Source organism: Carassius carassius, chromosome 45, assembly GCF_963082965.1.
Source record: "Carassius carassius chromosome 45, fCarCar2.1, whole genome shotgun sequence".
Classification (NCBI taxonomy): Eukaryota; Metazoa; Chordata; class Actinopteri; order Cypriniformes; family Cyprinidae; genus Carassius; species Carassius carassius.
The window spans coordinates 20,348,320-20,409,267 of NC_081799.1; the positions used below are offsets into that span (position 1 = coordinate 20,348,320).

A 60,948-nucleotide genomic window follows, 5' to 3' on the forward strand; every position below is an offset into this window, starting at 1 on the left:
TGTAAATTTTTACAAAAAACCTTAGTGATCCCAAACTTTTACACACACATATGTATATAACAAAGTTAAATAGAAAACCAAAATGGACCCATAGAGGAACACAGTATGCAAACAGTTTGGATGAGAGAGAAAAACTTTATCTCTTTGCCTTTTTCTCAAACATATCCAGGACAGATCTCTCTTTGCGTTTTACACCTGGACAGAGAAAACAAGAATAAATTATCTGTTTGAGTCAATAATTTCATAATAAAATATATTTTTTGTATATATAAATAATATCTTTAGGTCTAAATAATTACCTTTGGTGATGGTTTTGTCATTTTTGTCCTCTGAAGAGCGCTTTGCATATGCTGCTTTCATTCTCTGAATATTCTTTGTATGGACAACATCATGGTCCACAAGAGGACGAGGGTAATCTTTACCCACAATGCACCCTGCTCTCTCCTGAACGCTACGAGGAGCTTTCCAGGGCTCATATATGTACTCTGCAGGGAATTTATTCAGCACTGGAAGGTATTTCCTGGAAGACAAGCTGAGTCAGCATTTTGGAAGTACTTGTTTCACAGAAACTTTTATATTATTAACAGAATATAAAAAACAAAACTAACTTAATGTAATCCCCATATTTGTCAGTTTTCTTTCCAAAGGCGATAGGAGAGTACACTCTGAAATACTGATGAAAGAACGCGCTGGCTGAGAGCCACTGCCAGTTTCCTGCGTTTAGCGACCAATCAGCATCCAGCAGCAGTTCCTCAAAAACCTTCAGATGATCATGAGCAGAAACACAGCAGGTCAATGATTGTGTCTCTGATCTGTCTGTAACATAGCAGGTAAATGGGCCAAACATAAACCTTTTGGCCCTCCTCCCAACTTATCCACAAGTCTCCTCGGGTCAGAAAACAGGCGACCGCATGCCGGGCGAGATGATGGATCCAGCCCTCCTGACGTAATTGTGTCATGATGGCGTCAATGAATGGGAATCCGGTTCGAGCCTGAATTCACACATCCCCATCCTCTGTATTATGTTGATTATAATACATTCAAAAAACACACAAAAAAAAACTCACTTTACCTCTCTCCATGCAGCCAGGTGCTCGGGATTGTTGTCCCAGTCCACTTGCACACAGTGAGGGTTGCCTTCCATTCTGTTGAAGTTTGGGATCCCGACGGCAGTGGTGTAGAAAAACTCTCTCCACAGCAGCTGCCCATGCAGGGAGACTGGAGGTTTAGAGTGCTGCTGCTGCAAAAGACACCACCGCTGTCAGCCACACCAGGATCTTCCACTGTTAAACAGCTGCTTGTGGCTCAAGTAATGCATAAGACGTCTGACATACCCCTCTATACACTTCTGTGAGCCTCCACCAGAAGGTGCGTGCAGACAAGCAGCCGAATCGGACGTAGGGGCTCAGGACAGTGGTGCTGGGGATAATGGAGTTGGGGGAGGTCTGTGGTTTTTCAAACTTGCACACCCACGCCTGCAAATAGAATCCATATTTTCTTGTAAAGTACAATGTTTATATTGTCATTTATTTTTCCAAATTAATATTTTAAGCTACTTATGCTTAAACATTAAATTTATGGTTTAAATGTCTACCGGTATATAAAATATTCAGCACGTATTGGAGGTATATTTATTGCATCCATAGTAATGCATTTCATGCTGTATAAAGATCACCACAATTAAAATTATCATAAAATAATTTAATAAATTTTTTTTTTTACCAAGATATATTTAGGGTGAGAAAATGTATTTATATGTATTTTAATATGGAGCATATTCTAAAAATCTTAAAATCTCTTTGATTTTCACTTTGAAAATGCTATATTTATTATCGATATTTAATTATAATTTTTTTTACATTTGAACCATTTATTTGTAATATTGTTTTATCCTTTTTTGGCACACTTTTTGACTAGCACAATGCAAAATTTTGAATATATTATATATATATATATATATATAATTTTGACTATTCATTTTTTTATATGTTATGCTTTATAGGATATATGTGTATAAATGAATATATAAATGTATGTACTGTTCTCTGCATGTGCTCATCCAGTCTGCGCAGAGCTTCCTGTTCACCCCCAGGGAACAGCTTTGGTCCTAAAGATGATGTATCCAGCCCAAGATCTGCAAGAGTTGGAATCCCAAACTCCTCTTCATGGTCCTCAGAAGATGGAGTGGATACACCTTCCAAAGAAAGAGGCATTACAGTCTCATCTCATTTAGCATGATGTGCAAAAAGGTGTCTGGATACCTTTCATGTCCTCTTTGGTTGGAGCAGGAACAGGTTTTTTAGGAGGACCGATGTCCTTCACCACATTTTGAAAGCGAACGTAAGTCATGGGAGGCTTGCCGTTGTTCTCGTCAATAATCCTGTTTGCAAATGCAGGTGAGTATTTTTTTGTGTATATCTTTATCAAAATATGATTTACAAATTACCTCTCTATGTTGTAGAGAGTGTGAGAAATCTTCGGAATAACTTCCACACCACATTCCTTGGCTAACTTCATGACTTCCTTGTCTCTGCTCTGACTGTACGGCTCCGTATCAACCTCGAAAGTCAACCGAGTGATCTTCCATTTCTCAAAGAGCTTTGGAAGGACCTCTGTGGGCGGCCCACTGACAACAAACAGCCTAGAGGTACAAGAAACAAAAAAATGACATGAAACATCTTGAATGAAGAAAAACATATCTGTCCACAATTGACTCCAAGTGCTCTCAGCTCGAACCTCTACCTGATCTTCAGTTCCCATCCCTACCTTGAGTTGAGTTTCTTCAGACTGGCGTCCAGGTCTCTGAGAGCTTCTATCAGAAATCTCCATCGATTAATGCCTATGGATGTGTTGTTGGAGTACCAGGGGTCCAGCAGGAACAGGGGGTAGATGTGTCTACAGTCTTTCAGGGCAGCGATCAGAGCAGGATTATCATGTAAACGCAGACCCTTGCGGAACCAGTGAATGGAGTTATGGCTCATGGTCACTTTTAGGATGCGCAGACCTCTGCACGGTTAGACGGGTAAAAAGGGCACTAGAAAAATGAGCATAAATAGTACTTTAACACAAAGTCCAACTACACAAATGTGTTTTTGCTTGCAGTGGTTTTGTACATTGCGGGCAAATTGATTTGGAAACCATTTTCACATTAATATCAATAATTTTGTTTTTGCTTGATGTTTTGTTATTTTGATGTTTTTTCCTTTTTTGCTGTTTATAAAATAGTTTTAAATTAAACTGTTTAAACTTTACTTTTTATTATAAGAATCCTATCAAGTACATGTCAACTGTGCATTAATATAGCTGTGATAAATGGTAGCCTAATTGATAAACTCGGTATTCAGTACTGCAACATGAGTCTTATTAGAATTAAAAATGTAGTTTTAAGGGGTATTAATATATTAAAATGAACTAGAATCTAATGTGCCTCATATTGTTTTTTTTTTGAAAGTTTTTTATTATAATACAATCGATCGGATTCAAAGCTTTGCCCTGAAGAGCTTGTTAATTCTGCGGTATACATTACCGTTCCTCTCGTTGAGCCTAAAGTCTCTGCAATCAAAAACACACATTCTGAGATAATAGTGCAGTATAACTAAATACTCTATGGGTATTTTAATCAATGAGAAATTGATCAGTACTTACGGGTTTTCTGATTACATGAGTTCTGGCTTGCGTTTTGTAACACATTCCCCAACGTTACAAAAGAGCCATTCAGCAGCACGTGTCTCACAAGCTCAGCCAATCAGTGACTGTTTACTTGCTACAGGCTAGCCAATCAGGATGTAGTCAGTGAGGCATGCGCAGAGGGTTATTTTCCCCATGTGTTTAGCTTGTCGCATCCTGATTGGTTGGTGTTTAGCGGGCTGAATCATGGCGGAAAGCGAGAACGGAGGAGCTGCGAAAAGATTGAAAACCGATGCGAAGAATGACTGCGGAGACGCGGGAGAGCCAATATCCGACAGCCTGGTCTCGGACTTCAAAATCAGCCGAGTTCTGCGCGACTGTGCGCGGGAGAAGAACATCTTCATCCATGGGAAGGTGCGCGTGACGGAGAGAAATCACTCTGTGAAATCAGCTACCATCTTTTCCATTTCATTAGATGCTGGCATTTGAATTAATAAGCTCTTACTCATTTTTATAGTGCTTATTAAATGCTGTTTGTTTTTTTGTTATACACACTAATCCAATTGCTTATAGTAGTAACATTTAATGTTTTATAGCATTATTTGTTAACTTTTATTTGTCAGTACTACTATCATTAAAAAAATCTGGGTTATGTTGTGTTTTCTAGGTGAAGGATCAAGACGCTGTTGTGATCCTGGAGAAAACTCCCATCAGACAGGACACGCTGTCTGAGTTACTGAAGAGCAGTCAACTCAAGCTGGAGATGAAGAACGATGTGTACAGCACATACCAGCTGCAGGCTCCTGCGCACCTGAACGGTAGGGTCACAAACACAACAACGGGTTTAAACCAGCTTCTCTCTGGCTATCCTATTTGATAACATATACAGGAAAAGTGGCTTGCTTGTGCTACCATGCTGCATATGGTTTAATATAATAAGCTTTTAGTATCCTGATACAGCATGGTATTATCTTAGATACCATCACTGTAAAATTTGTTATATATATATATTTTTTTATAGAAAATTCAAAAGAACAGCATTTATTTAAAACTAATTAATTTACATTTGCCATTTGATATATATTGCTATTTCTTTTTAAAAAAATTTTTTATCAGTGATCATGATTTTAAATATATTTTTTTAAGCATTCTAATTTTAAAGGTTTTTTTTTATTTGCCAGAAACCTCTTCTATTTTTTAGAAAGTGTGAAAATATTATTGGAACTTTTTCCTTGGAATTTGTATCACAATTAAACAATTTCTCATTTTTGTAATAAAGAATCACTGTCCCCAATACTGCTGGCATTATCTTCACGGCAAGTTCCTTAAAAAAAGTTTACAGTTTAGTTAATGAAAAACTTGCACAACTACTTATTGAAAGTCCAAAGCTTGTTCAGCTCCATCACATGCAATTTACAAAATCCACACCATCACACATCAAACCAAAAATAAAAAAAACAAATTGTTCATAACAGAGATCAAAACGACAGTGGTGTGCCCTGCGACAGAGAAGCATGTTAAGAAGTATTTGCATCAGGAGGTTTTTCTGGTTGAAGAATCGGGAGAGGATTATCGTAACCTCACTCTACCGTACATCAGCAGTCAGAGCTTCAGTGTGCAGGTGAGACTTCACTGACCTCTGACCCTTCATTTCAATGCTGTTCCTGTCCCATGTGTCTCCTTTCTAAATGAAGCATATAAGTGCACTGCCCATGTTTCATTTGGTTTCAGTGGGTGCATAACATATTGGAGAAGAAAGCTGAGGCTGATCGGATTGTTTTTGAGGATCCAAACCCCGATACTGGTTTTGTTCTGTTGCCCGATTTCAAGTGGGATCAAAAGCAGGTGAATCTGAGTTGAATCAATATCGTAATATTTAGGAGTGAAAAAAGCCCAGTGTAAAACAAGGAATGCTTTCTTTCCTTTCCAGCTACAAGACCTTTATTTGATTGCTATTGTCCATCGGAGGGATGTTAAAAGTTTAAGAGATCTTACATCAGAGCACTTGCCGTTACTCACAAACATTCGCAGTAAAGGAGAGGTGAGTTATGGGTCATCGAAGTTCATCTATACTGTAAAAAATGATTTTTTTCAAAGATGTAAATACAGTAGTCGGCATTTGAAGTGGATCAAAACCTTTAATCAAAGTTGTCCTAAAGCCTAAAACCGAAATGCGTTCTTGTTTTAGGACAACTTTGATCCACTTTAAATGTTGACTACGATATATAAAAGAAAATATTATTTCAGTCTTTCTATTTCAAACATGATTCAGTGTGTTACATGCAGTTTCTTAGAAATGAATTGCAAAATTTACTAGCAAATTCTGACTGAGAATAGTTTCTACATGATTTTTTTTTTTTTTTTTTTTTTAAGTTAATTCACAAGGAATCTTCTTCATGATGAATAGAGTTGTGGTTTTGATGTCCACTAGATGCCACTGTTGATCTGAACATGTGATCCTGTCTTTGCTTGTCCAATGTAGCTGCTTGCTTTTTAAAAACATGTGGCACAGTGTTTAGCGCATATGCAATAGATGTATTGAGCTGTGGTCATCCTATTGAAGACGCGGGTTCAATTCCAGCCTGCTACATCTCACAATCTCAACTCAAAAGCCCCAAAACACAGTGAAAATCACAGCAAAGTATATTTGTGAGCTGTAGCATGGCTGCATGTGTCAAATTTGAATTCAAGTTTCATCTATATCCACAGGATGCCATTCAGCGGCAGTACAGCGTCCCTCCGAGCAAACTGCGCGTGTATCTCCACTATCAGCCATCATACTATCACCTCCATGTCCATTTTACCTCTGTGGAGTACGACGCTCCAGGTTGCAGAGTGGAAAGAGCCCACTTGCTTTCCGATGTCATTCAGAACTTGCAGGCAGATTCCAGTCACTATCACAATCGTAGCCTGGCGTTCCCGCTGCGGGCCGATGATGGTTTGCTTCTTAAGTTCAAAGAGGCTGGGAAAGTCTAGAGACGTGATTTTTGGGAACTTTTTTTTTATTTTATTTTTTAACTTTATAAATGTTCTATAAGTATCTGTACACTGCTTTTAAAAAGATGCATTATTACAGTATCTACTAGATGTATTGTTAAAAGGTCATGTTTTGACCTTTTGTTAGTAGTTTTATGTCTAAAACCAGTTAGATTTTTGTCATCAACTGCATTTTCATTAAAGTACTCATTGTTTTTAAATTGGATGGTTATGTCTGTCTGTTTTTTCATGTTGTGGTTGATCGTGTGGACGGAGCCCAAATTGATCAGAAAATTGAAGCCGAAATCACAGCATAACTATTGTCTTTTTGTGCAGATTAACATCGGAAGGGAGAGCTGGTTAGTCTTAATGGGTCTAGTCTCAGTAACGATTTCTTATTCATCCCGTTGTCTGACAACACAGTCAAATATATCACTGAAAACAGTTTTTAGAATTTAGCTGCATCAAAATACAGAATGTGGCACAGAGGCAAACAAATGTAATAAATAATAAATGTACATTTTGCATGTTCAGAAGAAGTGAGCTGCCGTCTTGCAGAAATACAAACAGGTTGTGTACTGTAAGTAAACTGCTCAGTGCAAAGAAAGAGAAGTCTTTTTTTTCATATGTCTAATAGACATGAACAAGTTCTTTGTAAAACATCTTTGACCTATGAAACATGTCTACTCTGCATGCTCCGTTAACTATGGTTTCACTAATAATAAAAATATATTACATAAAGCATCCATATTTGTGCATGCACATGATGATTAGATTAAAAACTTGAAGGCCTGGTTTCAAAAATGGGTCTTATCTTAAGCCAGGACTAGGCATTAGATAAATTAAGATATTTAAGCAACTTTTACAAAAATGTCTTAAAAGAAAATGTTACAGGTGTGCATCTTGACACAGAACAATGACACTGACATATTTTAAGATATGTCAGAGCGAGATGATTTCAGTTGAGACTGCTCAAACATGCTTTTTAGTCCGGGACTAGCTTAAACCTTGTCTGTGAACTGGGGGGGAAGTATTAACTTAAGGTACATTTAGAACAGGTAAAAAATGTGATTAAATTGCAATTATTCATGAGTTAACTCATGATAATCATGCGGTTAAATTATATATTTTAAGTTAAAATGACTAAAATTAAATGTAGGCTTCTGCTGGTAACTCATCAGTGGACTTTCCTCATCAATATAGGCTATATTTTTTCACACTGTTCTCATTCTTCCTAATTTCAAGTTTTTATATGAATGAACCTCTGATGGGAACTGGTTGTCTTCAAAGAAGTTTCGATCACATTTTCATTTTACCTGATTAAGTGTCATCTATGAGCTGAGCTACTTTGTTTACAGCCATTACCAGGGAAACCACTATATGTCTGACATTTCAAAGCACCCCCTACTGGCAGAGAATGAGTGCATTTTCAATAATCCAGTCTGCAATTTTGTTCAGACCAATGCAAAAATTCACTCACATAAATCCATTTTAAATTATATAAAAAAAGGGTTTAAAAGGGTTTCCATCAGTCCTCTTTGTTACAAGGCTTTTCTGGCACAAAAATAAACAATAAACAACAATACAAAAGTATGTACACAGTGTTTTTTAATGTTTATAAAGTGTCATATGTTACGAAAGTATGGTTTACACAGACAATCTGATTTAATAATTGCACAATTAAACAAAAACAAACATCACGGGACAAAAGAACGAACTTCTGTACGGTACGGTACTCCTGTCTGTACGGTAATTTCTCTACTGTGCGACAGACAGTCGAGTGGTTATGACGCAATCGTTAGCCTATTTTTACAAAAACTGTTTCTACGGGGCCATAATGTAACATAGAAGGTAATTGAGCCCTTTATACATTGTTGTGTATCTTTAGAAATAAATAATGGACAAATGGAGTCTTTAAATGCCTCAGATGTAAAGTTATTCTGTCAAAGTGATGCCAAAATGAATGGGAGTCAATGGGATGCTAACGCAAGTAAAGTTCTGCTACAAGATGGCGGCACGTGGCCGACTTCAACTTCCGGTCGACTTCCTTCCCGCCTGACTAGAACAGAACCTATAGAATAATGCGCATGCGCGACTGAACAAATCACTCCCCGAGTGACTCCTGAGTCACATTAAAGATTCGTTCAAAATGAACGAATCGTTCAAGAACGACACATCACTATTTTGGAGCCCAACTGGAAAACACAATAGCCCCGGGACGTCAGGCTAGCGATTTTGCGATCCCTGCATCTCATATCTATCCAGTTTGTGAACCATTGGTTTCCACACTGGTTTCGTTAAACGAAAGAAATAAAAAATCTAATTTTAAAAGATTGTCTCAAAAGAATCACCTGTTCAGGAATCGGATCATGAACTTGCATTACCGAGCCAAAGAATATATATTATTGAACATTTAAAATAAATAAAGACTTCATGTTCATCTGTAAAGCACATAAAGCTATCATTTGACTTGATAAACCTTTATTTCATGCATGATTTGTATGGATCTGTTGACTGAATGCAAAGTGTGAATTCTAGGAGAATGTTTGTGTAGTGATGACCACGTATGCACATTTACTAGGTAGGAGCTGTTAAATGAACAGGCTGCTGCATGCAGTTTTTTTTCTTTCAACAGAGAGTTATTTTCCATAGCCTACAGTGACGGACTGACTTTACTGATTAGCGATTGGCTCTTTCATTCAGAAGGCGGGGCTTCCTGTGATTGAGCGGCCATATTGAGCGTTGCATTTTCCCCATTCAAAACTATACAAGTGACATGTCTTGGGTATTGTATACATGTGACTGAGAATAGTGGCCTTCTTTAATAAACTATTACCTGGAGACTTGGTATTGGCAAATCGTGTATTTGACATCAGAGACAGTGTTGGACTTGTGTGTGCAGAAGTGAAAATACCCGCATTCACAAGAGGACCCAGCCAGCTGGATGCAAAAGATGTGGAGGAAACACTCCAGATAGCTCACTTCAGGGTTCATGTGGAGAGGGTGATTGGATGTGTACGCACAAAGTACACCATACTAAATGGAATTGTACCAGTCAGCATGGTACTCCCATGTCAAGGTGAAGACATGATGTTCCTGGACGAGATTGTGACTGTATGCTGTGCCCTGACTAATATGTGTCCCAGTGTTGTCAGGAAACCATAAACTATGGCTGTCAAATTATTTGATCACAGTTAATCATCCAAAATCAAACTTTGTGTACGGTGTATATTCAAGTGTATATATAAATACAAATGCATACGTGTGTGTGTAAAAAAGAAATAGTAACGTGTATATACTGTACACACATACATATAAATCTATACACATGCATATCTTGCATTATCAGTGTTATGCATATTGCATACCAACTGTTACAATAATAAATGGCAAACATCTTTAATTCTGTATCTCTTTATTTGTGCATCAACACACTGAGGTAAATGTGTACAGTTTACAGTAATGCATATAAAACAGGTAAAGGGGCAGTGTAACACATAAAAGCTAATTAGGTTAACAAGTATCAAGACCACAGGTAAGGCAACAAGTGAAAAAATACATAGAAAAACAATTATTTAATTCATATGTTCAGTGCTCTTGTAATGCTAATACAACAGGAGTAACGTGTAACAACGGTCTAACCTTCAAGTATCAAGAACATACATAATGCAATAAGTTAAATGGAAAAACAACTGATTTTAGAGGTTCAGTGCAAGTGTAGTGCAAATACAACAGGTGTAAAATGTAAGTATAACCTTCAAGTATCCAGAACATTGTAAAATGTAATAAGTAAAAAGTTAAATAGAAAAACAATTAAAGTTGTGTAACTTGTGCATTTACAACGGGTGTAACATGTAATAGTGTAACCTAAGTATAAAGAACATAGATGATGCAATAAGTGAAAAAAGGTAAATAGGAATGATAAATAATAGACAATTATTAAAACAAATTTATTCAAGACAACTATAAGTACAAAAACACACTCCAATGCGTTTGTGTACAGGAGGTACAAAGCCATGACTCAGTTCTGAAGGTGCCACACAGCTGAGGTGGAACCACTAGAATGCACAATTCTCATTGTCACAAGCCACCATGTGGGAACAACCGTTTTCTGCTCATTGATGCAGAAAATCTGAAGGTCCTGCACCCATCCATTTGTAATTTGCAGGTGGGCCTCAAGAGATTTATGAGTTTTAAATTTCTCAGATGTGTACACACTGACAAACAAACAAACAAGGTAAGAAAATACATCGAGCAAGGTTACGTGCAGCAGCTCGTAAAGATCATCCGACCATTCTTAGTGTTTGTACGGATCGAGTTCGTTGATTGTCTTGAATTTTTCTAAGTACTGCAACTTTGCTTCCTTGTTGAGTTTTTCTTTATATGTAATCTTACACTTGATCATTGTTCGGTCCATTGTTATTCCTGTTAATTATAACTGTGTACTATAATGACGGCTGACGAGCGTGTTCCCAAACATGGCCGCGACTACCCAGAATGTAATGCGTTCTCACTGCTTTACATTACACAATCAAAGTCTTACAATGCCCTTTGTTCACAGGGAATCACAAATCACAATAGAATTATCCTTGCTGATAATATCTACTCATGTAATATTTTTTTTTAAAGGACAGTTCATTGGAAATGAATTGTCCTAATTTTGTATTTTCTTACAAAAATCCATTGTGCAGCTTTAGACGGCTTGGAATAGAGCACTAAACATTGTATGGACTGGGGTTTTGGTCTATTTGGACCTATTAGTTTCCAATCTATTTGAATTATTTTTGTGTTCCACACATAGTGTTGCTTCTGGTTAAAATACGAGTCCTCTATCGTATTGCTTTCTCTTGTTAAAAATTTGTCTCATTTGAATCAAAAATTTGGGAAAAATATTCACAGATCAAACACCGTTTACAAGAGATAACAAGAGTTCTAAACAAATATGGAACAAGTGAAGGACTTTTTCACTGGGGGAAGCGTTATTATGGATTATGGACTCATATTTTAGCCAGAAGCAAAAGTTTAAAGTTAAATTGCCTCAATGGATTTGTTTCTTACAAACACACAGCTTTTTCGCTTCATATCTTGGATGGCCTGAGGGTGAGTACATTTTCAGTTTTGGGTGAACTATTTCTTTAAAGCTTCACATTCAGATCGACCTACTTGATTCATATTGAGAGACATCAAATATGTTATCTTTGTGTTTTTCCTCTAAAGCACCTGAAGCCAGTTGCAATGATAACTAATTGCTTTCTTTCCTTTAGGGTTTTGTTGCATCTGGCCATTGCTAATTTCAGTGTTGTCACTATAACTAAATCACTTGTGTGCTTCCACTCAGGCTTCAGCTCATTGTTATATGTTCATTAATTCCAAGTAATTACAAGGTCTTATTACTTATCTGCTGTTATATGTTTGGTAGCAGGATTCAATATTTAGACAGAAAATTCCAGAGAAGAATGTAAAAGTCCTTAAGAGCTCTCCAACAATTATATAATTATACCACACAAGTGCTGCTGTCAGACAGAGCCACTCTATCTCCATATATATATATATATATGTATATATATAAAATATAATATATTGTGTGTGTACCCCCTCAGTTACCCATGTATAACTTAAAGCTCAAAACAATAATCAGTGGTTATGCTCTATCTGTCTAGCCCCCCGACAGTTATATAACTACGTATAACTTAATTAAAGCTGAGACAATAACCAGCGGTTATGACAAGTACTATGACTAGCCCCACATAGTTAATGCAACTCAGTACAACTTAACTAAAGTCAAGTGGTTAGTCAGAAATCTAAAATCCACCTGATGTGCCCTATGCTCCATCAAGCCTGAGTTTTAGTATGCACTTAACCCTGGACACAAATTTGCGGAAACATAGCCTTCACTTAATGTACTTGAGAAAATAATTTCAGAGTAAATAAAATGTAACAATTTATTATCATTTATTATCAGTCAGGTAAGTATTATGCCAAATACATAGCCAATTCATAGATATCAAATCAAAACAAGACATCAAATTCTCAAAGATAAATCTAAGAGTAAAAGATGCATACCTGACTTTTAGTAAAATACACTTATACATATACAATTGGAATTTGCATTAACTCAGGTCCCAAATCTGGGTGGCTTTACAACTCAATGGGAATAGAAGGTAATTTACATGGAGGACCCTGGGAAAGGGCACTCCCATTACAGTAATCAATATATCTCTTACCTCTTAGGATCTGAATTATCTTTTAGTCTACTTTTGTAAGATTGAGACCATTGTACCAGTCACCCTGAGACAATTCAAATGACACCAAATATGACTGTAAATTTCACTTGCATTAATGTAAAACATTATATTATTGACCATTCTGAGTAAAACCAAGTGGAGGGAGGGTGGGTAAGGAAGGGGATGAGAAGGAACTGATAACATATGTGAGAGAGGTGTTTCCCGCACTGCCTCTTTGTGAAATGTGGGAACAGATGACTATATGTTAATGCACTGTGTGTCTCAGAAGATCAAAGTGTCTTAGTTTCTGTAAGTCTTACAGTTAAAATGACTAATATGCATTCAAACATGAATACTTCTAATTACTAAAGTTCTATCCTTAAATAATATTAATATTAATATTATACAGCTTGACTGACTGATGTTAATAGTGTACTTTCAAATATGAAAAAACTGCACCATTTTACAAATATTTATTATATATATGTGTGTGTGTGTGTTTGTGTGTGTGTATATATACATATATATATATATATATTAGTGGTGGGCATAGATTAATTTTTTTTAATCTAGATTAATCTCACTGTAATCTTGTTATTAATCTAGATTAAAATGGCTCATTTGAATTCTGCCGAAGGCATTCAGAATATGTGTGCTACCCAAATAAAATAATGACTAAAAGTAACGTTAAGTCTTTGAGAACGGGTTTCTCAAGACAGGTGGCTCATCGCCTGTTTCCAAAATGCATCACAAACTGCTTGAGAAAACTGTAAACTATTTCCACATTGCACAAGGTGCAAACAACCTTACGCCTGTTTCACACATAATCCGTCTGCAGTGCGTATGCATTTCGTATTTTTTACGCACCCATGTTAACGGATTCCAGTGTTCACGCGGTTGCGGTCCGTCAGTGCGTTCCAGGAGCGTTGCGTCTGCAGCAGTGCAACGATCAATTACGTACTGAGTAGAGGACTGCAAATGCGTCCAGTTTGAAAGCACAATGAGTATGAGTCCGTGCATACGCACTAGAGCTGTAATCGGGCCATAAAAGTTAGGCCCGACAGGTTTCGTCCTGAGCCCGACAAGTAGATTTTGATTGACAGCTTTTTAAAAGCCCGAACTCATTTAAAGCCCGACATTATTCAAATGTGCACACACACACAGCTCTTTTGTCAAGAATGCGTCATTTATACATGTTTTTAACATAGTTTATTCATAACTAACGTAGACTAGACCACTTGGAAGTTGGAATAAAGAAATAAAATAAGTCCTCTGTGACATCTTAACATCTTAGCACTCTAAATAGACATAGGCTCATTTAGCCTATAAATAGACCAGCGCACCAATAGAAACGAGTCTTTTTTAACAAGTTGAATTAAGATAAATTTTAAATTAAGATGGGTATTTGGCAATAACGAAATTTAAGATAAAGGCTCAATGAATATTTAGTTATCATTTAAAAAACCTTTACTCACAGAGATTTGGCTAAGCCTACATGTTTTTGAGGAGGAGAACTATTGAATCCACTGTAAATGGCTTCAGTGCGTTCCTGCGCTCACTGATGGTGCGTCATTATTCAGTCATTATTCTCATTATAAACACGGTCAAAACTTTTCCAAACCTCAGACTTTGCTTTAGTTGCTGGTGCAACCAAAACATAATCACCAGAGGCAAGCCTCCGTTTCACATACTCAGCATCCATTTTCACATCTTTCTCGCGCTAATCGAAACACATCACATGACCGCTCGTTTACCTCGCAAACCGGAGCGCAAGCCCGAGCCCGGCCCGAGCCCGCGTAAAATGATATAAATTAAGCCTGAACCCGTCGGGTCCCTTCGGGTTCGGGCAAAGATCTTCAGCTCTAATACACACTGCAGACGGAGTAGCCTATGTGTGAAACAGGCATGCGTCCTGTCGAGGTTTCCATTGGGAAGCTTCTTTAAAAAAAATAAAAATAAAATTACCTGAAGCAAACCCGGCAGCATCTTAGCTGCATCCATGTTAGCACGTCACGTTTGATGTGGTAATTTCACAGTAGGCATACACACAGGTTTAAAGACTCGTTCTCGCCCCCTACAGATTCGACTAGGTATACATCCGTGCTAAAATATCAAGGTGAAAGTCATCATAGCTCGCGTAGTATAGACCCAGCTCTCAACCCAACTTTGAGAATAGATCAATGGCGATATTTTTTTTATCGCCCGATAAGAGTCTCACGTTAACGAAGCACGTTAACGCCGATAACAGCCCACCACTAATATATATATATATATATATATATATATATATATATATATACACAGAGTATTTACGCTAATGTTGGCATTATTCTTTTATTAAATGTCAGCTGCTAGTGGCGAAGCAAATCCGGTGGAGCCTTTATCTTAATTTCGTTATTGCCAAATACCCATCTTAATTTAAAATTTATCTTAATTCAACTTGTTAAAAAAAGACTCGTTTCTATTGGTGCGTTGGTCTATTTATAGGCTAAATGAGCCTATGTCTATTTAGAGTGCTAAGATGTTAAGATGTCACAGAGGACTTATTTTATTTATTTATTCCAACTTCCAAGTGGTCTAGTCTACGTTAGTTATGAATAAATTATGTTAAAAACATATATAAATGACTCATTCTTGACAAAAGGCAAAAGAGCTGTATGTGTGTGCACATTTGAATAATGTCGGGCTTTAAACGAGTTCGGGCTTTTAAAAAGCTGTCGATCAAAATTTACTTGTCGGGCTCAGGACGAAACCTGTCGGGCCTAAATTTTATGGCCCGATTATATGTATATATGTATATGTGAGTGTGTGTGTATATGTGTGTCTGTATATATGTGTGTACACTTCTCTGGACGGGCTTGGCTGGCAGGCTGTGCCGTACATGTGGAAACGTGCCCCACGGGCGGAAGTGAAGATAAATGGCCGATCGGTCCTCGCCCTCCTGGACTCTGGCAGCGCGATCACCCTCGTCAGGCCGACCGTCCTTCCTCCATGGCCCGAACACAAAGCCAGACTTCCCATCACTTGCGTCCATGGCAATACCAGGAACGTGCTGACGCGGCGCATCACCATCACCGCGCCACCTGGTGCCTGGCCGGTAGAAGTCGGGATCGTCAGGGATCTGCCAGTTCCAGTCCGGTCCCCAGCGGTGATAGAGCTGGCACATGCACATCCCATGGCAGGCCACCTGGGGGCCCAGAACAACTTCCAAGGCATACGCGACTGCTTCCACTGGCCGGGCCTGGAGGCCAAAGTCAAACGCTTCTCTCAAGCCTGTCCCACCTGTCAGCGGACGCCTTGACACACCCCTCACCCCAGTCCGCTGATTCCGCTGCTCATCATCGAGGTGCCCTTCGAGCGGATCGAGATGGACCTAGTGGGGGTGCTGTCGAAGTCTGCCCGGGGAAGCGAACACATCCTGGTCATCCTGGACTACGCCACCTGCTACCCTGAGGCCATTCCCCTCCGTAAGGCCACTCCAAAAGCCATCGCCGAGGAGCTGTTCCTGCTGAGTAGTCGGGTCGGCATACCATCCCAGATACTGACTGACCAAGGCACCCCCTTCATGTCCCAGGTGATGGCTGACCTCTGTAAGCTCCTCCAGATCAAACAGCTCCGCACCACCATGTATCACCCGCAAATGGATGGCCTGGTCTAGCGGTTCAACCAAATGCTCAAGCAGATGCCGCGTCGAGGGGCTGCAGAGGACAAGTGGGACTGGGATAAGATGCTGCCCTGTGTCCTTTTCGGAATCCGAGAGGTACCCCAGGCTTCCTCCGGCTTTACCCCATTTGAGCTCCTCTTCGGCCGACAGCCCCGCAGCCTGCTTGTCAGCTATCCTCTCCGCGCCGTGGCCCGCCACCAAGACACAGGTACGGGCCTTTTTGGGGTTGGCGGGATATTACCGCTGCTTTATCCCTAACTTCTCCTCCTTAGCCTCTCCCCTGACAGACCTGACCAGGAAGGGGCAACCAGAGAAGGTCCCGTGGAACCCGTAGATGGAGAGCGCGTTCCAGCGGGTAAAAGCAGCCCTCACGTCGGAGCCCGTGCTCAGAGCCCCCGACTTCAACCGCCCATTCCTGTTGCAAGCCCCCACCACGGACCTGTGACAATAACATCTCTCTACTGAATGAGCTGAACACCTTCGCTCGCTTTGAGCAACAAAACATCACCACTGCACTGAAGACTCCACCTCCTCCCGGCGACCAGGTGATGACGCTGACCCCAGACAGAGTGAGAAGATCCTTCAGCAGGATCAATGCATGCAAAGCTCCGGGTCCTGACAACATCCCTGGGCGTGTACTGAGAGACTCTGCAGCAGAACTCACTGATGTCTTCACAGACATTTTCAGCATCTCACTTAGTCAGGCTGTTGTTCCCACATGTTTCAAAACTACCACCATCATTCCAGTTCCGAAGAAGCATTCTCCATCCTGCTTCAATGACTACTGTCCTGTTGCACTTACTTCCATCCTCATGAAGTGCTTTGAATGGCTAGTCATGCTCAACATCAAGTCTGGCCTCCCTCCCTCCCTGGACCCCTTCCAGTTTGCATACCGGTCTCTGAGCCCCCTCCTCTTCACTCTGCTGGCCCATGACTGCACACTGTCACACAACTCCAACCTCTTCATTAAGTTTGCGGATGACACGACTGTGGTGGGTCACATTAGCAACAAAGATGAGACAAACTACAGGAGCGAGGTGAGCCACCTGGCCGGATGGTGCAGTGACAACAATCTCTCTCTGAACGTGGAGAAGACGAAGTAGATTGTTGTTGACTTCAGGAGAGCACACAATCAGCATGTTCCTCTGACCATCATCGGTGCGACTGTGGAGAGAGTGAGCAGCACCAAGTTCCTGGGTGTGCACATCACAGAGGACCTCTCCTGGACTGAAAACAGGAACAAACTGAGGAGAGCCAGAGCCCCATCCCCCATCATGTACACCTTCCACAGAGGCACCTTTGAGAGCATCCTGTCGAGCTGCATCACTGTGTGGTATGTGAGCAATCGAAAGAGTAATTTTTGGCACAGAACGTTCTGGACCATGAAAAGAGGAAGAAAAACCAGACTGCAGAGCATATTTGTTTATTTTCGTACAGGTTAATTTAATATGATTGATGTCATTCATCTATATTTGAGACATGACTTCAGCTCAGATCATAAGATCTTTTGTTCTGAAGGGATATAAAAGAGGTCCAGACACCCTCCCTCTTCAGCTTCAGACTTTACTTTCTCATCTTTGACTTCTCTCCTCGCTTTTGCATCTTCAATTTACTTTACCTTTTATTGCGGGCTCACTTTGAATACTCTGACTTAGAACTTTTACATGTTTATTCAACTCAGATACTTTTAATTTTCAGATACTTTTATTTTTGGATACTTTGTATTCGTACAAGCTTTGTATTCTTATTTACTTTGTATTTTTAACAGTTTAAATACTTTTGGATACAGTTATCATTTTTACTAATCTTAGATGGGCACAATCCATCATATATGGATTGCTTTTAAAACTATATTAACTTTTGGATTTGGATTTTCTATATTTGAAGCTGGTTGTGATACTTAATAATTTTGTTTTCAAGTTATAATTTGTAGTTTCATTTTCTATATTTTTCTGAATAAATTTGCATACTAAAACCACCACCCACCGTCTGACCTGGATTGAATTCTGCATCAGTTTTTGGATGCACCGCTGGGATCCATTGATCCATTGAAGCACAGTTTGATGCACCTCAAGGCAAATTAAAGAGAGGTGAGTAGCTCATCTTTTTCTCTTTATGGGCTTCTGTTGTGCTATCTGCCGAGTCTAGGAGCTTTATCTGCTTACCCATTTCATTCATTATTCTTTTGCGCATTAGCTCCGCCCACTACCGGAGAAACCGGTATGTCTTCTGCTTGTTCAAAAATTAATATGTTAATATGAATAATTCTAAATGAACTCCATTATTTTGACAGGAGAAGACAACAAAGAATAGTTAACAAATAGCGTGTCGATTCAGCGTGGTAAGACTCTCTCTCTCTCTCTCTTTGCATGTGTGAGAAACAGCGCTATCAGTAAAGCGACGGTGAGTCGTGCGACTTCACAAAGAGTTTACAGAGCATCAATTACAGGTGCGCGGTGCGTCCGTTGAGATGAACTGAAAATTTCAGATCGCTTGATGGAGAGAGAACTCTGAAGCTCAGATGCTGAAATTAATGCAAGCGTCATGCGCTTCAGTCTATGTAGTAAACAAACCCGCACGTCTCTGGCATTCATTAATTCACACAGAGACACGCAGAACACGGATTCATATTTCAAACAACTTTTGCGGCTTAACATTTACAGATACTAGTCCATATGGAGATTTGATTTGATTAATTTATGCTAACTTTGACACATTCCATGACTGTCCATATTAAAATGTAAGTTTCATTTTCATGACTGGATTTTGAGATTCCGTCCTCGTTTTCTGCTTCACGGAAATCATAGCGCTGAACCGGGTTTGAACGGGACCTCGGTACTACCGGTACTTAAAGAAACCTGGTACCGTCACATTAAAATTTTTTTAGTACCGACTTGGTACCGAAGTACCGGGTCTTTTGACAACTCTAGTGCACACACACACACACACACACACACACACACGGAGCAGTGGGCAGCCATTTATGCTGCGGCGCCCGGGGAGCAGTTGGGGGTTCGATGCCTTGCTCAAGAGCACCTAAGTCGTGGTATTGCCAGCCCGAGATTCGAACCCACAACCCAAACTCTCTAACCACTAGGCCACGACTTCCCCACTAAATCACTCAGTCACTAAAACATAACAATTCATTACTACTGGTTATACTTTCACTACACACTTAACATTATATGTGTTTTGGAAGCCGGGCTAAACGAATAAACACTGTTATTGCATTCCTGACATATGTCAGACCCTCAGTCACCTCACAGACACAAAACACAATTCAAAATTAAAATTTCACACTTAGGAATACAAACATAATTCAAAATAAAGCAAACCTTTGGTGTTTAGGTAAACAAGGCTTGCCATCTCTGCTCATCCATACTCCATTCACCATCGTACAGCCACTCTGTGTCCATTTATCTCTTTCTTGCCCCGACGCAAATGTCTGCATGCCCTGTAAAGATGAAGAAATGTCAGGGTTATTTTCAGATTACAAAGTACACTCTGGTGATTTTGTCTGCTGAGATGCCGCAGCCTTCGCCAGTGCATTTGCTCTGGCTTTTCATGTAGATACAGAATCCTTGTTGTTAGTATGCGCTGCGCATTTACAAATGGCTATCTTTTCTGGCAGCAAAATAGCGTCTAGCAAATCTGCCACAAGGGTTGCATTTAATATTGGTCGCCCATCTGACTTCAAAAATTTTCTGTTTCCACAGCGCACCAAAATCATGAGTAACCCCAAATGCATAGCGTGAATCGGTGTAAATTGTGACCCATTTGTCTGTCATTAGTTTTCATGCTTCTGTTAATGCCACAAGCACAGCTGCTTGTGCTGAAGAGTTGATGGCAGTGAGCCAGATGCCACAACATCAAATTCAGTTGTTACCGCATAACCAACCTTATTCAGGCCTGTTTGTGGATCCTTAAAAGCTGAGCCATCCACAAAGAGGACATTTTCACAGTTTTCAAGTGGCACATCAGACAGGTCTGGACATGGCGTACACACTTGTTCAAGTGCTGTTAAACAACAATGAAGCTCTTCCCCATCCTCTTCTGTTGGAAAGAGAGTAGCAGCATTCAAGGTTGTGCTATTAGTGATATTAGGCATATCAAGCAAAATAGTGTGATATCTTAACCAATGAGCTGTTGATAAGTGTAATGTTTTCTGTTCCTGCAAAATCATGGACACTGCGTGAGGCATCATCAATGTCAGATCAGAGTATCCTACGAATTCTCTTGACGCCATCACGGCCTGTTCAGCAGATGTCACTGCCCTCAGACAGTGTGCCAGGCCTGATGCAACTGGGTCTAGTTTGCTGGAAAAATATGCCACAGGTCTCAATTTGTCTCCATGATGTTGCAACAATACAGAAGTCATAAACCCATTTTTCTCATCTACCATTTGAATAAAAGGTTTAGTTGGTGCCCGAAAGCCCAGGGTTGGCGCAACAGACAGCTGAACTTTCATGTTCAGAAATGCCTCTTCCGCTTTCTCTGTTTACTCAATCCTGTCACAAGACTTCAACCCCTTCCCTGTCAGGGCTCTCAGGGACTGCTCAAGAATCGCATAATTTGGAATAAATGTTCTACAATATCTTGCACAAAACACCACTCTGTGGGCTGACCCTCATCCCTTATCTTTTTCACGGGAAAAATTGGAATGCGTACTGGAGAATCATTGCATGGCACTATTATTCCCTCTCTTAATAGTGACTCAAACACTGGTTTTATACCAATAATTGCCTCTGGTTTTAGAGGATATTGACCTTGACATGGTCTGTAATCAGATTTTGGGGTGACCACAACTAGTTCACATCCTTCATTAAACCCAAATCATATTTGTATTTTGCCCATAACTCTGATGCCACTTCTGCTAATGCTGGATGTATATCTGAGGCACAAATATTTGTCATGCAATGATTTTCCCTTTCTCTTTTGTCAATGGGTACCACAACTCTCTCCACTTCAATTTCATACTTGCACTCTGACATAGATGCTCCCATACTCTCACTGTGTTTCACCCCCTCCCCTATCTCCCTCCAGTCTGTAGCACAAACACAGCTCTTCACAAAAAGTCCTAATCTGGGCCATGTCTGTCCCTTGGCTCGGAGAGCAAAAAGTGAGGCACAGAGTCTTCTGCCATTAAGTAAAACTGTAGCTGTTTTTCTGTCAGACAAACTGAAACTGCACACATTTTCTGTCCAAAACATTTTCTCAAAATGTAAAGTTTCTCCTTTTTTATACTGGTCATCTCGTTCCACTACAACATGTGACGTGCAATGAAATTTGTCAGGCAACATGATCTCTCTCTCAAAATGTTTTGTTCGATTTTTAGTCAGTTCACACATCATTTCAGCCCAATCAGAATTTATGATGTGCCATTCATATGCATTTTGGTTCTGCTTGCAGGCAGCAAACCTGCTCTTTCTCTGCCACTTACACATGTTTTGCAAACAGCCTTTTTGTCTCTCGCTTCCCTCTTCTACTGATTCCTTCACAGCTTTTAATTTCTTAACACTCAACGTTCCCTCTTTTGGAAAACCATGGTATTTAATTAATTTCCCCATATCTTGCATGCATTTTTGGCCATACAACTTTTTCATTTGCAGAAACACCGTTGTATCATATTCAACGAGCTTGCTCTGAGACTTTCCCATATTTACTGATTTCCTTCTCTGTGTCTATTCCTTTGGCGCGCCTATAATCTGTCAGACGTCTCTAACAGATCCGACTTTCCTGCCCAAGCCGGAGAGGCAATACCCGCACAGTCTCACTTCCCCTCTTAGAAATGTGTTAACCGCTTGTGCATGATCTCAACTTATCACTTCGAAATATCTGGATCGTCTCGATCTCAATTTATAATTCAAATTCCGATCACGTCAGTTGCAGGAGTTTCAATTCCCCCCTAGAAATTTATTAACTGTGCCGTAGTATTCTCACAATCTGATTCCCCAGAATCCCCTTGATTGTGCTTCCCACAGAGAAGGACCCACCGCTATGGTTTGTCCCTTTTCTAATTTTGATTCCAATCCTTATTTCTAAAAAACCCCAAAATTTAGAATAGCATGAACTGTCTCTTACCCGAGAGTTCTGTTGCCACCAAAGTTCTTTTCTGATTCCAGTGGTGTCCCCTCTGGACCTCGGCGGTCGATCCCTCTCTCTCTCAAACCTAATCGTGGTTAGGGCTGAACTTCTATTTTCCAGGATGATCAGTCACCATCCGTTCACAGGTCCAGAAGACACATCCAAGGAATCCCACTTCTGACACCAAATTGTTGGGGCAAAATAAATTAACTCTCATCAGCATAAGAGACAGACACACTCTCAGGTTATAATTAAAAAAGAAATCTTTTATTCTTTGCAAATAAGGTCAGACAGTCGTACAGAATACAAGTGATTTCTGCAGAGTGAAAACCGACCCAGGAAGAGGGCTGTCCTCCACCTTATATCCCTCTGTCCCGTCAAGGTTACAAAAGTTTTAGCAGCTGTACTTTTCCATGGATAACATAAAACATACTCTCTGTGGATTGTTTTTCACACATTTAGGACTTAGGTGACCCCCTCATGTCATCCTCAGGCATTGCCCCCCCCCCCATTATATGGCCTAATCACCCTCTCAGGTCATTCTCAGACATTGTTTCCCCCCAGGTGTCGCCCTTCTGAACCCACACAGCAATTCTAAGAAAACACATGCATATATAGGCATACAGAAGCAATGTTAAATGAATTTTTCCACCACACGGGTTAAACTGAAAGTGCAACAGTATTTTGGGACACACGCTTTCAGGGCTTCCTGCAGCGTGCTGGTCGAATCTGAAGGTCGTTTCTCGTTTTTTGATATAGGCTCTGGGATTGGACTTTTGATATAGGCTCTGGGATTGGCAGCTTTGACACTGGCAGAACTCCACCTTGCGACTAAATTTAAGTTCAGCAAATTTTCAGACGGTGAATTGTTAAATAAAGTAAGGGTAAAGAAATATTTAATTTTAAATTGAGTGTATCTAAATTGAATAAAGCTTTTCTTTGTTGGAGTTATCAGTACACGACATAATGGCTCATGTGCAAAAAAAAGAAGCTCCTAATGAAGCTCTCACTGTTCAAGTAGCAGCATTAGGCATGGGAAATTTCGAAGAAATAAGGCAGAAAATTATTAAAGATGGATTTAGAGAGATTTGGGGTCCGCGCACACAGAGTGAATTGGTGTTGAAGGAAGTTAATGATCACAAGAAACAAAAGAAATATGCATGTGTTTTGTGTTTATGGATTAGGAAAGCAAAAGGGCTTTTGACCGACAGAAATGGCAGAATTGTGCACGTTGATAAGTTAGCGCAAGCAGCTAGAGATGCTACACAAGATTATGTGGGATTTGTTAGATATTGTAATGAAGGAGCCTAGAGCTGACACAGGTAAAGCTCCTAGGATTGATGAGATTTATAACTGGCAAGAATATGCTTCAAAACTGAAAGTCGCGATTGCAAGAGCAGGTAGAAATGTAACAGATATTTCTGAAAATGGAGGAATACAGCTTGTTGTACTTTCACTAATGTGACACTGATCAGGCAGGGCCCTAATGAGCCCTTTGTTGAATATACAGAGCGCTTCACACGAGCTCTAAAAGAGTTCGTTGCCACAAGAGTAGCTGTTGATTTAGACTCTCATATGCTGTTACACACTGCATAGTCTAATATGAATGCTAAATACACACAAATGTTTCGTTCTTCTTTGCCAACAATAGGTGATTGGGCTGCTTTCATCGCGTGGGGAACTAGAGCTCAAGATATTGTTAACCAAGCGAAAAGGGCAGTTGCTAGGAGGCCCGGATAGCTATGTTCTCGTCGATTCTGGGGCGAGCGTGTCAATATCATACATTAATTTACCTTTAACAAAAATGACTCTTCAAGGAATATCTGGTGGCAGTCTTTTCACACAGTCTCAGTTGATTCCCTTAGTAATTTATCCATTTGAAAAAACTTTTTGGGTGCAATTCTGGGTTGGAGAAAGTTAAGTTGGCATGGTATTGGGAATGGATATATTGGATAAATTGGAAGCAGATATTTTGTTGACTTAGAATCAATTAGTTAGTAAAATTTTGCCAGTTCCCATAGCAGTGTTCAATAAAAATGGAACTCCTAAATTAAGCATTGGAGCTGTTACAGCAAATGAAAAAGAGTCTACTGACTCCACAATGATGCAATATTTTTCTGAGAAATTTGTAAATTTGTGGTCAACTTCTAAACTGGATGTTGGTCGTTGCAGAATTGAACCTCTGAATGTTTCATGTCCTGTACATCCTCCAGTATTCCAGTATCCTCTTCGGAGAGAAGCAGAGAGGGCGGCACAGGAAATTGTGACCCAGCTCGAGGAAGCAGGGATTGTGGTAAGGTGTACTTCCCCAACTAATTCAGCCATGTGGCCTGTGAAAAAGCCAGACAGTAGCTATAGACGGTTTCAACAGCAACAACATAAACAAACGTTACTGCGCATGCGCGCTTTTGTGGACCTAACTTAACTTCCGGTAGACTTCCAAATAAAATCAATAACAACAGCCAAGTCCTTCTAGAGTAGATTTTTTTTTTGATAACAAACAAAATATGTTTACTGCGTAAATCAGGTAGACTTAATGAAAATGCAAATGAATTATTTCCGAGCAGGAGATGCATAAAGCGCGAGAAATAGAGGTTTCCCCAGTAACAAAGCAGAGCTACGCTCACAAACACTGCGTTATCCGGCATACAACATGCAAGTCTTCCTTCAGAAATAGTGATATAAAAACACCCGTGCCTCGTTTTGATATTTAAACTTAAATGTAAGGAATTATTATTATTAAACGTGCAGTACGTAATGTTACTCATGTTTATTCAACGAAGCCTTTTTGAAAATCGATCAGTTTTAAAATCGTGGCGAGTCTCCAAAAATAAATAAATGTATGGGAAACACATCCCACAGCACAACCACCTGAGCCCAACTTCAGTCTACTCATCACCTTGACTTTAACTGCGTTTGTAAAGGCACCGCAGCCAGACCGATATACACAACACAGACCGGAAGTTATATTATGACCAGGCGCTTGCACCCGATGAAACCTTCTATAGGCTTACTATAGATTACGCCGCATTGAATGCTGTGACCACCAAAACAACACCCATTGTTGCAAATCCGTCAACCATTCTAAATGACATTTCTCCAAATCACCGCTATTTTAGCGCTGTTGACATCACAAATGGTTTTTGGTCTAGTCCTATTAGAGAGGAGAATCAATACCAATTCGCTTTTACCTGCAATGGTGTACAATTTACATGGCGAAGACACGTCATTCTGTCGTCCGCGACGCAATTTCTAAAGTTGTAGAATCGTGCGCGCCGTCTGTTATCAGTCAATATTGTGGCGACATTCTTCTTGCATCTCCAAATAAGGCGCAGCATTTGAGTGTACTCACTTGGCTGCTGAGAGCACTCCAAGAGGCTGGCTTCCTTCTAAGTAAATGGAAGGCCCAGCTGTTTCAACCAGAAGTGACATTTTTAGGTCAGAGTGTTGGTCGTGAGGGAAAAACACCTCTTCCCGACCGGGTCGTAGCCATTACACAATTAAAGAAGCCAACCACAGTTACTGGTTTAAGATCACTAATGGGGCTATTTAATTTCAACCGGGTTTACATCCCTGATTTTTCTGATTTGGCTAAACCTCTAACAGAGGCTCTTAAAGGAGGCCTTCCGGGTGCTTCCCCTCTAGAGTAGACAGCAGACATGGCTGAGTCTTATACTCTCCTCAAATCCGCATTAGCCTCTTCTCCTGCTTTACATACCCCCTGACATGACAAAATCTTTCCATATTTGGACACATGTAGGCCTGAATTCTTACAACTGCGTGCTGGGACAGCACAAAGGTGACAAAAGTTTTGGCATTGTTGGATATTATTCAACTTTGATTCCCTCTTCCATGAAAGGACAGATGCCGTGTCTGATGGCTTTGGACTGTGCTATCTGAGACAAAGGTGAAATCGATCTCAAATCAGCGACGTGCAAAGTGGAAAACTGCTCTCATGAGCCCTCAGCTTACTGTCGTTGCAGACAACCGGATGAATCCTGCCTTCCTCATGGAGAATGAAGGGAGTGCACAGGACTGTGCTGAAGTGGTTATCTGTGACAAGGGACATTTCGTCAGACGTGGTAATCTGTGACAAGGGATATTTCGTCAGAGAAGAGCCATTTGCAGATTCTATGGACATGTTTGTAGATGGCAGCAGCTTCTAGGAAGGTGAGACACGCTACACGGGTTGGGCGGTAGTAGAGGGGAAGACGAGCGAAGTCTAGGCTGAAGGGTCGCTACGGGGAGGAAGTGCTCAGATAGCTGAACTGCATGCTTTGAAGGCTGCCTTAAATCTAGCACTTAAAATAACTGCGAGTGAATATAGCTCCACTTTTTTTACACATTTTTACTGACAGTGCCTACAGCTATCATGTAGTGCAGAGTTATGGCCCTGTTTGGAAACGTCGCGGCTATCTGACCACCGCCGGTGCGCCAATAAGTCATCAAGCAGTCATAAAAGAAATTCTTGAAGCATGCGAGAAAATTCCACCTAATAGTGTTGCGGTTTGTAAAGTTACGGGTCACAGTACTTTCAATGATTGGTGGGCAAAAGGAAACTCGCTAGCCGACAAGACTGCGAGAGAAGCGGCTAAGGGTGCGTCACTTGGGGAGGCAACTGCAATTTTCCCTGTTCATTCAAATTGTGCCGGATTAGAAACTTGGTCTAAATTGTACACAGATGAAGATCATGAAATGTGTCAAAAATTAGGAGCTATTCTAACTGAAGAAGGGATTTATGCTCTTGATGAGAAGGTTGTTCTGCCTAGCGGATACCAGACTGAGTTATTTGATCTATACCACAACATTGCACACCAAGGGGTTCATTAAACTCATGCTATGTTACAAAAAACATGGTTTTGGCCAGAGATGTTACAAACTGTGAGGGATAGACTGTCCAGATGTATCCATTGTTTACAAACAAAGCCGCGATTCGGAAGAGGTAAGATACCAATTGGCCACAGTCCTCGCCCGCAAGGACCTTTCACACATTTACAATTGGATTTAATTTCCTTACCCTTTGATCATGGGTACTCACATGCGCATTTAAGGATGCCCATATCAGTGCCCTCAGCGCCCAAAATACCGGAGACCTAAAGAACGCTGCATTTAATTTAACGGCTAACAATCCTGTACAAGTGTACAAATACAAGTGTACTTAGTATTTGTACATGCTTTGTATTCTTATTTTACTTTGTTTGAATACTTTTGGATACAGTTATCATTATTTCTAATCTTAGATGGGCACACTCCATCATATATGGATTGCTTTTAAAACTATATTAACTTTTGGATTTGGATTTTCTATATTTGAAGCTGGTTGTGACTTAATAATTTTGTTTTCAAGTTATGATTTGTAGTTTCATTTTCTATATTTTTCTGAATAAATTTGCATACTAAACCACCACCCACCGTCTGACCTGGATTAAATTCTGCATCAATATATATATATATATATATATATATATATATATATATATATATATATGTATATATATATATATGTGCGTGTATGTGTGTGTGTGTGTGTGTGTGTGTGTGTATAACTGATATACATGTTTATGTTTTTCTGCTAGCTGAAAGATGTTCAAGTTCATCCGTAAACAAATTCACGACCACCTTGTCGAGCGGAAAATTAGGAGAACTCGTCTTGTTACAAAGGATGGCCACTACAACATTAGATTTGGGACTAGTGAATATCACAACCATTTTGCTTTCCTTATGGACTTCTGGAATACATTTGTTGAGATTCATTGGTGTTTTGTCCTTTTTTTATTTGCTGTTGCCTTTACAGGAAGTTGGTTCATTTTTGGTTTGCTTTGGTATTCGCTTGCAAAAAATAACGGAGATTTCGATGTTCTCCAGAACTCGTCTGAATCCCAGCAGATGAAATGTATATATAATGTTAACAGTCTCACGACCGCCTTCTTGTACTCTTTAGAGACCCAGACAACTATTGGCTATGGCAGTCGGGCTCCCACGGGTCGCCCTGTTGATCATCCAGTCCCTCATGGGCACCATCATAAACTGCTTTATGTGTGGACTCATTTTGGCAAAGATCTCTCTCCCAAAGAGAAGAGCAAAAACGGTAACCTACAGTGAAATAGCTGTCATTTGTCTTTGGAAGGGGAATCTGTGCCTCCAGATACGGGTGGCCAACCTACGAAAATCTCTTCTTATTGGCAGCCACATTTATGGAAAGCTTCTCCGAACCACCATCACTCCAGAGGGGGAAACCATCATACTAGATCAGGTGAATATTGACTTTTTAGTGGATGCTGGGAAGGACAACCTGTTCTTCATTTGTCCACTTGCCCTGTACCACGTGATCGACAAATCCAGCCCGTTTTCCGAAATGGCTGCGGACACTCTTCAGCAGCAGGACTTTGAGTTGGTGGTCTTCCTGGATGGAACGGCTGAATCCACCAGCTCGTCCTGCCAAGTCCGAACTTCCTACCTGCCAAGGGAGATTAAGTGGGGTTGCAACTTCCTGCCTGTCGTCTCTCGCACCAAGGGTGGGAAATAATGTGTCAACCTGTCCAACTTTTCTAAAACAGAGCCAGCAGTGACCCCGCTGAATAAGTTAAATTAAATAATCATCAATAAGTTCAAACAAGAATAGTCAGTCTTCTTAAAAAAAACAAAGATTTAGAGGACTAAAAGTCACAACTTTACTTACTTTGTAAACACAGTAGGCTATGTAGAACAGCTAAAAACACACATTCAAGTAAAGTGCAAAATCTTCTTAGACCAAATGTTGTCAAAATAAACCAAAGACATACATTTTGAGGGAGCCATAATGCTATTCTGTATGGATCAAGCATTTCCACCAGTTTTGGGAGGCTCTATAGAACCACACGTCTGCATTTCCTCGCTGCAAAATCACTAATTAGGTCATCATATGACAGCTTATGAGCCACTTCACCACTGATGCTGATGACAGCAAGACCACTTAGATGATTATGATTATGAATCACTTAGATTATGAATTGTAGGCTACTATGAAACGCCCTGCCATCTAGTCCCTTTGGAAAATTAAAATCTGATGGGACTTTTAAATGGGCCTCTTTGTACTATTTCAACACGATCTGCGTCTAAAACCTTTGATGTTAAAAGCATCTGCTAAATAGTTAAAAGCATCTGCTAAATGAATAAATAAATGTAATTCTAAATCTAATCTAATCTAATATAAAGCATAATAGAATGAGGTGCAATAATGCACACAAATCAACAGTAATGTTTGCTAAGTTTATATCATTCATAATGACATTTTATATTTTATATATAAAATATATATATTTTATATATTAGCAGCAGCACACACATGCAGCACATTTCCCGTATTTATGAATGATTAAACGTCTTACCTGAAAGTGATGCACGGGCATCATCTCGCAGTTTCTTTTTCTTTCGTTTCTCAGCACCTGACTCCTGCTGTCTTTTCGGAGCCATGCTCAAATCTGTCAAACTGCGTCACGCAGGCGCCCACGCGAACAACTGGAACGGACCTTCCGGCACGGGGGTGGGGGGTTTACTTCCTAGACTAGACTAGAGCAATTATTAAATATTTTTCTTGTTCCCCCTTTTTTGTTACATATAGATGGCTAATGTGCCTAATATTTCTATAGGCTAATGAAATAATACCGGCATTTAAAAAAAAAATTTCATTAGGCTATTTTTGGTGCCCCCTCAGCACTTGGTGCCCTACGCACAGTGCGTGATGCGCGTGGTGGGAGCGGCGGCACTGCCTGTTCCATAAGGTAGCGATTGTAAAAACAAGATGCTTTGTTTTGATCAAATTGTAATACCTGTCAAAATGAATACAACCCAGATGGTGGATAAACTGGGAGAATTTTGCAGTTTCAGCAGGATTCTTTGATGAATAGAAAGTTCAGAAAAACTGCTTTTGTTTAAAATAGAAATATCTTGTAACATTATAAAAGTATCTGTTTTTATAGAAGTATGACAGTGGCGAACTGAAGACGAATGCTGTAGACATGCACATTTTCTCACATCCTGTCAATAAATTGCTTTTAATCACAACAGTCTTCTTTTTATATTCTCTTTTGTGCCCCTAAACCACACCTCTCTGAAACACCCAGAGAATGTTTCATAGCATCACTTATGAGGTTTCTTTTGCTAGGATCCAACCTTAGAATGCAGATGTCGTGTAGTCAGGGTTGGGTATTGTTTAAATATTTTATTGATTACGATTCTTCTTATCGATGCCGATTCTTATTGATTCCTAGTTGCGATTCCAATAAGATTTCAAGAAATCCAATGTAAAAAAATTAAGTCAAAATTAAGGTTTTTTTTTTTTTTTTTTTTTTTTTTTTTTTTTTTTTACAAAGCATTCTGTTGCAGCTAAATAACATGAGCAAAAACCAGCAGCTACAGAATTTTGCCTATGCTTAAAAAAAATACCACCACAAAAACAACTAGGTTAATATAAATTTAAAATATTAAAGTGTTAAAGACAAGAAAAGAATAAGTAATACAATAGGAATAAACAAATTAATTAATAGCATAAATAAATACAACTGAACCAAATTTCAGGTACTGGAACTGTAACACAATTTTAAAAAACATTGCATACTTATCTTTCCATAAATAAAATAAAGATTAATTAAAGTTATAAAATATATTTTGTCAAGATAAGTGAATTATTTTTTAATTAAGTAACATTAATGACAGGCAGCGTGTTTATAGGCTGCTGTCTCTTTAACACAGAACGCACGCAGCGTGCAAAATACTGTACATGCGTTTTCTTTCTCATCTGTTTACATTCATTTAAGACAGAAATGCCTGTGTTTATGATGATATACTGACGTAGTTTTTGCAAGTCAGTTTTGGACCGGAACAACTTTTTCTTCAATGAAAATACACTGAACGTTCCGAGAACGGACACAAACCGGGAACCCGCACTGCTGTTCTCTGTGCATGCGCCTGCGCTTCATGTGCGAAGCACGCAAACAGGGCGCAAGTTCTTTCCATTCCTGCAATTAAATGGTTTTAAATCACATTAAAATGGGAACGCAGGAATCGTTAAGCAGAATTGAAATGAACGCTTCTTAACGAATTCATGATTCTTGGAAATTTGAAATCGGTCTAAAAAGGAACCAGTTTTCGATACCCAACCCTACTTAGAGTGTTCATTTGAGGATTAGAGCACAAGCCAAATTAGATTAAGGAGAAGCATCATAGCAAGCCACTAGAAGGCAAGCCTGAATCCATTAACTGAAAAAGCATAAAGCTAAAGCAAACGCTTCCGGTCTGGCAGTACACGGGAAAGGAGACCAGAGGCCATTTTTTTATTGGGATGGATTAGATTCAATGATCTATGCTAAGCTACAGCTAAAGTGCTACCGCCAGACCCGGAGATCAGCTGAATGGATTTGAAAATGTAAAACAAAACTGTTTAATTCTAGGGGAGTTGGAAAATGAGCTTATTTTCAAAAATAGTGTACTGTTCCTTTTAGGGAAACTTGATCCAAGTTAGCCATTATTCTTTCTCCAATAGTGAGTAATACGGGCCTTATCTCTCATCTCCCTATAGTAAGATAATCTCTGATAGGAGGGAGTGGAACCCAGTTCCTCCTCCCCCAACATATGTTACTAAATAATTCATATGATTACAATATTAACGTATTAAAGCATTAAAATAATTCAGAACCAGAGAAAGTCCATGTCATAAACACGAGAAATTTCACACACCTTCTGAGACTAGATGTGATCTAAGGGTGCTTTCAAATCATGCCCCAAGGATCTGTGACTAACACAATTTCAATTGTTTGTATGTATCTGCTGTACATGTGGAATAATTGACATAAAAGACGGTCCGAGATCGCATGAACAAGGTTGTCTCTGCTTGATTGAAAACGTTCTGTAGAGAGGTTTGGTTGTAGTGAGAAAGCAATCCAATCCAATGGACCAACAAACCAGGCTGTATCATAATGTATGATGGGTAATACAGTAAGTTCATTGAAAAGCAGTAGACGATGTCTGTGGGTGAGCACATCTTCACCATTCAAAAACAAAGTGCACCTTTTCATTTTATAATGCCATCTTATTGCTCTTCGTAGGTGCATTTTAACAATGTTTTCCTGACGAGTTAGGGAACAGTCAGATTATGAATACCCAGGGTTAACAGTAAATAGTAAATTCAGAGCTGTCTGTTTAAGGATTTGACCAACAGTTAGGCTTTTTTAAATGTTGAAGGGCTCTTTTTATGTTTTATCCAAGGGCTTAATTTTTTTTACCTTTATAGAGGGCTTTTTGCCATTAATCTCATTAAAACTTTCATTTCAAATTCTTACTTTTGACCTAAAAATTACATTATTATAATGTAATTATCTATACGTTATCAAATTAAATAATTACATTAAAAATACAACTGCATTAAATAATATTACGAGATTCTTTTAAATATTTTTGAATATACAAACAATAAATGATGGTGATGATACTTTTCAACGAAATTAAAACGCCAGTATGTGCCAGTAGTGAGCATCTAATAAGTCAGTCATTGACTCATTCATTAAAACGATTTGTTCAAACGGCAGAGTCAATCAGATGTTTATGGATGGACTAATGAAACTTTGACTCAACTGTAAGTAATATTATTGTATTTGCTTATTGATCTGTTTATACAACTATTAAGCAGTCGTAATTGTAAAAATGTTGTGTGATATTGCCTAACTAACTGTATTTTAAATAATAATAAAAACATATCATTTTTTTTTTTCTCAGGATGCGGAGTTTCTTAGTGTTGCACGTTTTAATTTCTCCTGAAGAGGCTAGGCCTAACTGCGTAATGTAACAGTGGCTTAATGTAATGTGAGGTAAAAGGGCGTACCATCAGTTATTTATAATCACATAAAAAAGTTTTTATTTTAATATTTGAAACATGAACTAAACTACATGGTTCTTGCACAAATATATTTTTAGACAAAATAATTTTTTTTTAATGCCACGCTACTTGCCTCCATGGCAAAGGCTAACTGGACAGCAAACTTCAGCATCAGAGCAGCACTCCAGCTCTCTTGTTTGTCGACGAAGTGTCAGGCTGGCACTGGCAGAAAACATTACTCCCCCTTAATTCGTTGTTGACTTTTTACTGTTATTACAGCTTCTTAAATTGTCAGAGCCTCTATGTATGGCTTGCTGTGGGGAAGTTTGGATGAAGCTCACTAATACTGCAACACTGAACTGCTGTTTTAGTCTTCACAGCATCAACACCTCTCAGTGTAAACGAGAGAGATGTTTGTAAAGCCGTCTGGAGTTTTATCTCAGATGTGTGACATGCTGGGGAACTAGATCAAGCTGTGTGCTTGGGTCTCTGTAAATGAAAGTGTGTGTAAGACTGGGCTCAGGATAGAGGTTTAATTTGTTCCTTCTTGCAGTGATAATTGGGCACAAACTTTGATGTTCTCAGTGGACTTTGAGGTATATTGTGAAGTGTTTCAGTGTAATTTACCCACTGTCAGTTTCAAGATGAATTGCTGCTTTGTTCACCACATTAAGCCATTACAACAACACAGTTTGATGGCTCTCATTGTTTGATTTTTCCACAATTTGGAATTCAGAAGCAGATTTTGTATTTCCTCCTTTTGCTTTAATGATTGAAAGAGCAAGTGAACAAAACTCAATTATCCATGTTCTCTGTTATAATTCGAGAGGAGCTTTTGCTTCCGTCTGATCTATCTGTCAAATCTATATTATGTGATCCATTTTCCAGTCATTTAAAATCTCTCAAAAACCTTACAAATATTATTTACTTTGTGGTTTTATTGGTAAACAAATACAGATTTTCATCCAGAAGTCTCAGACTTTTGGTTAGTTTGAGAGTTTAGAAAATGACATTTTACAAACCTTCAGTGAACCATATCTGACATTTAAAGCAAAACCCCACAATGGCTCAATCAAGTATTCATGCAAATATTTTTTAATTTATTAGATTTTTAATTCAATATTTGTGCAAATGCAAAAACAGCTTTGGCAGAATAACACTGAAAATAACATAGAATTATTATTATTATTTTTAAGTTAGAAAAGAGAGCAATTCTCCTTATCGATCTGGCAGCACTTCAGCAGTTTGAGGAAAGTCTGCATCTTGTGCGCATCTTTCCTGAAGCAGTAGGTCACACTGTAATCTCTTCTCACAGTTTCAAGTTTACTAGAAGACACAAAGCGATCGGATGTCTGTTCAGGACCCTCCAATGCCAAACTACCTTCACCCAGTATCTGACCGACAGAGAGAGAGATAGATTGTTTTTCAAACATATAGGAATTTTCCAGAAATTCATTATCTCAGCAGTTCTTACTCTTACAGTCAATTTCATCAGATGTCATTAGAGGAACTCACGGAAATCTCTTGGATTTCACTTTTAGACAAAGGAACCGGCACCATTTTAGGAGCACACATGGTCCCTTCGGGAATATGCAGATTCATTCCGTATGAAATGAGCATCTCATCCTGAAAATATTTAGGAATCATTCTGTACTAGTTGACTGTTTAATTATTTCATCAGGTATTTAGATTGAAATCTTGGTACAGTGCAAAATTTTAAAGCTTAGCTTTAGGTTCATTTCTCTGTTACTCAGAAACATCAATTTGGAGTCCTCTGAGAAGCGGTAAATGAGCTCTGCATGTTGAACAGCTCGTTCCAGGAGCTTCTCAATTGAGATGGTGCAGGACGTTCCTGCAGTATCTTGGCCCGGACAGTCCACAGGAGATCCAGCCACGGCCCGCGGTGAGCAGAGCACAAATGCCACACAGACCTGTAGAACTTCAGGATGATAACGGGACAAAAAGAGAGATTCGTTAGCAGATACATTCAATAATGTTCACATTGATTTTATAGCCTGAATGTTTATCAAAGCAACTTTGTAAAATGTATAATTATACTTAGTGAGACTACATGCTATAAACATTTCTTATTAATATGTTTGTCATACTCTTAGCGAGATATGCTTCAGTTAGCCATCAATTAGCAAATTGATCTTTTGTGCAAAATTGTAAATGTAATTCTCTGTACCTGTAGTTTTCTTCATTTTTCATAGAACAAAAGTCAATTCTTGTTGGACTCTCTGACTGTGGTCCTCTCACAGTTATGTATACCTTATATACTCTACCAGTTTTATCAATAAACCAAATAAGAAAACAACTTGAACGTAAGGGATGTTAAGTTGATATGTGACCACGTTTCACTATTTTTATGCATAATCTCTAATATAAAAAAGACGTGTCAGATGCAAAATTCAGCTGTTTCTGTGCGCTACTGTTTCAGATCTCCGCTATTTGAGTAATATTATATTTTGCAATGTGACATGCCATTTTTCATTTAAAACTACTTTAAACATAAGTTTTGTAGTATGTCCACTGTTATACTGTGATATAGTAGTAGTATAAATTATTACACATGCATTTTTTTCCCACGTCATATTAAATAAGAAACTGGAACATTTGTACTTGCATCTTTGATGTTTCCATGCTTTCTACAAAACTGAAATCGAGGGGTTATGAAGTCATTGGCAGGGGACACAATGACACTATGGACATGGTGGACAACTTAACTAAAGTCAAGCGGTTAGTCAGAAATCTAAAACCTCACCTGATGTGCAGTATGCTTCATCTAGCACTTAACCTTGGACGCAGATTTGCGGAAACATAGCCTTCACTTAATCAACTTGAGAAAATAATTTCAGAGTAAGTCAGAGTAAATCAAATGTAACAATTTATTTTCAGTCAGGTATGTATTATGCCAGTTACATAGCCAATTCATAGATATCAAATATTACAAGACATCAAATTCTCAAAGATGAATCTAAGAGTAAAAGATGCAAACCTGACTTTTAGTAAAATACACAATATGAAGTGTGTGAACACACTTCATATCGTGGGCACATTCCGGCTACAGAAGGCCCTGATTCTTTTGCAACATTTGCTTAAATACGTCAGACCAAGACAAACATCCCACAAGATGAAGACAGAAGCTAACGATTGGAATTTGCATTAACTCAGGTCCCAAATCTGGGTGGCTTTACAACTCAATGGGAATAGAAGGTAATTTACATGGAGGACCCTGGGAAAGGGCACTCCCATTACAGTAATCAATATATCTCTTAACTCTTAGGATCTGAATTATCTTTTAGTCTACTTTTGTAAGATTGAGACCATTGTACCAGTCACCCTGAGACAAGTTCAAGTTCAAGTTCATTTATTTATATAGCACATTAAAACAGCCGCTAGACAGATCAAAGTGCTTTACAGAACGAGCATATAAAAATAAAAGCAGCAAAACACACATAAGCACATAGAGAACAACTAAGCTAAGATTAATTATAAATCAAAGAAACAGATGTAAAAAAAAAAAATAAGAACAGCCTGATAAAAGTAATCAATATGCTAACGAGAATAGGCAAGTTTTGACCAGAGACTTAAAAACAGAGAGATTGGGAGCCGTTCTGATCTCTAGAGGCATGGTGTGCCACAGACGAGGTCCTGCCACCGCAAAAGCACGCTCCCCTCTACGCTTAAGTCTGACACGAGGGACTACCAGCAGTGCCTGGTCGTGGGATCTGAGACTTCTGGACGGAATGTACGGATGAATAAGTTCAGAGAGATAAACCGGTGCTAGGTTGTGTAAAGATTTGAAGACAAAAAGAAGAATTTTAAAATCTATTCTCTGCCGGACTGGTAACCAATGTAAAGATCTGAGGATGGGAGAGATATGATCATATTTGCGACAATTATGGATGAGTCTGGCCGCAGCATTTTGGACTAACTGAAGACGGGAAATTTAAGAATCTGATATCCCGCAATATAGTGAGTTGCAATAATCCAGCCGACACGTGATGAAAGCATGAACCACCATTTCCAGAGTTATTGGAGTGAGAAAGCCTTTGATTTTAGATAGTAAGCAAAGTTGGTAGAAACCGGAACTAACTAAAGATGAGATGTGTTTATCAAACTTTAAAGACTGGTCCACAAGAACACCTAAGTTCCGCACTCCTGTAGATTTAAAGGGAGATAGATTCCCCAAGTCTGGGCATGTGCACTGGGACCTTTCACTCGGGCTGAAAACAATGACCTCGGTCTTATCATCATTAAGAGATAGGAAATTTTGAGCTAGCCATGCCTTCACCTCCTCTAAGCATAGATGAAGAGATCACATTTAATGCTGCAGTATTATTGTGCTTGATTGGAATGTACATTTGGGTGTCACTTGCATAAAAGTGAAATGATACACAGTGTTTCCTAAAAATTGTGCCCAGCGGTAGCTTGTAAAGAGAAAATAGAGGGGGAGCCAAAATAGAGCCCTGTGGAAGACCACAGCTCAGAGGTGCCATGGAGCTGGAAAAGTTTCCCATCTTTACTAAAAACTTTCTGTCAGTAAGGTAAGACTGGAACCATGACAGGACAGAGCCTTTTATGCCCACCCATGTCTCCAGTCTAGCTAACAGAGTAGGGTGGTCAACGGTGTCAAAAGCCGCCAACAGATCTAGGAGAACTAGAACCACGGTGTCTCCAGAGCAAGTGTAAATATCACTTGCATTAATGTAAAACATTATATTATTGACCATTCTGAGTGAAACCAAGTGGAGGGAGGGTGGGTAAGGAAGGGGATGAGAAGGAACTGATAACATATGTGAGAGAGGTGTTTCCCGCACTGCCTCTTTGTGAAATGTGGGAACAGATGACTATATGTTAATGCCCTGTGTGTCTTTTGAGTGTCTCAGAAGATCAAAGTGTCTGAGTTTATGTAAGTCTTACAGTTAAAATGACTAATATGCATTCAAACATGAATACTTCTAATTACTAAAGTTCTATCCTTAAATAATATTAATATTAATATTATACAGCTTGACTGACTGATGTTAATAGTGTACTTTCAAATATTTAAAAAACTGCACCATTTTACAAATATTTATTATATATATATATATATATATATATATATATATATATATATATATATATATATATATATATATTAGGGATGCACCGAATATTCGGCCACCGAAAATTTTCGGCCGAAAATGGCCAAAAAGTGCATTTTCGGTTTTCGGCCGAAACACTTTTATTACCGAAACAACACGGCCGAAATGTTATGATGACGCAAACAGAAACCGCGACCTGCACGTGCACCTGCATAGCGCAGACCACGAGCTCCCCGCGTCATTCACTTCACACCAGTGGGTCTTAATAGAGAACATTCTCTCTATTCTTATTCCTTTATTCGCAGCACTAAAGCGTCTCCTAACAAAGAGATTGAGACGGACCACGAAGTGAAAACAAAGAAAAGTACAGTCTTATAGAGTCTGTTAGCACACGTCTCACTGAGATCTTTTCGGATCCTCCGCACTTCATCGCGAATGTGCTTGATCCGCGTTATAAAGACCATTACTTGGACGCGGAAATATGGCAGAGCACACGAGAAATGCTCCAGGCCGCGCTGGATGCGGAGAACCCGCGTGGAGACGGAGAAGCGCCAAGTGCAGGAGACTGAGATCAGAGCGCAAAAAAAAAAAAGACTCGTCTCTGCATATATAATACACACACATATACATATACATGCATAATATCAGATTGTAGCCATATTTCTGCTAGATTTCTGCTTTAATTTGATAAAAATGTTTATTTATGCCCTGGCCCTATTTAAATACACTCTCTCAAATATTTCTCAAATGTCAGGCAGATGACAAGCTCAACTGCTCAACAGCTAGATGGTTATCTGTCTGAAGTCCCCATCCCCAGAAGTGATAACAGTCTTGCCTACTGGAGAAGTAATGCACTTTCTAGTACTACAGAGAAAAATTTCAAATGCTCTTCACCTAAATGCACTTTTTATGAGAGAACAGTTAATTTTAAAACCTTTCTGCAGGCCAGTAGGCCTGTACATTATTATTTAATATACAGATGAGTGGGATTAAATTTTAGTTTGAATTTTATTTTATACTGTGCATTGTTGCAATGTGCTTAATAAATATTTGCATAATTTGTAATTATGCATTTTTATGTTTTTTTATAATTTATGTAATTGTAATTATCTTTGAAACTTTAATATTAATTTATGCAATTGCAATGTTTTAATTTTAGTAAAGTTAGTACACGGTCATAGCAATAAATGCAATGGTACTAATAATTGGGATAATTTCTTTCGGTGTTTCGGTTTCGGTTTTCGGCCTTGGTTTTCTCTTTTTCGGTTTTCGGTTTCGGCCAAGAATTTTCATTTCGGTGCATCCCTAATATATATATATATATATAATTACCCTGGCGAGTAAACTAAAATGTTTACTAGCCAGTGGTGATTCAATTGCCAAGGTATCCGAAAAAGGGGTTGCATTATAAATTTTGATCACAAATGAAATGGGCACAGTGAAAATCTGACATTCTTTGTTTGAGCTACAGGATTTAAATACAACACCTCTTTGTTTCTTTCTCTGAATTGATTTATGTGATATGTGAGTGTGGTTTGACACCATTTGTCAATCTGAGGTTTATCTTACAGAGGAAGTTAATGTGGTTACGTGTGATAAGTGGTATTTGTGTAGCGTGTTAGCAGCGTCTGTACCTGTGTGTTTGACTGCGGTATTTTGAATTATGTGCTAGTTAATTTTTGATTGTAATTAAATTTGTGTCAGTGTACTTGAGTTTACTAAAAACATTCATATAATTTGTTCAGATTAATGCTAAATAGGCAAAGAAAATCCCTGCAGGGCAGAGGTGGGTAGAGTACCCAAAAACTGTACTCAAGTAAAAGTAAAAGTACTTCTAGAAATATTTACTCAAGTAAAAGTAAAAGTACTAGTCTTGAATAGTTACTTGAGTAAGAGTACAGGAGTATCGGATAGAAAATCTACTCAAGTAGTTAGTTACTAGTTACTTTGGGTCATATATACTGAACCTATTTTTATTTAGATATATAGATAAAATGTATGTAATTTATGTGTGTGTGTATAAATTTATACAACCCGAATTCCGGAAAAGTTGGGACGTTTTTTAAATTTTAATAAAATGAAAACTAAAGGAATTTCAAATCACATGAGCCAATATTTTATTCACAATAGAACATAGATAACGTAGCAAATGTTTAAACTGAGAAATTTTACACTTTTATCCACTTAATTAGCTCATTTAAAATTTAATGCCTGCTACAGGTCTCAAAAAAGTTGGCACGGGGGCAACAAATGGCTAAAAAAGCAAGCAGTTTTGAAAAGATTCAGCTGGGAGAACATCTAGTGATTAATTAAGTTAATTGATATCAGGTCTGTAACATGATTAGCTATAAAAGCTTTGTCTTAGAGAAGCAGAGTCTCTCAGAAGTAAAGATGGGCAGAGGCTCTCCAATCTGTGAAAGACTGTGTAAAAAAATTGTGGAAAACTTTAAAAACAATGTTCCTCAACGTCAAATTGCAAAGGCTTTGCAAATCTCATCATCTACAGTGCATAAAATCATCAAAAGATTCAGAGAAACTGGAAAAATCTCTGTGCGTAAGGGACAAGGCCGGAGACCTTTATTGGATGCCCGTGGTCTTCGGGCTCTCAGACGACACTGCATCACTCATCGGCATGATTGTGTCAATGACATTACTAAATGGGCCCAGGAATACTTTCCGAAACCACTGTCGGTAAACACAATCCGCCGTGCCATCAGCAGATGCCAACTAAAGCTCTATCATGCAAAAAGGAAGCCATATGTGAACATGGTCCAGAAGCGCCGTCGTGTCCTGTGGGCCAAGGCTCATTTAAAATGGACTATTTCAAAGTGGAATAGTGTTTTATGGTCAGACGAGTCCAAATTTGACATTCTTGTTGGAAATCACGGACGCCGTGTCCTCCGGGCTAAAGAGGAGGGAGACCTTCCAGCATGTTATCAGCCAAAAGCCAGCATCTCTGATGGTATGGGAGTGCATAAGTGCATACGGTATGGGCAGCTTGCATGTTTTGGAAGGCTCTGTGAATGCTGAAAGGTATATAAAGGTTTTAGAGCAACATATGCTTCCCTCCAAACAACGTCTATTTCAGGGAAGACCGGCATTTTGGGTCTTCATGAGCTGTATGCCAAAATCATCAGTATTAAAACAATAAAAGACCTGAAATATTTCAGTTGGTGTGCAATGAATCTAAAATATATGAAAGTTTAATTTTTATCATTACATTATGGAAAATAATAAACTTAATCACAATATGCTAATTTTTTGAGAAGGACCTGTAAAAACACATCTATCTCTGGCTCAGCGCCAGCAAGCGATGACAGATCTGAATTTAGCAGCTGATGATATGACTTGCTGAACGTACTCGCACCGGTGTGATTGTATTAAAATTAATAAAATCTTAATTGGCTATTTTTTGTCATTTGGAAGCTGCATTCAACTTGACTCCCCTCTGTTATAAGCCACACACGTACAACAAACTAATGTCACAGTGGTATCGTGTACTGTAATCGAATGTAGCCCAAGTTATTACCTGTTAAACAGTAGACAGCACACGCGGTGTTCATCTAATAAGGATCTCCATCGCAAGCAAATAATAGCCTTTGCAGATTTGCTTTCAATTCAGTGCAGTTCTATCGCCACGTTTTCAACGCTGCTGATGTTAAACGTTACAACTCTGAGTGAACCACTTCAGATGCTCAGCGTGTGCGGCAGGGAACTGAACGACTCATTCAAACTGATTCATGAACCAATTCACTCGTTTGCCAATTGGTTTGATCAAGCCTTTGAACAGAATTGACTCAAAAGAATGAATCATTCGCGAATGGGCATCGCTAATTGCCCAGAAAAAAGTAGATGGCGCGTTTGGAATAAACTGAAGCATTTATAACATTTATTGCATTAAGATAAAGTAACGAGAGGAGCGTCGCCCCCAGTAACGAAGTAAAAGTACAGATTTTTCCCCAAAAATTTACTCAAGTAAGAGTATAAAGTACCCATCTTTAAATATACTCAGAAAAGTATTAGTTACCCCAAAAAATTACTCAAGTAAATGTAACGAAGTAAATGTAACTCGTTACTACCCATCTCTGCTGCAGGGTGGCTTTTGTTTACATTGAGAACTTGAACAAAATCTCGAATTCTTATGATTCACTTAATGAAAACATAAAGATGTAAAATTAACAAGGTTTTTTTTTTAGTTAAAGTTAAACTTTGACCTTCACTGTAAATGTATTATCCAACTCTTGTTCACATCAGTTTAATAAATGCAAATGCAGAGATGAGGAGAGTCATGGGGGTGAGGGGGCAAGGATCAGCGCAATAGGAAATGTGATTCTACTATTTGTGTTGTTCTTTCTAAAGCCTTTGTGTTCCCATGGGTACAAGCAGTCAGGAGCTAAAGTTTCTCCTTTCAGATGGGGTTCCATGATTGCTGAGGAGGATCTAAAGAGGAATTTGGATAACTAGAACATTGACCCTCAATGCAAACCTATCCTGTATGCTATAATGGTGTCTCTTTAATTAGTTTTCGTGTTGTTTGCTTTGGCTGATTGGTGTGCGAACACTACATCTGATGTGAGGTTAGTTTTGGGACCATTTTCTAAGCTGTTTTTGCTTTATAGTGTGTAAATTGTGGCATGTGCCTGGGATTAGGACATTTTATTGAGGATTTTAGCAGCACCCCGATGGTTATATGCTTGGAAAGAGAACTTCATGGCATGAACTTCAAGCAACACTTTATTTGCTGGGACGTTTTTAGTTTGCAGGTAGGAGGTGAATAATTTTTCACATTTATAGGGTGACAAAGAAATGAAATTAGTGCTTTATTGGTGTGGTTTGTTGTGTTTGAGTGGATTATGAGCTACAGTAAATGCAGTATTTATCTTTTATTGCCTTCAGAGGTTTGGGTTTGTAAGCAACTTTGGAATTTTAATGTGCTTTCTTGCAGAAGACATTTTTTTTTACTTGTATGGCATCAAATAATTATTACTCTATTCTATAAATTATCTAAGTTATTAAGAGGAGACCATTTTAAAATGTGTTTTTAGCTTATAAAATATTATTTAATTGTATTTTAAATATTTGTATATATATCAGCTAAACGGCATAATTAATAGTTTCAAGTAAATTCAGTTAGTATGTTAATTTATTCAAATGACACATTTATATACATGTGTGTGTGTGTGTATATACAGTGTGTTTGTGTGTGTGTGTGTGTGTGTGTGTGTGTATATATATATATATATAACTGATATACATGTTTATGTTTTTCTGCTAGCTGAAAGATGTTCAAGTTTATCCGGAAACAAATTCATGACCACCTTGTCGAGCGGAAAATTAGGAGAACTCGTCTTGTTACAAAGGATGGCCACTGCAACATTAAATTTGGGACTACTGAATATCACAACCATTTTGCTTTCCTTATGGACTTCTGGACTACATTTGTTGAGATTCATTGGTGTTTTGTCATTTTTTTATTTGTCGCTGCCTTCACAGGAAGTTGGTTCATTTTTGGTTTGCTTTGGTATTCGCTTGCAAAAACTAACGGAGACTTCGATGTTCTCCAGAACTCGTCTGAATCCCAGCAGATGAAATGTTTAGATAACGTTAACAGTCTCACGACCGCCTTCTTGTACTCTTTAGAGACCCAGACAACTATTGGCTATGGCAGTCGGACTCTCACGGGTCACTGCCCGGGCACAGTCGCCCTGTTGATCATCCAGTCCCTCATGGGCACCATCATAAACTGCTTTATGTGTGGACTCATTTTGGCAAAGATCTCTCTCCCAAAGAAAAGAGCAAAAACGGTAACCTACAGTGAAATAGCTGTCATTTGTCTTTGGAAGGGGAATCTGTGCCTCCAGATACGGGTGGCCAACCTACGAAAATCTCTTCTTATTGGCAGCCACATTTATGGAAAGCTTCTCCGAACCACCATCACTCCAGAGGGGGAAACCATCATACTAGATCAGGTGAATATTGACTTTTTAGTGGATGCTGGGAAGGACAACCTGTTCTTCATTTGTCCACTTGCCCTGTACCACGTGATCGACAAATCCAGCCCGTTTTCCGAAATGGCTGCGGACACTCTTCAGCAGCAGGACTTTGAGTTGGTGGTCTTCCTGGATGGAACGGCTGAATCCACCAGCTCGTCCTGCCAAGTCCGAACTTCCTACCTGCCAAGGGAGATTAAGTGGGGTTGCAACTTCCTGCCTGTCGTCTCTCGCACCAAGGGTGGGAAATACTGTGTCAACCTGTCCAACTTTTCCAAAACGGAGTCAGCGGTGACCCCGCACTGTGCCTATTGTTTCAACAACGAACATAACAAGGAACTCATTCTCCACCGACATGAACGTGAAGGCTTCGATAATCTGGGATTTGATGTTATTGACCTTCAAACTGTGGTGATGTAACTGAGAAGAGAGATTAGGAGTTTGCTGCAGCAGCAACTGATTAAATATGCAGGTCACATCCTCTGACATTGTGGCATTTTGTAATTTTAAAAGTTAGATGCCACATAAAAGAGAAGAGGAAAAAGGAGGGTTCGTTTTGTTATGTACCCTGGCATACACATCGGCTGTGTTCCAAAACCCAGTAAGCTGCCTGTGTAGGCAGACTTTAAAGGTATCATTTGTTTCTGACACAAAGCCTGTTCCATAAGGTAGCGATTGTAAATACAAAATGCCTTGTTTTAATCAAATTGTAATACCTGTCAAAATGAAGAAAACCCAGATGGTGGATAAATTGGGAGAATTTAGCAATTTTATCAGGATTCTTTGATGAATAGAAAGTTCAGAAAAACAGCATTTATTTAAAATAGAAATATCTTGTAACATTATAAAAGTATCTGTTTTTATAGAAGTATGACAGTGGCGAACTACGCAGAACCAGTTGCATGATGTATAGAGTTGGTGGCTATAAATACAGTTGACATGATGGCCTCACCTACCTGTGGGTGAAAACAAATCCCAGTTACCATAGTGACCCATTTGGTTCTAAGGGGAAACTGAAGACAAATGCTGTAGACATGCACATTTTCAGATGTTTCATTGCACATGCATCTCACATCCTGTCAATAAATAGCTTTTAATCACAACAGTCTTCTTTTTAGATTTTCTTTTGTACCCCCCAGACTAAACCACACCTTCAATGTGTAACTCTGAAACTCCCGGAAAGTGTTTCATATCATCACTTATGAGGTTTCTTTTGCTAGGATCCAACCTTAGAATGCAGATGTCTTGTAGTCACGGTTGGGTATTGTTTAAATTTTATTGATTACGATTCTTCTTATGCTGATTCTTATTGATTCCTAGTTGCGATTCCAATAAGATTTCAAGAAATCCAATATAAAAAAATTAAGTCAAAAATTTTTTTTTTTAACAAAGCATTCTGTTGCAGCTAAATAACATGAGCAAAAACCAGCAGCTACAGAATTTTGCCTATGCTTAAAAAAATAAAAATAAAAATAAAAATACCACCGCAAAAACAACTAGGTTAATATAAATTTAAAATATTAAAGTGTTAAAGACAAGAGTAAGTAATACAATAGGAATAAACAAATTAATTAATAGCATAAATAAATACTGAAACTGAACCAAATTTCAGGTACTGAAACAGTAATAACATTTTTAAAAACATTGCATAGTTATCTTTCCATGAATAAAATATAGATTAATTAAAGTTATAAAATATATTTTGTCAAGATCAGTGAATTATTTTTTAATTAATTAAATAAGCGTGTTTATAGGCTGCTGTCTCTTTAACACAGAATGCACGCAGCACTAAAAATACTGTACATGCGTTTTCTTTCTCATCTGTTTACATTCATTTAAGACAAATGCCTGTGTTTATGATGATATACTGATATAGTTTTCTGCATACTGGTCGATAAATATGATAGAAGTCAGTTTTGGACCGGAACAAGTTTTTTCTACAATGATAATACACAGAACGGTCCTAGAACGGACACAAACCGGGAACCCGCACTGCTGTTCACTGTGCATGCGCCTGCGCTTCATGTGCGAAGCACGCAAACAGGGCGCAAGTTCTTTCCATTCCTGCAATTAAATGGTTTGAATTCACATTAAAATGGGAACGCAGGAATTGTTAAGCAGAATTGAAATGCACGCTTCTTAATGAATTCATGATTCTTGGAAATTTGGAATCGGTTCTAAAAAGGAACCAGTTTTCGATACCGAACCCTACTTAGAGTGTTCATTTGAGGATTAGACCACAAGCCAAATTAGATTAAGGAGAAGCATAAGAGTAGGCCACTAGAAGGCAAGCCTGAATGTCAGGGCGAGACTGAGACTCAGTAGCAGATGGGTAAAGGCGAGAATCCAGGTGCGGCGACACCTGCGGACGAAGGCTAAGGCAGACGGAACAGCAGCATCGGGCTCCAGTGAGGGGAACATAGGAGGTTGAAAACCAATGGAGCACTGGAATGGAGACATACCTGTGGCCGCCACTGGCAAGGAGTTATGGGCATATTCAATCCAGGATAACTGTTGGCTCCAGGAACTTCCAAATTCTTATGGTCTGTCCAAACCAAGAAGGGCTGCGCTGACCCCTCCAACCAGTGACGCCACTCACCCAAGGCCAGTCTGACCGCCAACAGCTCCCGGTTCCCTACGTCATAATTCCGTTCTGCTGGGCTCAGGCGGTGAGAGTAGTAGGCACAGGGATGTACCTTCCCATCTCTGGGGGATCTCTGAGAAAGGACGGCACCTACTCCAATCTCAGAAGCATCCACCTCCACAATAAACTGACATTCAGGGTCTGGAAACGAAAGAACAGGAGCAGGAATGAATCGGGACTTTAGGTCATTAAAGGCCTCCTGAGCCTTCAAATTCCACCTAAACGGTACCTTAGTGGAGGTAAGAGCTGTCAAGGATGCAGCAACCTGACTAAAGTTTCTGATGAAGCGCCTGTAGAAGTTGGCAAATCCCAGAAACCGCTGCAGTGCCTTGCGTGAGTCTGGAGGTGGCCACTCGGCTACGGCTCTTACCTTAGCGGGATCTGTTTTGATTCCCTCCGCCGAAATGGGCATTTGTCAGGCCAAAGGGTAGCACCCGGTACTCTTAATGTCCTGAAGGAGTGATGAATGCTGTCTTCCACTCATCCCCCTCTCGAATCCGAACCAGGTGATAAGCATTACGGAGGTCCAACTTACTGAAGACCTTGGCTCCCTGCAAGAGTTCAAAGGCAGACGACATTAAGGGCAGGGGGTACCTATTCTTAATGGTAATGTCATTCAAACCTCTGTAATCAATACAAGGGCGCAAGGAGCCATCCTTCTTCCTAACAAAGAAAAATCCTGCGCCAGCAGGAGACGAGGAGGGACGGATGAGACCGGCATCAAGGGACTCACGAATATATTTGTCCATAGCCTCTCTTTCTGGACCAGACAGGGAATATTCCCGACCCCTGGGCAGAGAAGTGCCTGGGAGGAGGTTGATGGCACAATCATGAGGCCGGTGAGGAGGCAGGGACACAGCCCGGGACTTGCTGAAGACCTGCCGCAGATCGCAGGACTCCTCCGGCACCCCGGACAGATCAGCATCATCCACCTGCACAACATGAAACACAGCACCAGGAAAAGAGGCAGAACCCAAACAAGACTCAAGACAAGACTGCTTCCAAGACAAAACTGAGTTTCTGGCCCAATCCACATGAGGGCCGTGCTGCACCAACCACGGGTGTCCCAGAACCACGGGAGCACTCGGGGAGTCAAGAAGGTACAGCTCGGTTATCTCATGGTGATTGCCAGAAACGATAAGACTTACAGGAGGGGTGAGGTGAGTGATGGTGGTGATAGGGGAATCATCAAGAGACCGAACAGAGATAGGAGTAGAGAGGGGAATGGCAGGAATTCCCCACTGCTTGGCTAGTGCCGTGTCCATGAAACTGCCACCAGCCCCAGAATCCACCAGGGCCGAACGGGAGTGAGTAGAACCTCCGAACTGGACACCCACGGGAAGTAGTGTGCGGGAAGAGTGGGGGAAATTAAGAGGAGATTTGCCCACCAGAATCCCCCTGGTTACTGATGGGCCCTGGCTTTTAGCGGGCATTTTCCGACGAAGTGTCCGGCCCTCCCACAGTAGAGACATAAGCCCCGGGTGAGTCTCTCTTGCTTCTGCTGGGGAGTGAGACGCAGACGTCCCACCTGCATAGGTTCAGGGTCAGCAGGAGATGGCAGAGGCAGGACCGGGGTGGATTCGCTGGTCATTTCTCCCACCCTCCAAGAAGTGCTAGCAGACAATTGTTGGTGACGAAGGCGAAGGCGGCTCTCAACACGGAGAGCCAAGTCGACCAGATCATCAAAACTGCGTGGAAGCTCTTGGGTGGCAATCTTGTCTTGGATCTCCTTGTCAAGACCAGCACGGAATACAGCTCTGCAAGCCCCCTCATTCCAGTCACAGGCCGCTGCTAAGGTCTTGAATTCAATGGCAAACTCAATCACTGAACGGCCTCCTTGCCGTAGCCGTGCCAGCTGGGCTGCTGCTTCATCACCCCGAGCAGAACGATCAAATAATTGGACCATCTCCTGTCGAAAGGACTCAAAAGAAGCACAAAAGGGAGCCTGGGCCTCCCATACTGAAGTTCCCCAGTCATGGGCCCTGCCTGTGAGGAGGGTCAAAACATAAGCCACCTTAGTCTCTTCCTGGGCATACCGGCGGGGCTTGAGGGCGAAGACTAGGGAGCACTGAGACAGGAAGGCTCTGCAGGAGTTAGGGTTCCCATCATAGGGAGGTGGGTTGTTGGCATGAGGCTCAGGGTCATGACGGGTAGAGGAAAGGCTAGTGGGGTCCTCCGATCTGGCAGATGTCTGTCTGTGAAGTTCCTGGAGCTGGGCAGTCACCTCCGACAACTTGGCATTAAGGAACTCAACCTCCCGGGACGTGGATGTTAGCTGGGAGGCATGCTGGCCCAAGAGAATGCCCTGCTGGGTGACAGCTGATCTGAGGGGATCTGCACCTGCTGAGTCCATGGTGGTCAGATCTTTCTGTCAGGGTGAGACTGGGACTCAGTTGCAGGTGCTCAAAAAGGTCAGTTTATTAGATTGGATTTAATTTCAAAGGACAAAAAATAAAAATAAAAAAGGTTAACAAACAAAAACTATCCAGGAACAGGGCAGTCTGGAGCAGATCCAAGGAGCCACCTGGACGAATTCCACTAGGAAATCCACTGATACAATGCCCAGATAAGCTGACAGGGAGGCGGGGGCGCTGTTGAGGCGGGGAACTGGTGGCGCGCTGCAGCGTGGCGAAGAAGAGGAGTGACGGCGATCGGTGATCGCTAGCACGGAAGGCTGGAGAGTAGCGCTGCCTGAAAGCAGGAGGAAGAGGGAAAAAACAAACTAGAGAATGAAAACAAAATGGGCATGATCTCTGTGCAGGCTAAACAGGAGATGTGGACAAAGCTAAGACATGGACGAGAACACGAAGATCTGACAACAGACAGCACACATGAGGAGACTAAATAGAGGAGTGATTATCATGATGCAGAGCAGGTGATGGTGACCAATAACAAGATAATAATGAAACAAGAGGGCTGAGACTGGCACCACGGTGACACAGAAGCACATGGTAAGTGTAAACAACCACACACACTATAGGAAAACAGACAGATCAGCCCGGGGACGTGACACTGAATCCATTAACTGAAAAAGCGTAACGCTAAAGCTAAAGCAAACACTTCTGGTCTGGCAGTACATGGGAAAGGAGACCAGAGGCCATTTTTATTTATTTATTTATTTTTTGGATGGATGGATCAGATTCAATGATCTATGCTAAGCTACAGCTAAAGTGCTACCGCCAGACCCGGAGATCAGCTGAATGGATTTGAAAACAGTAAAACAACACTGTTTAATTCATAGGGGAGTTGGAATATGAGCCTATTTTCAAAAATAGTGTACTGTTCCTTTAAGGGAAACTTGATCCAAGTTAGCCATTATTCTTTCTCCAATAGTGAGTAATACGGGCCTTATCTCTCATCTCCCTATAGTAAGATAATCTCTGATAGGAGGGAGTGGAACACAGTTCCTCCTCCCCCAACATATGTTACTAATTAATTCATATGATTACAATATTAACGTATTAAAGCATTAAAATAATTCTGAACCAGAGAAAGTCCATGTCATAAACACAAGCAATTTCACACACCTTCTGAGACTAGATGTGATCTAAGGGTGCTTTCAAATCATGCCCCAAGGATCTGTGACTAACACAATTTCATGTGCTGTACATGTGGAATAATTGACATAAAGACGGTCCGAGATCGCATGAACAAGGTTGTCTCTGCTTGATTGAAAACGTTCTTTAGAGAGGTTTGGTTGTAGTGAGAAATCAATCCAATCCAATGGACCAACAAACCAGGCTGTATCACAATGTATGATGGGTAATACAGTAAATTCATTGAAAAGCAGTAGACGATGTCTGTGGGTGAGCACATCTTCACCATTCAAAAACAAAGCTGTCTGTTTAAGGATTTGACCAGGGGTTTAGTGTGACCAACAGTTAGGCTTTTTTAAATGTTTTATCCAAGGGCTTATTTTTTTTTTAACCTTTATAGAGGGCATTTTCCCATTAATCTCATTAATACTTTCATTTCAAAATCTTACATTTGACCTAATAATTACATTATTATAATGTAATTTTCTATACGTTATCAAATTAAATCATTACATTAAAAATACAACTCCATTAAATAATATTATGAGATTCTTTTAAATATTTTTGAATATACAAACAAGAAATGATGGTGATGATACTGGCGTTTTAATTTCGTTGAAAAGTATGTGCCAGTAGTGAGCATCTAATAAGTCAGTCATTGACTCATTCATTAAAACGATTTGTTCAAACGGCAGAGTCAATCAGATGTTTATGGATGGACTAATGAAACTTTGACTGAACTGTAAGTGACCTAATATTATTGTATTTGCTTATTGATCTGTTTATACAACTATTAAGCAGTCATAATTGTGAAAATGTAATAATAAATGTAATAATAAAAACATATTTGTATTTTTTTTTTCCTCAGGATGCAGAGTTTCTTAGTGTTGCACGCTTTAATTTCTCCTGAAGAGGCTAGGCCTAACTGCGTATTGTAACAGTGGCTTAATGTAATGTGAGGTAAAAGGGCGTACCATCAGTTATTTATAATCACATAAAAAAGTTTTTATTTTAATATTTGAAACATGAACTAAACTACATGGTTCTTGCACAAATATATTTTTAGACAAAATAATTTTTTTTTAATGCCACGCTACTTGCCTCCATGGCAAAGGCTAACTGGACAGCAAACTTCAGCATCAGAGCAGCACTCCAGCTCTCTTGTTTGTCGACGAAGTGTCAGGCTGGCACTGGCAGAAAACATTACTCCCCCTTAATTCGTTGTTGACTTTTTACTGTTATTACAGCTTCTTAAATTGTCAGAGCCTCTATGTATGGCTTGCTGTGGGGAAGTTTGGATGAAGCTCACTAATACTGCAACACTGAACTGCTGTTTTAGTCTTCACAGCATCAACACCTCTCAGTGTAAACGAGAGAGATGTTTGTAAAGTCGTCTGGAGTTTTATCTCAGATGTGTGACATGCTGGGGAACTAGATCAAGCTGTGTGCTTGGGTCTCTGTAAATGAAAGTGTGTGTAAGACTGGGCTCAGGATAGAGGTTAAATTTGTTCCTTCTTGCAGTGATAATTGGGCACAAACTTTGATGTTCTCAGTGGACTTTGAGGTATATTGTGAAGTGTTTCAGTGTAATTTACCCACTGTCAGTTTCAAGATGAATTGCTGCTTTGTTCACCACATTAAGCCATTACAACAACACAGTTTGATGGCTCTCATTGTTTGATTTTTCCACTATTTGGAATTCAGAAGCAGATTTTATATTTCCTCCTTTTGCTTTAATGATTGAAAGAGCAAGTGAACAAAACTCAATTATCCATGTTCTCTGTTATAATTCGAGAGGAGCTTTTGCTTCCGTCTGATTTATCTGTCAAATCTATATTATGTGATCCATTTTCCAGTCATTTAAAATCTCTCAAAAACCTTACAAATATTATTTACTTTGTGGTTTTATTGGTAAACAAATACAGATTTTCATCCAGAAGTCTCAGACTTTTGGTTAGTTTGAGAGTTTAGAAAATGACATTTTACAAACCTTCAGTGAACCATATCTGACATTTAAAGCAAAACCCCACAATGGCTCAATCAAGTATTCATGCAAATATTTTTTAATTTATTAGATTTTTAATTCAATATTTGTGCAAATGCAAAAACAGCTTTGGCAGAATAACACTGAAAATAACATAGAATTATTATTATTATTTTTAAGTTAGAAAAGAGAGCAATTCTCCTTATCGATCTGGCGGCACTTCAGCAGTTTGAGGAAAGACTGCATCTTGTGCGCATCTTTCCTGAAGCAGTAGATCACACTGTAATCTCTTCTCACAGTTTCAAGTTTACTAGAAGACACAAAGCGATCGGATGTCTGTTCAGGACCCTCCAATGCCAAACTACCTTCACCCAGTATCTGACCGACAGAGAGAGAGATAGATTGTTTTTCAAACATATTGGAATTTTCCAGAAAAATTCAAAAAAGAGTTTGGACTCATAATTTTCAACAATTTATATTCACCTGTCTAATGAGAACAATTATACCCTGTTCCAGGCTCATTAGTTTGGTAGATATCCATTTGCTCCTGGTAAGCAGGGCACTTGGGACATTCTCATAACTCTCAAGAGATGCCTGTACTTCTACCAGTGGATCAATCCAGAACTGGGCCAGAATCAGGATCGAGTGAAGGATCCATTTGTCCTGGAGGGGAAAACAAAAAAAGCTAGTTTATTTCAGCAGTTCTTAGCAGAAAGTTACTCTTACAGTCAATTTCATCAGATGTCATTAGAGGAACTCACGGAAATCTCTTGGATTTCACTTTTAGACAAAGGAACCGGCACCGTTTTAGGAGCACACATGGTCCCTTCGGGAATATGCAGATTCATTCCGTATGAAATGAGCATCTCATCCTGAAAATATTTAGGAATCATTCTGTACAAGTTGACTGTTTAATTATTTTCATCAGGTATTTAGATTCAAAATTGTAAAGCTTAGCTTTAGGTTCATTTCTCTGTTACTCACAAACATCAATTTGGAGTCCTCTGAGAAGCGGTAAATGAGCTCTGCATGTTGAACAGCTCGTTCCAGGAGCTTCTCAATTGAGATGGTGCAGGACGTTCCTGCAGTATCTTGGCCCGGACAGTCCACAGGAGATCCAGCCACGGCCCGCGGTGAGCAGAGCACAAATGCCACACAGACCTGTAGAACTTCAGGATGATAACGGGACAAAAAGAGAGATTCGTTAGCAGATACATTCAATAATGTTCACATTGATTTTATAGCCTGAATGTTTATCAAAGCAACTTTGTAAAATGTATAATTATACTTAGTGAGACTACATGCTATAAACATTTCTTATTAATATGTTTGTCATACTCTTAGCGAGATATGCTTCAGTTAGCCATCAATTAGCAAATTGATCTTTTGTGCAAAATTGTAAATGTATTCTCCGTACCTGTAGTTATCTTCATTTTTTGTAAAACAAAAGTCAATTCTTGTTGGACTCTCTGACTGTGGTCCTCTCACAGTTATGTATACCTTATATACTCTACCAGTTTTATGAATAAACCAAATAAGAAAACAACTTGAACGTAAGTGATGGTAAGTTGATATGTGACCACATGTTTCACTGTTTTTATGCATAATCTCTAATATAAAAAAGACGTGTCAGATGCAAAATTCAGCTGTTTCTGTGCGCTACTGTTTCAGATCTCCGCTATTTGAGTAATATTATATTTTGCAATGTGACATGCCAAAACTACTTTAAACATAATTTTTGTAGTCCACTATCATACTGTGATATAGTAGTAGTATAAATTATAAAACGCATTTTTTCCCCAGGTCATATTAAATAAGAAACTGGAACATTTGTACTTTTAAAAATAACTCTAATGCAAGACTAAATTGATACATGAATATTATTAATATTCAAGTGCAAAGTTACAAACCCCCTCACCCCACAAAAAACAGCCCCTTAAAAAACACAGGCCCCTAAAATGAGAGCTAAAACCCTGCATTCCTTTCGGTCGTGATCATGTGGACTAAAACAGTGATGTTTTAACATACTAGATATATTTTTAAATTATGTTATAATGCTCTGTGTGGTCATTACCTGTCTAATAAAATGCATAACATATTAAAGCATCTTTGGTGTTTCCATGCTTTCTACAAAACTGAAATCGAGGGGTTATGAAGTCATTGGCAGGTGACACAATGACACTTATATGGACATGGTCTGTGTCACTAGTTAAAATTGCTTATTTCTCTGGATTTAAACATTCTTTGAAACACTTAGGATACACAAGTCAGCAAAATATACAAAACCGTTCTAGTGTTTTTTTTTTTATATTTTATAAATAAAATCTTACATTGTGCCTTTAACATCACACCGCGAACTTGCGCTGTTGTTGTGTAAAAACAACTTTTGTCTCACTTCTGAAAATAACTTATTAGTGCAACATTTTTGCAGTTCTCATCTTATTGCTTAGCTGACCGTTTTTTAGCCTACAGTTTATTAGATAATATGAAGGTAAAACTTATTTAAACCAACATAAACAGCAGTGATATTATGTAGCCTATGCAGTGAAAAAAATTAAAAAAGTTTTGTAAGAGTAGCAGACCCTGTCTCATGACGTGGGGAAGTCTGAGGTGACTCCCTCATTTTATTATTCATAGTTTTCCATTTTCATGAGGGTGTCCAGTGAGCAGTAAGATAAGCATAGATGAAGTCTTAAGGTCTGTCCAGGGATCAGATGTCAGACTTGTGACGTTCTTTATGCCAGAAGCATGTCATCTTTACATCTTCATGACGTAAGTGAAGATGATCCTTGCCCCACTGAAAAGTTGACCAAAAGATATGTCTCTCACCCAGCTAGAAGAATAAACCAAAGTCTGATTTGGTAAGTATAATGTGATAAGTATAATTGTTTGCCCATACACACACACACACACACACATGAACAATTCCATAATGCTTATGTGTTCTATGGTGTTTCAGTGTGGTTGCTAGGTTGATATTCTGGGTTCTAGAATGGGATCTCTGCTAATTTTATTGTCAACCATCAATAGCTGAAGATGGCCATTGTTGATTTTGTTGGAAAATATTTTTTTATTTACATATTTTTTTATTTACATTTACCAAGCCATGTATTGTAAAAATGACTTAGATAAAAGTGCTTTGCTGTTTGCTTAGTAATTCAAGACACAGGAATATCATCTCACATTCTGGCAGCCACGTAACAGTCGTGACACAGCACACGGCAGCGGGTTGAGCTTGGCACAAGTTTGATGAGGTGGCAGGATGGCTGTTAATCACTAATTACCTACGGTTTCACACAAATCAGCTACAGGAGACAGATTGCAGTGCTAGAGTCAAGGGCACAACGGTGACACAAGTTTCATCAAGACTTCAGATTTCAGAAACTGGAGCAATGTGATGTTCAGATTTAAGATTAGAGACTAATTTTATATATTGCAGTTTTATTTTTTTGGCTCCAGTTCTTTCCTAGGATATTTTAACAACAAATGAATGCATTGTTAAGGTGAGCACATAATCAAATCTTATAAAAACTTATTTTACCCACCTGCCTGAAATTTTAATTTTAGTGACATCATAGGCTTTATCTTAAATTCAAACGTTTTTATAAAACGCAGAACACCCAGTGACGCCACAGTTTTAACAGAAATATAATCCATCTCAGCCTTTCACCTCAGCCTCTCTCTGTCATAAGAAAAACACATCAAAGAAAGTAAAAAAAAAAAAAAAAAATCTCACTTTTTATTTCTTCGGGTGTTAGTTTGGAGGGTGTTTGCTAATGGGAAAAATGATTCTGTACATCTGGTAAGCTTGTTTGTGCATGTTGTCATGATTGAATGGTGTGAAATACTGCAAATGGTTGAATGTGGTTATTGCAGCCCTACTTTGTTGATGAACATTGCATCAATGAAAACAGTTCTTACAGGCCCAATTTAATGCTGAATGTAAAGCTTGTAACAGCTGGTGAGCAGTGGGGCCTCAGGGTTTGTGCTCAGAAGAGCCACATACACAAAGTGTACATTTAAATGAGGAGTCTAAGGATATTTTTAGGGGCCTGGAGAAGTTTTGTCATGCCCTGACATGTGTGCTTTTTTTTTATTTTCTTATAAATATCTAAATGGGTAAAGTCTAATCTCACTGTAATCAGCACAAACTGGGCTGTAATAATATGTGAAATGCATGTATGTTCATGATTGTGTTTTTGAGAAAAGAAATATTATGCGTGGTTAGTGAAAAACTAAAAATGTTAAAACACTTGAATAAGGCAAAAAACACATAAAGAACAATGGTTCCCGGGATTTTTGAGAACTGGAGCTTGTAGCCTAGAATTTTTCTTTCTAAATTATGTGAAAATCATCTTGTTTACTCACTCACAGAAAACAATATATTGATTTAAATTTTCTAAGACACTTTTTGTTGGTAAAAGTCATATGCGAGTAGGCATCAACTACCTAAATATCATTGTGATTTACACCTGAGAAGACAAAGACCTGCATAATGAGCTGCATAATGAGCCTTTCAGTCATCTGTGCCATTGAGAGGGAAAGAGTTACAAGAAAGAATGTGAGAACAAAATAAATCTATATAATTTTATGTTTGTAGTTTATTAAGAATATATTTAATTATCCCACAACATAATTTAATATCCACTTGGGGGAGCAGTTAAACAGTTTATTAGAAACATGAGAATTAGTGCATGAGAATAGAGCACTTTAATTACATTATGGAAGTTTATTAAGTATATTGAAATAATGTGTTTTACTGCACTTTTTTCACCTGGGATGCAATGCAAGTCATATGTCTATCTAGTCATCTCATCAAGAGGCCAAAAATAACATATTTATTATAATGCCAAATATAAAATAATATAAACATTTATTTATGTGGTTGCTATGTGGTCTCTGTGATGTTCTGTTTCCTTAGATATGGTTAAGATCCTTTGTTGTAAATCTTAGTATTTCTGTAATGATTGTTTTTGCATTTACAAATAAATTGCCTGATTACTTAGAAATGTTATAGCACAGCTCTCCTTTGCAAGCAGCACTATAAAATACATATATAAACAAATCAATAAAGAAGAAGTAACACTATTGCCACCAAAAGAATCTCTTAATTTTCTTCCACCAGGTGTCAGTAAAGGTCCGGGAGGCTCTGACAGATGGACTCTATTCATCAGTTCCAGCACCGAGGGGCTCGGGTTCATTTGTGCAGTGGAGAGATGTCACGATAACAAAGACAGATTGTGAAATGATACACTCTATCAGTCAGACGTAGAAAGAAGGAAAACAAATCAACTGCAGTTTAATGAAGAATGAAACCGAGGAAAATGAAAGTGCAAATGGAAATGTGTGATTACCTGTTGTACTCTCCTCTGCTCTTGCTCTCTTTTAATTGAGGCAAGGGAATGAGCTTTACAAATTCATTACTTTCAGTACATCTCACACACTCACAGACACACGCGCTGGATCTATTTGCCATCGATGGGAGTTCATTTGTTTGGCAATTCAAATCAGACTCATTTGTGGTTTGAGCGAGACCTCATAGGCCCGGCGGAGTAAAGAAAAAGGGGTTTTTGATTGGCGACGGGCATCAGAACAACACGAATGTTGGTTAACATGGCCGTTGGCTTTGTGTGCATTAGACTGCATTCATAAAGCCGATGGGAGGACCTTGCTTCCCTTCGGTTTGTGCTTCAGATATTTTAGAAGCATGAATGGTGATAATCTGTTTCCCTCTCGCAGGTTAATTTCCCGTTCGCCCGTATTCACGCGGTTTTCAAATAATACGCAGGTGAATGAAAGCCACAAGACAGATAATGACAGCAGAACAATTTGAGAGCATATGCTCACATCTCCCAGAAAAGGCCCCAAAAAGGCCTGCGGAAAACTCAACAAGCACCTCTCGAAATAATTGGTCATCTCTGAAGAGTAATCTCAAGCCCTGCGGCCTGGTTCTCCTTTACCAAGTTGGGAGATTTTATAGCTCTGCCATACTTATGAGCTATCTTTCTCTGATCAGTATTTGCTCGGCGGCGCTGTCAGATAAAGAACTCGCTGGCAAACAGCTTGAAGCTGCGGCTCTGACATGATCTAGTCGTTTCATTCTCAACTAATGCCCGCGTCACACTGTTCCCAACCAAGACCACAGCCCCCAAACCTTTAAGAGCGTGTATGGCGCTGGAAATGATTGCCAGCTTGTTATTGTCAGGAATTTAGCAAAAAGAACAAAATAGAGTATGCTGTCTGCTGTCCGACTGCTTGTTTTTGCAGTGGCTCGGAGGTCATTGCCTGAGGAGAACAAAGGTTTCTACAGTCGAGTGCCTGGGTTTACAGCGAGACTCCATTCTTTCTAAAAAAATTGCATGGCTTCTCACTAACTGAACCCTGCTGGTCTGCCTCCAGCTGGCTAATAGTGAACCTTATTCATTCAAATGTGTGACTCATAATTAAATCATGAGCGCAAGTATGGATTCATAGCACCGCTTATGAGAATGGAAATAAACAGCTGTAAATTCTGCTCTCTCCGGCCCTCCAGGAGCCCCTGGCGAAGCGCTCGAAAGAACCTGTGAAGTAAACAGTTAAATATTCACGGCACACCTGACAGCACAAAAGCCACGTAGAGAAATATCCATTAATTATCGCAATTCATCAAGTTAATAGGCTGTGTTTGAATAATAGTCTGAGTATAAAAAAGAGCAATGGTTTTAGCTCATTAGGCTCTTTAATACTCTCCCGCACAAAGAGAACATCAGCACGCAGCAAACATCATTACATGCGCATGCGTTTATGATGGGATATCGATTTTTTTTTCCGCTGTCTATGAAATTATAGCATTAAAAAGACAGGCAAAGATCAAGAACATTGAGATCAAGAGAAGCCGGTTATGACAGTCGGTTTCTCTATGCTGGGTCAACTGTTTAGAATGCGCTTACATGCGTTTCGTTTCTTTATTCTTTCATGACTGATCATCAGTGGCTTTTTCTTGCCTTTTTCCCCTCTCTCTCCCAACTCATTTCTAACTGTGCTTTTAAATAGAAAAGGCTAGAAACTCTGAACCGTTGGAGGGGACAGAATTGGAAAAGTAGAGAGTAATTTGATGGAAACTTCCAGAGTTAAAAAAAAAGAAAATAGGAAAAGTAGATTAAAAGGTCTTTCAATAATAACACATTTGAGAACTCCCACCTGTACCCCTGAGTGCCTATGCCCTGCATGTTTCAGCAAATGTAATCTTTTTGGTACAGAAAGCTCTTCACTACCATGCTTAATATAATACTCATATTTTTAGGCCTTTTTATAATGGCAGAAGAACAGTTCTGGGTTGCATGAATAAATTGAATTCATATCATGCATGGATGAATCAAAATCTTTGATTTTCTCATGAATGCAAAGTCAACATTAAGATTTGATGCATTAGGCCTCTCTAAAAACTCTAGATTTTCAAAACATTTGGAATGCACGTGTGCATGCATGCAGTGGCTTTAAAGATTCAATTTACTTTCACAACAGTCTTTTGCATTGTGTTGTCTGGGTTAACACTACTGTATATCTGGTGTCTGAAGACCAAAGGCCCACTAGAATCTGTTGTTCCTTTACTGGTCCACGTGTTGTGTCTCGGATCAAGTTGATCAGAGCGGCCTTTGAAAATATTTGCTGTTTATTTTCAAGGTTGTCAAGTGTGCACATCCCTTGTTCCATTAGTGTTTAATTTTCACCCACTGCCTGTCACATAATAATGCTTTATCCAGACTCTCCAGCTGGCACCTGAAAAATAATGGTGCGGTCAAGTCCTCCTGGGAAGTTCGTACGCACGAGGTGGGAAGTCGTGCTTACGACGGCATGTGCGTTCAAGTCACTTTCGTCGGAGCAAGATGGCGGGTACTTTCTCTTAATTAAAAACACAAAAATACAGCAATGTTCTTAAACTCTTGTTCTAGAAAATTAAGAACAAAAAAATGTGCATTAGCTATACTTCATTTTTTTATGTTTTAAATTATTTTATGAAGCCGCTGCCAACTTTATTGTTACAAGTTGCATTGTTATATTATAATGCCATCATATTATGCGTCGTAGATTAACTTACTGCGCTGTAAATAGAAAAGCCTGACAATTTCACAGCTAAATACCTTTAAGTATTGTATATTCCGCCATGTTAATCACTGACACGCCCCCAACTCGTACAGATCGGGGCTTAAAGAATATCCTGAGCTCCCCACTGGTATTTACGATATTGTGGTGGCGTTCATGTGTATTCAACTCGGAAATACGATCTAAACGAGATGA

The 60,948-nt window shown here is 39.3% G+C and overlaps 4 protein-coding genes and 2 pseudogenes across 6 annotated transcripts in view; 3 read left to right on the forward strand and 3 right to left on the reverse strand.

Annotated features, from left to right (window-relative positions):
• The window catches only part of cry5 (cryptochrome circadian regulator 5), a 4,036-nt gene extending 250 nt beyond the window's left edge, over positions 1–3,786 (reverse strand). The window contains exons 1-11 of the mRNA XM_059539215.1: positions 3,646–3,786; positions 2,773–3,034; positions 2,447–2,647; positions 2,262–2,380; positions 2,040–2,194; positions 1,335–1,475; positions 1,073–1,240; positions 852–992; positions 609–760; positions 300–520; positions 1–195 (exon numbers count right to left, since the gene is read on the reverse strand). The exon at positions 1–195 is cut by the window's left edge and continues 250 nt beyond it. Coding sequence (XP_059395198.1) covers positions 137–195; positions 300–520; positions 609–760; positions 852–992; positions 1,073–1,240; positions 1,335–1,475; positions 2,040–2,194; positions 2,262–2,380; positions 2,447–2,647; positions 2,773–2,981 — 1,566 coding nt within the window. The 5' untranslated portion in view covers positions 2,982–3,034; positions 3,646–3,786 and the 3' untranslated portion in view covers positions 1–136. The remainder of the gene's footprint in view (positions 196–299; positions 521–608; positions 761–851; positions 993–1,072; positions 1,241–1,334; positions 1,476–2,039; positions 2,195–2,261; positions 2,381–2,446; positions 2,648–2,772; positions 3,035–3,645) is intronic.
• Positions 3,787–3,836: 50 nt separating this feature from the next.
• On the forward strand, positions 3,837–6,829 carry dcps (decapping enzyme, scavenger). The gene is made up of 6 exons (XM_059539217.1): positions 3,837–4,041; positions 4,295–4,445; positions 5,103–5,248; positions 5,359–5,472; positions 5,558–5,668; positions 6,337–6,829. The coding sequence occupies exons 1-6, from the start codon at positions 3,874–3,876 to the stop codon at positions 6,601–6,603; spliced, it is 957 nt and encodes a 318-aa protein (XP_059395200.1). The 5' UTR covers positions 3,837–3,873; the 3' UTR covers positions 6,604–6,829.
• Positions 6,830–28,157: 21,328 nt separating this feature from the next.
• Positions 28,158–29,101, forward strand: LOC132127016 (ATP-sensitive inward rectifier potassium channel 1-like; annotated as a pseudogene).
• A 5,519-nt stretch (positions 29,102–34,620) lies between these two features.
• Positions 34,621–35,628, reverse strand: LOC132127746 (somatolactin-like; annotated as a pseudogene).
• Positions 35,629–42,908: 7,280 nt separating this feature from the next.
• Positions 42,909–45,383, forward strand: LOC132127219 (ATP-sensitive inward rectifier potassium channel 1-like). Of its 3 annotated transcripts, XM_059538989.1 has the most exons (3): positions 42,909–43,010; positions 43,137–43,280; positions 43,793–45,383. In XM_059538989.1, the coding sequence occupies exon 3, from the start codon at positions 43,800–43,802 to the stop codon at positions 44,925–44,927; it is 1,128 nt and encodes a 375-aa protein (XP_059394972.1). In that variant the 5' UTR covers positions 42,909–43,010; positions 43,137–43,280; positions 43,793–43,799; the 3' UTR covers positions 44,928–45,383. The 3 variants fall into 3 exon arrangements, with proteins under 3 accessions (XP_059394972.1, XP_059394971.1, XP_059394970.1); XM_059538988.1 differs by lacking the exon at positions 43,137–43,280; XM_059538987.1 differs by having other exon boundaries at positions 42,915–43,280.
• Positions 45,384–52,851: 7,468 nt separating this feature from the next.
• smtlb (somatolactin beta) lies at positions 52,852–54,104 on the reverse strand. The gene is made up of 5 exons (XM_059539135.1): positions 54,089–54,104; positions 53,656–53,840; positions 53,433–53,543; positions 53,155–53,334; positions 52,852–53,049 (listed from the first exon to the last, which is right to left on the reverse strand). Exons 1-5 carry the CDS (start codon positions 54,102–54,104, stop codon positions 52,852–52,854), a joined length of 690 nt encoding a protein of 229 aa, XP_059395118.1.
• Between the last annotated feature and the right edge of the window lie 6,844 nt (positions 54,105–60,948).

What these genes read in the sequence shown, in the direction of transcription:
- dcps (XM_059539217.1), top strand. Translation starts at nt 3,874, where the DNA reads ATGGCGGAAAGCGAGAACGGAGGAGCTGCGAAAAGATTGAAAACCGAT. An exon ending in GGCTCCTGCGCACCTGAACG is followed by an intron (nt 4,446 to 5,102) that starts GTAGGGTCACAA and finishes TGTTCATAACAG; the next exon opens with AGATCAAAACGACAGTGGTG. An exon ending in ACATTCGCAGTAAAGGAGAG is followed by an intron (nt 5,669 to 6,336) that starts GTGAGTTATGGG and finishes CTATATCCACAG; the next exon opens with GATGCCATTCAGCGGCAGTA.
- smtlb (XM_059539135.1), bottom strand. An exon ending in AGGACTCCAAATTGATGTTT is followed by an intron (nt 53,544 to 53,655) that starts GTGAGTAACAGA and finishes AAATATTTTCAG; the next exon opens with GATGAGATGCTCATTTCATA. An exon ending in TAATTGTTCTCATTAGACAG is followed by an intron (nt 53,050 to 53,154) that starts GTGAATATAAAT and finishes TCTGTCGGTCAG; the next exon opens with ATACTGGGTGAAGGTAGTTT.
- LOC132127219 (XM_059538989.1), top strand. Translation starts at nt 43,800, where the DNA reads ATGTTCAAGTTTATCCGGAAACAAATTCATGACCACCTTGTCGAGCGG.